General features: G+C 42.7%; 1 protein-coding gene across 1 annotated transcript; it reads left to right on the top strand.

The window, feature by feature from the left end:
• Positions 1-16320: 16320 nt before the first annotated feature.
• Positions 16321-44618, top strand: Dpt (dermatopontin). The gene is made up of 4 exons (XM_059280369.1): positions 16321-16709; positions 27258-27383; positions 39474-39581; positions 43487-44618. Exons 1-4 carry the CDS (start codon positions 16405-16407, stop codon positions 43551-43553), a joined length of 606 nt encoding a protein of 201 aa, XP_059136352.1. The 5' UTR covers positions 16321-16404; the 3' UTR covers positions 43554-44618.
• The last annotated feature ends 27471 nt before the right edge of the window (positions 44619-72089 follow it).

Genomic DNA, 72089 nt, shown 5'->3' with positions numbered 1-72089 from the left:
TGGTTAATATTCACAGAGCTTAACAATAACAAAATACATTATATTCAAATATGACCTTAGTCTTGTCTAGATGATTACTTTAAAGGATTTAAAATCAAAATTTGTGCATTAGTATCTAGCCTCAGAGTTTGAATTTAAGGATTAGTTCTTGAGGGGTTTAGGGAGAATATATTGGATTTGCCTTAAATAATTTTTTTAAAAGAATCTTTATCATTCTATCATGAAGGATACTACAACCATTTCAGGAAATATTTTGCCATAGCTGGGGTTTTTACAGGATGCTTCTTGAGAGAATGACAAAGAAACAGCCCTAAAATAATAACTATTGATTATCAGGATCAATAAACAACACTTCTTGACTATCTTAGGCCCTTCAACCCTACTTTTTAGCAGAGTATTGGGCCCTACAAAGGAAGCAGAAGAGAATTCCATGATTCTAATGAAATGATTCCTGGGGAAACATTACAAACTGTACTTCATCCTACACTATAGAAAACTGAAAAAATCTGGTCCTCTGCTGTTCATAGTGTGATGCTCAACTATCTGCCAAGTAGCCCAGTCATGTGATAATTTATAGAGCATCTTTCTATAACAATGTGCACCTGAAAGAACCAGCTGACAGCCATGAATGTCAAGATGCTCCTGAGAGGTAAGGTAAGCATGTGGATGGCTAAGACTGCTTGGGGCTTGAGTTCTATAATAGCAACAATGAATACATCCATTAGGAAGCAGATAGAGTGCTACAAGTGGGCATAAGGGTGAACACCAACATGTCTACTTCTAGGGCAATTACAGTCTAGAGTATGCTGCTAGAAAAGAACCAGAACAGCACAGGAAGGCTTTGGAAGTGGTTTAACAGGGACAGCTGATACATGAATGTATAGACGGATATTATTGCTGGGGTATCAGCAAGGTCACCTGGGGAGTGGGCTGTGCATCCAAGCTGAAATCTGCATGTGAGTTAGGATGAGGACAGTAAGAAGTTTCTGTGCCATGAAAAGATCAAGCACAAATCAGGGAAGAAGAATGATTGCAGGTTTTACATCCCTAAAAGTAATCCTTTTGGATGAATCCCTTCTTAGACTCGGAGAAGACATCTCCTGACATTTCTCAGTAGCTTATCCTTTCTTCATAACCAATGGCTGATGTCACTTCAAAGTCTCAGAGACAGAAGCCTGGTAAGGCGGTTCAGAAGGAAAGATCACTTGCTTTGCAAGCATGAGGACCTGAATTTGTATCCCCGGAAGCTAAATGAAAATCTGAGATCACCTTTGCTCACATCTATAACCTCAGTGCTGGAGAAGGTAGAGACAGGAGGGCTGTTGTGTTTGATGGCTGCCAGCCTAGTTCTAGGTATAGTGAGAAACACTGTCTCAAAGGAAGAGAGACACTGTCTCAAAGGAATAGAGACACTGTCCTAAAGGAATAGAGACACTGTCCTAAAGGAATAGAGACACTGTCCTAAAGGAATAGAGACGCCGTCTCAAAGGAGTAGAGACACTGTCCTAAAGGAATAGAGACACTGTCCTAAAGGAAGAGAGACACTGTCTCAAAGGAATAGAGACACTGTCCTAAAGGAATAGAGACACTGTCCTAAAGGAAGAGAGACACTGTCTCAAAGGAATAGAGACACTGTCCTAAAGGAAGAGAGACACTGTCTCAAAGGAATAGAGACACTGTGCTAAAGGAATAGAGACACTGTCTCAAAGGAATAGAGACACTGTCCTAAAGGAATAGAGACGCTGTCTCAAAGGAATAGAGACACTGTCCTAAAGGAATAGAGACGCTGTCCTAAAGGAATAGAGACGCTGTCCTAAAGGAATAGAGATGCTGTCCTAAAGGAATAGAGACACTGTCCTAAAGGAATAGAGATGCTGTCCTAAAGGAATAGAGACACTGTCCTAAAGGAATAGAGACACTGTCCTAAAGGAATAGAGATGCTGTCCTAAAGGAATAGAGACACTGTCCTAAAGTGATAAAGACACTGTCCTAAAGGAATAGAGAGTAACAGAGTAGGACACCTGGCTTTCTCCTTGGTCTCTTCACACTGGTACACACATGTGTTCATACACTATACATGTAACACACACACACACACACACACACACACAATTTCAGAAACAAAAGCTTTGTCATTACTAAAGAAAACTATTTTTTTCAGGAACATGTTTTAAACCCAGAATTAGTGAATGTTAAAGTTGTAAAGGGCCTTCTGTCTCATATAGTCCCCTTATTTAACAAACGACAAAACAAGCTCAGGGACATTTGGTGACTTACCCAGGATTTCTTACAAGACCTTCTGGAGGGATTGTTTAAATCACTCTAGACATCGGTGACAGCTAAGCATTCAGGTTATGCAGTCCACCCTACTCAGAAAAGTAGAACAAAGAGAGATAGGAGCTCTTTCCCGAACACACAAGGTAATTTCACATGTCATAACCCACCTCATAGACACACCTTAAGAATATGCTTTCCAGAAGGAAAGTTCCTGTCTATCACACTATTCATCAATGTGACAGGTATCCAGCGAAATGACCCAAAGCACCAAGACAATGCCTGTAATGAAGGGAAGCCAGCAAAGGCACTGTAGCCATCCCCGACTTTCCACTGCAGCCCCTAAAATCCCTTCTGCATTAGCAATTCTGCCCAAATGCGGTAATCATTAATGCTTACATAACATCTTCCATCCCAGGGGACTGAGGGGATCTGCGACTGCTTTAATACTTGGTTCCTTTCTGATTAACCATGGAAAAATGTCAGCTCTTGTTGGACAGGAACTCTACTGTTCCTCCCAACACAAGATGCCACATATAACCCAGCTTACTGTTCTGAGGCTCAGAGAGGGATGTGCCTGCAGCAAAGGATGGCTGAGACCTAAGCAAGGGATGCATCTGTTGTTGATAGAAGGCTCTTGCCTGTGGCAAGAGCTAAAGTGTTACTATTCTCTTAGGAAGTCAGAATCCCGATGGGTGGGAGGTGAGGAAAGAGGTGAGACAAAGTCACACTCAGCAGGTTCGTCCACTGGAAGTCTGGAATTCTCTGGAAGGTTTTTAAAATGTCTTAAATTCTCTGGAAGGTTTACAAAGTATCTTCAGAGCTCATGCATACATTTCCCTCCATCCTTTACCTTCCTTGAAGTGTGGTCCTCTCCTCCCTGTCACTTTGGCATGTGGTGTAGTTTCTCAGCTCAGGAAGCTGAGGCTGTGATATTCTGTCACAGAAAGATGTGGGAGATGAGGAGAGGGGATGGAGGGAGACTGGGAAGGTAGGCAAGGCTTAGTCTGTTGACTGTGTTTCCACAATGGTAGAACCTTCTAGTTTCAAGCTGAAGTAGTTTTCTTGAGCTGCCATATAAATCGTTACAAACTTCTTGGCTTAAAACAACAGAAATTTACTCTTTTTCTCCATTCTGGAGAATATAAGTGTGATGCCATGGTGAATGGGGATCATTGTCCCTCCAAAGGCTCTGGGTAAAATTCTTTCCTTGACATTTCTAGCTCTTGGCAATCTTTGAAGCTTCCTTGGTTTACAGATTCATCTCTCCAATCTCTGCCTCAGTCTCCCCATCATGCTCTCCTCTGTGTCTCCCTGTGTCATCTCTCTTTCCATAAGGATGATGACCAGTGACTTAGGGGGTCTCCCTAAATCCATAATGACATCTCCTCAGAAGTTGTTAATTAAACATATTGGTAAAGATCTTTATGCCAAATAAGGTCATATTCTGAGTTCCTAAATCAACATAAATTGGAGATGATGCTATTTAATCCAAGCTTACTGCCCCAGACTTTATAAGGTCATCAGTGCTGTTGGCTGCAGGGACTTAAATGCCACAGAATGCCCCACCCTAGAGACAACAAGGATAACTGGTACTTCTGTACAGAAGAGAAGAAGAAACTTTTAAATGAAAAATTCTAAGACTATATTTATAATTCATTTTCTGAACTTATCAGAATAAAGTGCCTCGTTAGCTGTTAAGGATTGTGCGTTATAAAGCAGCTAATTTTGGGTGTCTGGCTGAAATGAGCCGTCAGATATATCATCCTCTTACGAAAGAGGTACTTTGATGTACAAGCCATCTACATGGGTTATGGTTGCATCCATCTGCTCACTTGTGGGTATGCGCGTACACACATACACATGCGCACATGTAAGTACAGGAAGAGTGTTTCACAGGACCCAGTTTATTGTGTCATTGTGTTCATACTTTCAGAAAGGAGACATCTGGCAAGGTTGGCCAGTGGGTAAAAGTGCCTGTATGCCAACCTGATGACCTGAGTTTGATGCTAAGAACCCACAATGGAAGGAGAAAACTTCCAGAAAGTTGTCCCCTGACTTCTTCATGAATACTGTGGCAGGTGCATGCATGTGCGCGCGCGCGCGCACACACACACACACACACACACACACACACACACACACACACACACACACTTTTTAAAAGGGAAGGTTTGCATTTCTGTCCAGTTGATACTTTTCTCTACATGGAGCCCCTGGCTGTTCTAACCAGCAGGGCCTGACACTCTGTAGTTAGGCTTCTTCATCCCATGAACTGAAATGTTTCCCCTGAAGCCATCTCAGTTTTGATATTGCCACATGGTGTGCCACATTGTTGATGAGTTTTCTGTAATGTCATTAGCCAGAAGGCCACATTATATCAAGCCTTGCTTCAGTGACTCCTAAAATCATTTTGGAGGGGAGGCAGATATGGATTGAGGAAAGAGAAGAGAGTGCCTTTCCTTCACTTACATTGGCCTATCAACTCATCCATGCAAGAAAACATTGATCTGGCATCTACTATCAGTGTGCCAATCTATGCACTAAGTTCTGGGAATACAGTTGTGCACATAACAAGCATCCACCCTCTTTCAAGTGGTGTATTGTCTCGCTCAGTGGGCAGTATCTGCTCAGATATTCTGAGTTACTTACTACTGAATTATAGGTCAGAACATCTGTACTTCCAGAGTTGTTTCCTACTCTGAATTTCACATCTTAGTAGGGATCAGATAGAATTCATTCCTTGCTCCTAAAGGTATAGAGTGCTCACATGACCTCACAGGCCTGTGGACAACTGATATTTATCAGTTGTCAACCGAGTACTAGGAATAGTATGCTAGCCTGAAAGACACAGTATTGGCCTCCATAGAACTCCATAGTCTAGTGTAAGGTGTCAGGTGTTATCACATGATTTAACAAATAAGTAGAGAATTGCAACTATGATAAAAGCTCTGAGGAGGTTTGTACAGAGTGGGAGGGTGGGTTTTCTGAATCAGGCAGGTTAGGAAGACTTCCCTGAGGACAAATCTAAAGCTAGAGCTGGAGAATGTTTGGGAGATTGAGAAGAAACAGAAATCCAGGCAGAGAACAGAAAAGTTCACCATAGCTCTCATTCCCCAGGTCCTGCAGGAGTCTGTGACAGGGGACTGGGAAGATGCAAAGTGAGTTTCTAGAATGATCCCAGTGCAACCCTAAGAGATTATTCAGTTTGAGAACCCAAGCTTTGTGTCCTAAAATACTTCAAAACAGACCCTGTCCGCTAGCTGGGTGACCTTGAGCAGATTTCCCTTTAAACATCAATGGTCTCATTTATAAAGTTGGGGTGACATGTTTCTTGAAGAATATGGGGATGACATTCAATAAAGCAAGTATAACAGTGTACACAACAGCCAGATACACTAACGGAAGCAAGCAGGTCGGCACCGTGTGCTTCATTCAGGAAGATCTCCAGGCACAAGGAAGCATGGCTTAGAGGGGAAGCCTGACCAAAAGCCTCAGGACTGTGGTGGTTTAAATGAGAATGGACCCAGAGGCTTGTATGTTTGAATGCTTGGTCCAAAGTTGGTGGAACTGTTTGGGGAAGGATTAGGAGGTGTGGCCTTATTGGAGGCGATGTTTCACTGGGGTGGGCTTTGAGGTTTCAGAAGACCACTCTAGGACCAGCCTCGCCCCCTCCACACACCTCTGCTTACAACTTGTGGATAAGCGCTATAAGCTCTCAGCTGCTCCAGCGCTGCACCTGCCTGCCTGCCGTACACGCTGCCTGCCTGCTGTACACGCTTCCTGCCGTGATGGTCATGGACTCACCCTCTGAAACTGTAAGCAAGCCCCCAATTACAGCTTTCATTTATAGGTGTCCTTGGTCATCGTGTCTCCTCACAGCGACTGAACGGTAACCAAGACAAGGATGAATCATGTGGATTCTCTGTGCATTTTCAGGAAAACATTTTACCTCCGTTTTCTTGGTGGGGAAAGATTACAGCAGCTTGGATTTGAACGGACGCGCCAAGAACTGAGTTTTAAGGTAAACACCACAAAGTCAGCTATAACCATAAGTACTTCTCTAGTCCTTATGTGTCAGGGTGAGAAAGCAGGGGTGTGGGAACTGGGCAGAAGCACTCCTCTTGGAGGGCAAGCCTGTCAGCCACATCCAAAGCTGCAGGAAGAGATTCCTAGTCACTGCCAGCCAGGGCTCAGTACAAAGAGAGCTAGGAGAATCACAGTGGGACCCCCAACCTCTGGTGCTTCCATTTGACTAAGCTTCTGATGGAGGAAGCCCACCCAGGAGCCAGAAGCCAAGAGAGCACAAAAGGCAACACATAAAAGCTTCCCTCCGGGGGCACAGGCCAGGAAAGGGAATAAATCTAGAAAGCAAAGAAAAGATGGATTTTTCATTTCTGTTTCAGTGGTTGGCTTTGTTCTAAGCACTTCACATGGATTGTGTCCTTCAGTCTTCAGGATAAAAGGAAAGTACAGGCATGTATGTGTGAGTGCATATGTACATGTAGACACACACAGATAAGGGAGTATTAAAATTTCGATGGCAAAGCAGCAGAAATGGCTTTCTTGCTTAGTCTTAGGTGAAGGCAGCCTCCTGACACAGAGTTAAATTATTTTGGTAGGTGTTAATATTGCAGCATTTAGAGAAGCTGGGCTAGAAAATAGGCCTCATTACTGTGCAGTGTGCTGAGCTCCAGGCTGCTGACAGACACAGGAGGCAGGCTGAGCCACTGCTTCAGCCGCCGCAGTCCTCAGTTCTGCTCTGTCACTGTCTGCGTGGGTGGCATGTGAGCACAAGACAGGTGGCCTGCTCCTGAGAGCCACGGGAACGTCTGTACTTTGACCTCCAGCAGGGACACTGGCAGAGGCGCCATTCCCCCTTCTGTCTTGCCCTCAGGAGATCAGAAACACTCTCAGGAAGCAATCATACCTTACCCTGTGCTCCTAGAATTTAGTGTACCCAACAGCCACTCATGAAAAAGGCGGATTCCTCAGCCCCAGCTAGAGGACTTCTTTTCAGTAGAGCTGACCAGGGACCTAGTAATCTGTCTTTAGGGTACTCCTCCAGGCAGGTGAGATGGTCTGTGGACTTCAATTCCTTTGAGTGAGAGTGTGATCAGTGTAGAGCTGGCAAAGACAGGAAGAGTCTCTGGGGACCATTTTAAACCCATTGATGTAAAGTGCACTCCTGAACAGGTGTGGAAGAGAATGGCTAGCACAGGAAGACAATGCTCACACATCTTAGATAAAGGAGCATGAACGTGAGTGTGAGTCTTAGCTAAAGGGTAAGACAGGTGGGATCAGAGCACACTACAAACAGAACAGTGACAGGAGACAAAACCAGTGATGTGATGGAAACACTGGCCTTCCCTGGGGTGAATGATTCTCCCACTGACTCCTGGCCTCCACCGCCTCATCTAGAGAATGATCAGAGGGTAGAAGGTGGTAAGTATATGAGTTGTCTCTTCCAAAGCTGGGATGGACCACCTTTGCTCCCTAAAGGAGATATTACCCAGTGACAAAATGTCACATCCTCTGAGAGACTTGTCTAATTCATTGGGATTGATAAAACATTGTGGGAGAGTGTTTTGAGATCTTACTTTGGACTAGGGACATGGGTCTGTGTGTGCATATCTCTTCACCCATTGTTCTTGAACTGTGGATACCACTGTACCTCTCAAAGCCTAGGCTTATAAGTTGGCAAAATGGAAATAATTAAAGGTAGATTTTTGTGTCTATGAATACATATATGTACTGGAATAATTTTAAACCTCAGAAAATATAAATATTTCTTGGTTCTCTGGTGCCTGCTGGATTGTGATACACACACACACACACACACACACACACTTGAAAGGTAATTTTATTGTTTCATACATTTTTAAGCTTAAACTATTTTAAAGATGACTTTGAACTGGGAAATTTGTCATGGAATGACATCACATGAGTGCTGATTGAATAGTATCCCTCCCTGCTCTCCCCACTTTTGAATCTAGATGTCCCTGTGGGACATTCTGTCAGCATGTTCTCCGGTCACCAGGAGCTTCGGGTTGTAGGCATTCTGATCCCTGTTGTTCCACTGAAAACACTGTATTTACTAAAGCAATGATCTCCACACATCTACACATCTCTGGCCTCTACCCATCCCCACAGGGCCCAGACATCTTATTAAGCAGCAAGTCACGGGAGCTTCCTGCATTGGGCATCTCAGCTAACTTGACTTAGCAGCACTATTCATTCCAGCGTTCTTGGATAGTCTTGCTTCCTCTCCTCCAAGAAGATGGCTCCTCCATCTCCCTGCTACTCCAGAGCCTCCTGAATTTCCCTCTGTCACAGTCTCCCTTTAGTTCTGGTTCCTTGCTTTCCTGATGGCTGTCTCTAGAAGCTTGCTCTCAGACATCTCTACAATCACACCCACCCTGCAGTTACTTCTCTACATAAGAATGCTTTGCTGCGCTGCAGAGCCCTAGGGTTGCTTGTTACCCTGATTTGTTTGACGATGCCCTCAACCCCAGTGTCTAGTATTTCTCTGAGGTCATAATGCCAGCTTTCATTTGCATCAAGCTATACAGTCCACAAAGTCTTTGCAAGACTATTGTTTATTAGGGTTCTCAGAGCAATCTTTTTCTTTTCTTTTTGAGATTGTACCATAATTACATTATTTCACCCTTCCTTTCCTCCCTCCCTCCATACCCCCTCATATACACCTCCTTGCTCTCTTCAAATTCATCACCTCTTTTCAAAATTGCTACATGCATATATGTATATGTACATACATATTCCTACATATGACCTGCTCAGTCTGAATATTGTTACTTGTATGTATGTTTTCGGGGCTGACCACTTGGTATTGGATAAACAATGCATGCTCTTCTCTGGGGGAGACTATTTCTCCCACTCTCAGCATTCCTTAGTTGCCAGTAGGTCTTTGTCTAGGGTCAAGACCTCATGGGCTTCCCTCCGTCCACTTGGCAGGTCTGTTGTTGTCCTTGTTCATCTCACATTTGGGCAGTCACACTGGTGAGATTTTACCGGTGTCACATCTGACATTCCTAGGAGACACACTATCACAGCAAACCATTGGTTCTCTGTCTCTTACAATCTTTCTGCCGCCTTTTCCAGCAATGTACCCTGAGCCTCAAGTGCAAGAATGTTCGGTAGATGTACCCACTGGGACTGGGCTACCCAACTTCACATTTTGATTGATTGTGCTTTTCTGTAGTGGTCCTGTCTCAGAACAGTCTTGTGGTGGAGAGGCAAATACTATTATTATTCCACATTTTACAAATCATAAAACCAACGTTACGGGTTTGATCTGACTCAGTGATCCTCGACCAGAGATGATTTTGAGTCCCAAGAGACCTTTCTCGATGTTTGGAGGCACTTCTGGTTGTTACAATGGAGGCAATAGAAATGCTCTGGAAATCTCAATGATAGAGGCCAGGCATGAGGCTCAATGTCCCACGACATGCTGGACCAGCTCTGCAGCAGAGATTCATCTGGTCTAAAACATCAGCAGCGCTGAAGTGGAGAAAACCTCATGCAAGGTCATGAAGCTTTCTCACAGGGCTCCAGCTCGGACAGTCTAGACTCCTGCTCTTTTCAGGAGGAGAGCAGTGCCCTGTGGTCCTATTGTGACTGTTAGGCACTGGGGTAATTTAAGCTCCTCACTAAGAGAACCAAACTAATTAATTCAAGTCTCTCTGTGCAATGTTCTACCTGTAAAATTGGCTGCAAGTTAGCATTGACTTTTTTTTTAACTTTGTTTTTCTCAGCTGCAAAATGGTTATCGTCTAACTGTTGGAAGAGTAATTGGTCTACCACATGGAAAGCAGGTATCAAGTACCTAGTCAGTCTACCTTCTTCTCCATCTCTTCACCTCTCCTTTCTCAGTATCAGCTCTCACTGTTCTCACATTGCCTCCACTATGCACACTTTGCTCCTCACTGGTAGTTGTTGGGATGAAGTACAAATGCTCAAATGACGAGTCCTACGACAGAACAGCAATGGATCCTGCAAAAAGCAGCTGCCAGAGTAGAGTGAATTCAGGTTCCAAAAAATGTACTACCCAAGTGCCTGTGTGTTCCCACAGCTTCCATAACTCAGGCAGTGACAAGTGCTGGCGAGGATGTGGAGAGAAACTGGAACCATCATCTGTTGCTGTTAGGGATGTAAAACGATGCAGCTGCTCTGGAAGACTTTCTGGTAGTTCCTCATCAGGTTAAACGTGGAGTTACCATTAGCCCAGCATGAGAGTGAAGAAATAGAAACAACCAGATGTCTGTTACCCTTATGAATGGATAAACAGAACTCATATATCCACACAGTAAAATAAGGAAGGAAGTACAAATACATCCCATAACTTAGATGAACCTTCAAAACATAACAGGTGAAAAAATTCAGTCATGACAAAAAACACATTTGAATGATTCTACTGAAATTTCTAGAATAGAAAAATTCATAGAAATAGGAGGAGATTATCTGTTGCCATAGGCTGAAAGGCGGAGGAGAAATAGTGATCACCAATGCGTTCAGGTTTTCTTGATGAATGATTAAAATGGCCTCCAACTGATTGTCAAGATGGTTATAAAACTCTTTGACTATAGGCTAACAGCAATTGAATGATATACCTTAAGTGGTGGTATATGGACTAGATCTCCATAAAGCTATTGACAAACAAGAAATAAAGAAAAAGAAAGAAGAGGAGCCATTACAAAGACTTATGCAGTGTTTTGAATGTTCTTTGTCTACATCTCTTCAAAGCATCCCAAGTCACTAGGAATGTGAGGGAGATATCCAAGGGAGTCAGATTAACAAGAAATGAGACATTCAAGTTTTATTAAGTTTATATGTCTGTGGGAAATTTCCACAAGACAGTGAAGTCTGGAAAAATGTCCAAAGCAAGATGCTTTTATACTTTGTAAACAAGGGTAATAAATCTTAGGATAGAGACAAAACATGAGAATGGCTAAACACAGGGAAACTGTGGAGATCAAATATACGGAAGAATTCAATAAAGCAAGGCTTGTCTGCAGTTCCCGCTGGCATCTGGCTCTGAGCTGATAAAACTATCGTCTGTAAAGAATGATTAATGTCCTGTCATTAGGCAGGAGTAAGAAAACCAGAAAGGTCTCTGTGTTTGAATATTTTTCAGTCCAATAAACTTCAATGTTCTAAGAGGAAATGTTTTGGTTTCCTTCTAAGACATGGTCTAATGGTGAGTAGTAAGCCTGAGCTCTGGAGTCACGATGACCAAGCTGGATCAGGTAGGCTTCTGCGCTGTTACATTCTCCCAGACAGTGTGGATCCTGGAATTTGGGTACAGTATGAGACTCTCACTTCAACATGCATCAGACCTTCTGGGGGGCTTCTTAAAATACACTTTGCTATACTCTACTTGTAGAGTGTCTGAGGCAGTGGGATTGAGTGAGGCCAGAGAGTCTCCATTCTTAACAAGCTCCCTGGTGATAACCATGCTGCTGGTCCTGGAATCAATCAGATCTAATATTTAGTCTCAGAGGCCTATATACATACTTTGCAAAAAACACAGAAATCCATAGTTTAAATTAGTTATGTATGTTGATGATTTTATAAATATTTTAATTACAAATTTCAACTGTTGATTTTTTAAAAATTACTGCAGTTTTTGATAAAGTGATAGGAAGGATTGAAGAATAGAATTTACAAGACCTAAGCCATATATTTCTAGCTCTAGGAATTGGGGTCAAGAAATTCTTAGACTATAGTTTCCTCACATGTGAAAACACAGACCCAGTAATGGTCCCTCAGTATAGATCATGAAGTTATGAAGAAAATATATAATAACCCACCTGAAAATACATGGCAAATCCCCAATGCACTGAACTTAAGTTCTGAATACCTGTCTGTTCTTGGAAACCGTCCTCTGAGAGGCATCTTACAACTCCTTCAGACACCTCAGAAGTTTCTAGAATCTCCAGAGACACCACATGGGAATCTATACCCATAGGGGAGAGAAGGATAAAGATGCTGGCATTTGCATATTTCAGGAAATTCTGTAGAGAACGGAGTTGAGGGGTGGGAGGCAAAAACGGCCTGGAAACTGTTGAAAAACAAATGTTGGACAAGGAGGAAGAGTGTGTACAGTGATTTGTACTGTCTCTGAGCTCTCTAAGGGCAGAATGCAGGACACGGCTCACAAGCATCAAAATGACAAATTGGAGTAGAAAAGTGGCTTGCAAAGGCTTCTCAAGCCTGGCTGCACAGGAGAGTCATGGGAAGGTTTTAAAGGGCAGTGTCCACTGGGTCTTGCTCATGAGCTTCTGACCCAATTGGTCTAAGAATGACTCAAACCACAGCAATTTTCAAAATCTCCTTGGGTGATTCTTAAGGGCTGACAGGACTTAGGACAACTCTGACAGTGCATTTAAAGTCAGAGTGGTCAGTCTAAGCTGGGGTGACTCCAGTTGCCAGTATTGGTCAATTAGTTACATACAGAGTGTAAAGAAAATGGAGATGAGGATAAAAATCAAGGCTTACATATCCACTCCTTCCCCTTTATTCAGTGACCACAACTAAGAGCAATTTAATACTCAGTATACTCTGTGTGTGTGTGTGTGTGTGTGTGTGTGTGTGTGTGTGTGTGTGTGTTTATTCTCATGCATGCCTTCCTTTCTCCTTTAAGGTTGCCTTCTCTTCAGTCCAGCATGAATGTCATCTGGTAAATGTTCTATAGATAGAACAAGAGTGAGATTTATAGTATGATGTATTCTGAGCTGTACATCTCTTTTGAAAAGTAGTTGTTAAGCATAGCTCTCACACACATCCCTAACGAAGCAGACAGACCATTACAAAAATCCACAACTGGACAAGGTGCAGAGAACCACTGGCCATGTCTACAGCACAACCCCTACACTTAAGGCTCAGGGAGCATCATAGAGAGGACGTGAAGAGATTGCACAAGCCAGAACACCAGGACATCTGCTGTGAGAGAGTGGTTTCTGTATTTGGTGAGGCCGCTGCACCCATGACATCTCAACAACCCAGTCACCTAGACAAGACTTGCACCATGGTAACACCGGTTGACATGCCAGCGTGAACAAGGGATGTCTCATAAGTTCCTCTCCCCTCGAAGAAGACCTACAGGCAACGAATGGCTGCTGAGAGGAGAATCAGTCTTCTCCAAGATGAGATAACCCCAGAGGTTATCCAACCCAAGTCATCAGTTCTAACCACATGGAGGACAGTAAATGGACTCAGCAAGCTGTAATAATAGTGAAAGAAGAGGTCATGAGTTTGAAAGGGAATTGAGGGGGGAGGGTAGAAATAACGTAAATCAGTACTCATGTATGAAATTCTAAAAAAAAATTTAAAAAATAGTATACGCACAAACTATTTGAAAAACTTGTTTTTCAGTGTAGACACTTATTGCAGAAAATTATTGATAAAGGAACTGTTTATTTAGAAATTATTTTAGGAAGAACAGCTCACTAAACAGGATAGGCAAATCTGTCATAGGGTCCTAGAAGGCTGGTGGTCTGTCCCATGCCACTTCTGTTGCCTGAGTCAGTCTCCACCATCACCAACCAAATCCACAAGGGAGAACAGCCCCAGGTGTATGTGCCCTTCAGGTCTTAAGGGTAGCCCCGAGGCCACACCCGGCTAGCTCATTCAATAGAGCACAGGACTCTTAATCCCAGGATTGTGGGTTTATTGGGTGCCAAATGTAGCTGGAAGTTTTCCTGTGTCCTGCCCAATCCCACAGCTGCTCAGTTCCAAGTAAACATACAGAGGCTTACCTTAATTGCAAACTGTATGGTCATGGCTCAGACTCATTATTAACTAGCTCTTGTAACTTAGTTCAATCCATTTCTATTCATCTATGTTTTGCCACGTGGCTTCATGACATTATCTCTTCTCTCACATCTTGCTTCTCCTGGTGGCTCACAGCCTCTGCCTCCTTTCACCCTTCTTCATCTCTATCTTCAGTTTGAATGTACTGCCTAACCTTATTCTGCCTCAACATTGGCCAAACAGCTTTATTTATCAACCAATGAGAGCAACATATATTCACAGTATGCAGAAAGACATCCCACAGCAGACACCTAGGTTCCCTGCAAGGTTACAATCCATCATGTCTAAGACAGAACTATGTTTTGAAAAGCTTTGTGTGGTTTTCAGACATCATTGGTCAACAACTCTGATTTGAAGAAACTTCAAGGAAAGCTATGATGAGTACTGGGAAATGCTATGCACCTAAGAGACAGCCAAATGAGATTTCTCTGTGTGTGAACATGTGTGTCTCTATGTCTATTTGTGTTTCTTCAGCTTTTTCTTTTGCTCTTTTTCTTCTGTTTGTCTGTTTTGTACTGTTCTGGTTTGTTTTTATTTTATCTTATTATTATTATTATTTTAGAATCTTATTTGCATCTTAATGAGAGAGAGAAAGAAATGGTGTAGATTTGGGTGGATGGGGAAGTAAGGTGGATCTGGGAGGAGATGAGGGAGGGGAAACCATAATCAAAATATATTATAATTTATCTATTGTCAATAAAAAAGTAAATGCAAATAAAAAGTTAAAAAGAGATGCCCAAATGATTCAAATTACTAGAATAGCTAAGACATGAAAAATGTGTGTCATACCAATAAACAAATGAAACAAAAATTTTCAAAATCATTAGCCAGAAAATAAAAATATGCACTTGAAACTGTCACTATACACCTATTATAATGACCACAATTTAAAAAGAAAGGATCATTTTCTGGTAGGGTGGTACAATAGTAATACCAGGAAGTTTTTTTTAAAGTTAAACATATTCTAACCTAACAATGATCTGGAAATCCCAGTCCTAAGTATCTACAAAAGTGAAGTGAAGAAGAAATTGTTTATATAAAAACTTCTGTGCCTTCATAGAAACTTTATTCATAAGTACTTATACGTAATTGTACGCAATTTTTACATACTTGAAATAACTCATCCATGCTTTGGATAGTACATTTGTATGGGACATGCATACTGTGGAATCCTTCTCAGCAATAAAAGGGGGTGAACTACTGATACCGTGCAGGTGAGTCTCAAAAGCAGGGGTAACTGAAAGAATGACCACAGTATAACTCCATTTATTTGAAAATCTCGAAAAGGTAAAACTAGAGAAAGAAAACAGATTGTTGGGTATCAGAATTAGGTATTGGGAAAGATGTGGATGCAGAGGGCTATAAGGAGATGCTCTGTCATCCCGTCTGTTCTATAGCTTGATTTCAGTGCTGACTACAGGACTATGCACTACACGGTTGAAAAGCTGACCTTTGTTTTATACACTGTACATCAACGAAAAGTCAACATAAAGCAAAAAGTACCAACAGATAAAAAGTAAGATTCATTAGAATTTAACCCATTATGTATTATGTTACTTGAATTTAACCCATTATGTTAAGTATTGAAGAGCAGTGCGCAGATTCTAGAGCTGAAGGGATCGATTCCAGCAGCTCAGGCAGATGCTTAAGTACAGAGACAATGCCCAGCTGCTCTCTGAGTGCACCAATAGTACTTCTACTGGCAAGTTAGAACTTCTACTGGTAGACATGAAAATTGATACAACCGCTTCTACCCCAAATTCAAAGATGTTTAACGAAAAACGTGAAGGAAACCAGGCAACTAGGTTTGCGGGAATCTACATGGCTGCACCCCTTTAACTTATCGTTTTAACTGATTTATATTTTGAAATCACTGTCTCGATATTTGTGTGATTCTAGAAGGCTAAGCTGGAGATCGGATATAGGGTTTGCTAGTGAGGAGGGCAGTGGGACAGAGGGATGGGATGTAGGGAGATGAAGGGATCCACTGGCCGAGAGGTCTTTCTTAGGTGTTTCTCAGCAGGCTGGAGCAGCTGTCCCGGATCCTCTCCATGAAGTGATTCTCCAGAGAGTTTCCTTGATTTACATGTTCCTTGCATATTCCTAGAATTCCACCTTAAAACAAGCTGGACGCAAGCAAGGCCAATTTCTCAGCATGGAAAAGCTTTTGCTTGAGCAATGACACACTGCAGTTGGATCCAGTTCGCCCACATCTGGAAGCCACATGTCAGCGGCAGCTGTATAAAAGTCAGCCCTGAAAACTTAGGGTGACATTTTTTTTGCCAAAAGCCAGGCAGTATGGACCTCACTCTTCTGTGGGTACTTCTGCCACTGGTAACCACAGCCTGGGGCCAGTACGGGGACTACGGATACCCATATCAGCAGTACCACGACTACAGTGATGATGGCTGGGTGAATCTGAACCGGCAAGGCTTTAGCTACCAGTGTCCCCACGGGCAAGTGGTGGTAGCCGTGAGGAGCATCTTTAGCAAGAAGGAAGGCTCTGACAGACAATGGAACTATGCCTGCATGCCCACACCCCAAAGCCTTGGGGAGCCCACGGAATGCTGGTGGGAAGAAATCAATAGGGCTGGCATGGAATGGTAAGGAGCAGCCGGGTGCACTTGGGATGGGAACATCAGTTCATGTCCTCCAAGGGGAAGTTTGTCCTCAAGGATTAGCATTGCTCTTAGCCTGGGCATATTCTAAACTTACTATTATTGCATGCTTTCATGGGCAAGGCTGCTACTAGGTAGAAGACATTGTAAGGTGAAAACCAGGACAGGCTATGCCCATGGAAGATGGACTTCTTTGTGGTTCTACTTCTTCAAAGGCTGTCTCTAGGCTTAGTGGGACCTGCAGGCTGGGTGTGTGTCTGTAGAATGTTTATCAATCTGCAAAAAATTGAAATTCCTAATGGAACTTAGAGTAAGTGAGCATCGCTGTGATGTTGGAATGGTGTTTTTATTTTGTAATGATTTACTGTTTTCCAATAAACATTATTCCAGAAGTCTAAAGAAAACAATTGGGTCCTCAGCACCAGTAGTCTGAAAATGACTGATTCAGAGCAAGTGATTGGGTAAAAGAGACTGAGAAATGGAAGCAGAGGGGGTTGAAGTCCAATAGCTCTCTGCTGTTTTGAGGAAATAGGAGCTGTCAATTTTTAGTACTAAGATTTTTCTATGTGTCTCTCTCCCTCTCCTCCCTTTCTCTTGCCCTCTCCTGTGATTTAAAGTAGCCTCTGTTGCCAGGGTATAGTTCACCAAAGGTTTTTAGAGGTGCTCTCCCAAGAGGCTGCTGTCTCTTGTCCAGGTGGACTCTCATCAGCAGAGCCTGGGGCCCAGAACTACACTCAAGCTCATTTGTCATCTTGGGAGCAGGTGGGATCTACAAGACCCCAGCAGAAGCCCAGCCTCAGTGAGGAAGGTGTCAGTTTGTGTCACCTGAGGAGAGGGCCTGCCAGCCTGAGGAGACAGCAATTACACAAACAGGGGAAGACGGAGGAACTGCAGAGGCTGCCTGAGAAGCCTTTGTTAGGCCATCCCCATGCATCCTCTCTGTCTCCGCCAAACAGATTTAATGATCCAAAACCCTTCAGACACATAGATGACTCAGAGACCAAGTTTGTCTTGAGGACAGACCCCAGGGTCCCTTAGCAGCCCGGCTCATTGCCTGGCTTCAAGGGTGGAAATGACCTAGTTGCGACTATCTGTCCAAGCCACCCACCCCAGGGGACCATCATGTAATGGGCCCTCTTTCTAACCCCGTTGTTGGAGCCACAGAAGAACAGCGCTCAGTGAATATTGCTCAACCGCTAACGGGAGAGCCCTGGGCTGAGTCAGAGCTGGGGTTTGGGTTCTGGTGCTAATGAGAAAACAGTGTGACCTTGGCCCCCACTTCAGCTGTCTCTCTGCTGCCTCCTTGGAGGATGAACCCCCAGACTTTGCGATCCCAACAGGTTCCACCAAGCAGCTGCTCACTTCAGAGCGTGCCCGGCTCTTGTTTACAGTCCCTTGATCCCTGTGTGCACCCAGCTGAGGAGAGAAGCCAGATGCTGGCTAGTTTGAAACGGGGCCATTTACAGCTGCTTTGCCATGAACTCCCAAACTATTTGAGGAGAGGCAAAAAGCTCCCCAAAAACAAAAGAAAAAAAGAAAGGGAAAGGAAAAAAGGAAAGAAAGCAGAAAAACTGATTTTGTTTGTTTTGTTTTGTTTTTGCCTATGGGGGACTAGTGTGAAGCTGACAGGCGACTCCTCTCTTCCCCTCCTCTTCCTCTACATTTTCGATGTTTGGAATCTAAGATCTTTGCTTTCCTCCTTCCACACTCCGTTGTCTGCTTCTCCCCATCTCCACCAATCACAGGGCTAGAAAGTCATGAACGTGGGAAACAGGTTCTTCACCACAGGACCCCGCTGCCCCTGAACTGGTACCAATTAGTCCCCAGGCATTTTCTCCTAGACGATTATGACTTTGTGTTCAGACTCCAGTCTCAGTGAAAGATTTGGAAGGAAAGAGATTGCTCACAGGCTGGGGAGCAATTACATGCCGCCCCACCCCCACCCCCTGTTGGCTGCAGGCTGTTAATCTGTTCTGGGGAGGAGTTGGTGGTGACTTTTCTGCAATTTGGCTGTCTTGTGTAAGTAAATTAGCTTTCAGGTTTATTTTAAGAGGCAGGAGGGACAAACAGAAACTCGACAGTACACAGGATCTGCTGAAGAAAACTTGCTAACGGAGAGCCATCTTTACAGGGTGCTGCTTTCAGAGCTGAGTCCTGCTACTCATGGTGTCTATGCTGAAAGCCACTGCTTCGAATACGGCATGTTAAAGCAGGGTGCCTGTTTCCACCACTAAGATGTCCAGGAGGCCTTAGCTAGTCCCCCATGAGTATGTTTCCCTTGGAAGGGGTAGAGGGGTCAGGTCTGTCCTCAGGGGGTTCTTCTGACTTTGGTTAGCATATACTGTGGGATACACAAGTCTTGTGTGGAGCTTGGAATGGGAAGTTGTGTGAAGCTGAATTGTCTCATGGTGGCAGGTTCTCTGAGCTAGGATTCTTCACACCTCTCAGCTGTATTGTCTCTTAGGTATTCAATTCCTTCTGGAAGTGAGGGGGAGTGAGAGAAGAGGGGAGAAATAAAAGGCATGATGCTTCTAGGAGAAGGAAATTCTAAAATAATCTACAACTAAGACAAGCATCTATCATTTTAGCATCCTATTTAAGGGTAGTCAATACAAATTTAGTGAATATGGAATTTGATGAAATTCATTTTGGGCAAACCAGGTTTACGTGCAGTCTGTATGTAGAAGAAGAATGTCCTGTATATTATACCATTTCTACTCCCTGTGCTTCAGAGAATCTGCAAAGACTTTTTTAAAGCATCTATTTTATTAGAGCTGAATATTTGAATTAATTAATCAATGACAATCCACATAACAGAAAGGAGACGAAAGGACAGCTGTCCCACAGAGCTATGGCAGCATCATCAAGTCTAACACTAGACACATTGGCCAGGATCTTTGTTTTCCACAATCTGCAATGTGCTGTGCAGAGCAGAGCAATCATCCCAGCTCATGATCCTTAGTGTTCCAAACGCACAGTGCTCACTTCCTTTGACCCAATGTCCTTCATCCTCTATACCCCCAATATGCTCTGTTTTCTAAATATACTTACTGCTAGATCTGTACTTCCTTGTTATTTGTTTCCCTCATTAAATATAAGCTTTGTGAACTTAGGAACTTTGTCTTATTCACTACTGTGTTCCCAGTGCCTAGAATAATGCTAGCACATAGCAGGCCCCCAATAAATATATACTGTACAACCAAATCAGTCTAGTTGGCACTTATCCTGAATCCCTGGAATTCACAGCCTGAATCCCAGACAGTATCTCCACCACCCTCAATGAAGATTTTCCCCTGGGGAAAACTGTTTTGCTTATGTCTTTGATTTCTGGTATTTCCAAATTTATAGGACAGTGTCCAGCATTTCATTTTGGCTTACTGTATCCACCAACATGCAGGGTGGTCTTTTATGGTTCCCCAAGAATCTCTGAAACATGTATGGAGCATTGTTGACACACATTGTTACCACAGGATGAACTCATTGTTAGATTTATATTTTCCCATAATTTTGTTTCAGCAAACTAAAAGAGTTCATAGTAAACTCTTTGTTTCAAAGGCATAAGAACTAAATGTTACATAATATCATGGCTTGAATCTTAGGCCAATAAAAGGACGTTAGTGGGAAAACGGATGAAACCATAATAATTTCTAGAATTTAGGGTTATTAGAGGTAGCAGTGGGAGAAGCTGGGTGAAGGACAGACGTGAATCTTTTTTTCTCTCTTTTGATTTTTTAAATTTTTTTTAATTTTATAATTTAATTTAATTTTACATATCAGCCACGAATTCCCCTGTCCTTCCCCCCCCTTTCCCCCAGCCCACCCCACAATTCCATCTTCTCCAGGGCAAAGACTCCCCTGGGGATTGAGTTCAACCTGGTAGATTTAGTCCAGGCAGGTCCAGTCCCCTCCTCCCAGGCTGAGCCAATTGTCCCTGTATAAGCCCCAGGTTCCAAACAGCCAGCTCATGCACTGAGGACAGGTCAGGTCCCAGTGCCTGGATGCCTCCCAAACAGATTAAGCGAATCAGCTGTCTCACTTATCCACAGGGCTTGATCTAGTTGGGGGCTCCTCAGCTATTGGTTCATAGTTCGACAGACATGAATCTTATGTCATCTTTAAATCTAAACTTATTTCAAAGTGAAAAGTTGAAAAACAACAATTCAGGCTGGTTACTTGCTTAATGGGAAATTCAAATGCAAACAGAATGTAACAGTATCCAAGAACCCCAAGACTGGAAAGGGACTTGAGGAGAATGTAGAGCCATCTTCTTACACCGTGGTTAGAAATGAAAGCTCAGGATCAAGCAACTGAAAAGTCAATGAAATCATCACACTAAGTAAAAGTTGGATGGCCCATGCCCTAATTCATGTTCTATTGGTGCTTATAGCCTTTGCCATTTGCCCATTCATTTGCCCACTCAGTGGTTGTTATTATAAAATTTGCTAGACTGTGAGAATATAAAGATTAATAATACAAATCTGTGCCCTTGAATCACTCACAGTCCAATCTTATTTGGTATGCACAACAGTAGTGGGAACATTCAGTGGAAACTGAGGCTCATTGAGACAAATCACACACAGTTGGAAAGTTATAAATCTGGAGTGGCAGGACACATGGCTTTTTGAAGTGTATATTAATGTACAACTTTAAGCATCTTGAATACTCGCCACAGTTTAATAGATATTGAGGGGGCATTAGACCAACAGGCTAAAAAGTATTCTAGTAATTGATGGTCATGAGCCCCCACAGTTAATTCCATTTGCTGTCCTTGCATAGAAACTTTCAGGATAGAAGGACATCTCATGAAATAAGCTGGGTCTCTTCAGAGGCCCTTTGAGTATTCTCTACTGACTCCTACTCTATAATGGATCTTTCCTTCTGACAGGTCATTTTTTGCTTACTACCCAGTAGACAGTCTAGCAAGCCTAAAACATGGAGTCAGACAGCAGAACTCATATCCAGGAACAGTAGGAAGAGGTCAGACTATATACAGCTAGGCATTATTTTAAAAGACCATGTCCGCATCATCACAGCAGGATGATAGAGTCTATTTACCTTCAAAAAGCTTGCATTGTCACACTGGGAGGCAGCTGGATGAAGACTATTTTAAATGAAATATGTGATGGTTGCATCAATACATCACAAGGAAGGAAAACATCCATCTGAATTGGAAGTGTAAGACTTACTAGGGAATGGAGGCTCAAATTGCTTCTTACTCTCTGGTATTCACTCTCAGAGGCTGGTTGCATGTCTCCTTGAGGGAATTCAGCTCTAACTATTCCTCAAGGAGGCCCCAAGGATTGTAAGTTAAGAAAATACAGAAAGTCAAAGTTTTTTAGATTAGTCAGCCTTACCCTCCACCTAAGTTTTTTAACTAATTGATTTATTTTTATTTTTTATGTGCATTGATGGGTATTTTGCCTGCATGTATGAAGTGGCAAACAGTTGTAAGTTCTGGGAATTGAATCCAGCTCCTCTGGAAGAGCTGTCAGTGCTCTTAACTGTAGAGCCATCTCTCCAGCCCCCTAAATTTTATCCCTACCCATTGCCTTGACATTACTTTCCCAGGTCACGACCTTGCCACCCTGCCCAGTCTCCCCTTTCTCTGCTCTTTTGTCCTTTGTCCCACTCTGCTTCCTGTTCACACTGTCTCCACCATCAGAGCATCTGTCTGTCAATACCAGTACCCTAAGAAGGAGACCAGACTGTATACAGAGCAGACTTTAATGTCTACTTTTTGAAAGATTGAAAATTCTGTGAACTGTGCTTTAAACGGCTAATGGTAACCAAAGAATCATTCCAGGAAAAAAACAGAATTAAAATCTAAAGCTTGTGTCTATGTTATAATTATCCACTTTAAGGAATGGAAAGAAATTTGGAAAAGTTGAGAAGGCTGCATCACATGGTCCCTACAGTGCAGGGAGTTGGCCACTGTGTCTACTGTTCTTAGTCCCTTCCAACCATGAGGCTGGAGACCGCTAACAGCCCTTAAAATACGTGTGTGTTGATGAAGTGGGATGAGACCGATACAACCAGACTAATTGATTTAAAAGCTTTGTGAGCACCACTGACGGACATGATACTGTGGCCTCCCCTTCTATGTCCAACTCAATCTCATCTTCAATTCCCTGGGATCTTGGGTTTACTACACATTTGAACAGGGGCTACCAGAGATTGGAGGAAGAAAACTAAAACTCCACAGAGCATCTAAAAAGCAAAGGGAAGAACAGAAAAGTTGTGCTCCTCCCTTCCCCTCCCTCCCCTCCTCCCTCCCCCTCCCACCTCTGACTCCCACTCTTCTTCCTCTCTGACCATCCCAGAATGGATGAAGCTCACATATAAAAACAGCAAGTCCAGCTGAGGCACTGACAGGAACAGACGATGTAACTGCTGCGTTTGTTTGTTTTGTACTTGCTGGAATGGAGCATGCCTGAAAATTTCAGTATAAAACAAGCCCAAGATGTAGGTCCTTTTCAGTTGGTTACTAGCTTGGCCGTGTTCCTTCAGACACCACTTGACTGTGTCCTCACTGTGATGTAATGAGGTTCCATAGAGCATGCTCAGGTCAAGGCGGGGAAGAGACTTCCCACCTGTAGATTCCTCAGGACAGGTCCTCCCACATCCTCGTTATTTCTGTGTTACCCTTGTAGACACAAGGCAAAATTTTCTTTGCTGCTAGGGTGATGGCCTTGAGATAAATTATTTCCAGAAAGGCCATTTTCCTCCAAACACACCTGTAAATGTTATTGTCACAGAAAGAGTCATAGCCTTATGGCTTCCTTTCCAGAAAACTCCCAGTCTTGGGCAGAGCGGAACTGATATTACTCTTGTTTTTGAAGCTGAAACTGATTCTCAAAGAGACAGTGGGAAAGAGTGGGAGGAGAGTCTCTGTAGGAGGGCATCAGGCCCTCCTGTGCCAGGGGAACGTTTCCTTGGAATCTGCTGAGGACTTGGGGTCAATGCGCAACTTAGCAGGAAAGCTAGAGCCTTGGAGCAGACGCTCTATTCTGCAGACCGTTCAGAAGTGATAAGCCTGTGCTGTGAAGCACACCAGAGGCTTTCCGTGTCATTGTACCACTGTTTCCTTTTCTTGGTTGAATTGGAATACGTTGAACAATCCAGAACCTTCCAGCTCCCTCCCTCAGCCTTGTCAGTTGCCTTCACCTCTTCTCACCAGCCTTGTACCTGGGCCTGCAATTCTGCAGCTGTGCCTGATGTTCGCAGGAACTTTGTTTCACGAGAAGCTATTGAAAAGGTGACTGAGGGTGTAAACAGTGCATGAGAGAATTGCATAAGCTGATACTCGTTTTGTACCTTCATCCTCCAACAAGGCTGCCCCTGAAACAAGATAAAAACAGGAAAATGAACCATTGCTTCAGTTTCCACAGGAACAAGTTAGAGGGAGTTCCAGAGCCTTTCAAAGACTCAAATGATAACCCCTTAGGAGTTAAGTCTGCCTCTGATATCAGGAGACAGCCGGTCAGTCATGTGTTCATTCATTCTACTATCAAACATTTACTGGACAAGCCTCAGACATTACGAGGAATACAAAATAAAGATTAAGTGACCTTTTCCCACAAGGACTGCATTATCTACTTGGGTGATAAGAGATAATAGGACATCTCTGTACAGAGTGACCAAAGCTTCCAATCTCAGTGAGCTTCATCCTAGGGGCACAACAGCTCAGAAAATGTGTATGATGCTTTATGGACATTCAACAAGGGAGCTACTCTCACAAAGTAGATTCCTACTTGCTGTGTAGACTACATCAAAGAATAGCAACAGTAAATGATTTATAAGCTTCCAAACACCAGCATCCTCAGAATTTTCTATGCATTGTCTTATTTGGTTTTCAGAGGAATACAAGTATAAGCTATTATTATGCTCACTTTACAGAGGGAAAAACTAGGTCATTAGATGGCTTGACAACTGATCTAGATGACTCAGCTAACAATGGAACACCAGTCCAGAAGCATCGCCTCTGATCATAATCACTCTGCCATGCCCATCTTCACATTGTGAATATATACCCCAACTAAGGTCCAGGTCTGGAAGGAACAATTCCACACCACCAAATTCTCAACAGGCTTGTACTACCAAACTATGAAGGCGATCTAGCTGAAGTTGGGGAGGAGCGCTGTTATTTGGTTACCTTTCTCCAAATGTTCTGGGGGCTGGAAGCATGTAGGGCGCAACTACTCTTCACAGGGAAGCATGATCCGAGGTGGCATGGGAAAGTGACAGCACTCTTCTCACAAGGCCATGAGGCTGGCTGTCAGCAGAGGGCCAGAGGAGAACTTGGGAGACTCGGATTGCCTTCAGAACTGGGCCTTCCTGAGACAGTCGGCTTATCTCCCTACACTCATTTTCTTTAAGGGAACCTACCACTGTGGGAACTCTTTTCCTTGTAGGGATCTGAGTACACAAAACACAATGGTGGGTAAAACTACATCCCAGATGGGCAGTAAAAGGCTCTGCTTTGGAGGAAGGCGTTTGCTTAATGATGACAAAACAGGAAGTCACATAGAGCACCAGTGTGCTGTGCCTTCTCCCTTTGAAGGCCTTGGGGTTTGCCAATGACTCTTAGAGCTTATACTGGTTTCCTCATACCCATACTGATGTGGAACTGAGATGGTTAGACCCACCTAGAAGACACACAACGTTACTTTTCCATCATACTTTGACAGTAGTAGTCCATGTAAAATATGAAAGGCCCAAGTGGCAATACTTTTGAGGTAGAAAAGGGTTGATAATTAAGAGTCATTACTCTCAATTTACATATTGGATTTCACTATTGATCTCATACAGCCGAGTTCTCTACTCCGAACTTCTTACCACTCTTGAGAATACAATTGAGCAAACATCCCGCCCACCTATCAATTCCTTTCTCATCAAAGTGTACAGAGTTAAAACAGAATAGTAATAAAGAATAAGTTGTTGAGTGGATGAATGGATTAAAATGTGTATTTAAATATACATGTGCATGAATGCATGCATCAATGATAAATGAATGAAAAGGATAGATGGATGAGTTAATTTCCAGCAATAAGAAGAAAATGACACCTGGATGCCCCAACAAGGTCTCACTCAGTAGTCAGGACAGGGAACTCCTTACCCCCTTTTCAAGGTTCATCCGCCAAGCTTCAGACTATGTACCATCGGCCACTGCCTCCTGTTTTACATGACAGGAGATAGATCGATGATCCAGGTACCTAGGAAACTGAAGGACACAGAAATAACTGAAGACCTGGTTTGGAGGGGCTTGTCTTGTATTGAATATGTTCTCGAAAGTTCATATATTGTAAGCTTAATCCATGAATTCATGTGTGGATGACATTTGGAAGTATGTCTTTTGAAAGATAATAGGAAATAGAGAAAAATCCCATGATGGAATTAGTTGTTCCATAAGCAGGGGAAGAAAGAGCCAAACTGGCACATTGCTCTGTCTTGACCTGTGATGCCCTTCACCATGTTATGGTGCGGTAAACAGGTCCTCAACAGATGCCAGCACCATGGCAATAAGAAATTCTAGGACTTTCCCACCCTCAGAATCGTGAACTAAACAAAACAACACTCTTCCTCTGTTCATCAGTTATAACAACAGAAAACAGCATGGGGAAACTTACAAAGGATCATGTTTTGCCTAAGGTGAGGAAGCTCTGCAGCCAGGAAGAAAACATGCTCACCATGCCAGCAGAAAGTGCCAAACCTTCCGGTGGTGTGTGATGAAGAGAAAGGGTGGGAAGAGGCGCGGAGATGGGACAGAGGAGGAAGCGCCACCCTTCACTGTTTCTCACTTAGGGGGATGCCTTAAAGATGAAAGGGTTGGTTCCAAGACAGGAACACAGGCAGATGAAAGTGAAACTTCCCTCCAACTAAGGACCAGAGTGGAGGACTTGCCTCACTGGAGGAATCAGGACTGACAGGACAGGAAAGGGGCCCTTGGAGGGAGTTTGAACTCAGTTGGTCTGTGGATATTCTGTGGGGAGTTTTTCCATGTCCCTGGCCCATCTGTAGGTCCTAGGGGTGGAATTCAGAGACCCACTTAGGAGGTGGGTAGAAAGATTCCTGGATATGCAGCGAGAATGCTAACTATGATCCTAGACATCCCATTAGGTTCCCCTGGACAGCCCCTGGATCTATCAACACCATGTGCTGTTGTAGGGAGGACAGTGAAATGTTTATTTGAAGTTCAACATTCACCATAGTTCTTTGTGAGCTTTCCAGTTTAAATTCAAGTAAAATGACTTATAGCATCCTCAACTGTAGAATTCATAAATATCCTTTCATCTAACCATACATTTATGGAAAGGCATCAGGAACAGGGTCTCCCAAACATCCTTCCACTGAAATGTACTGACTCATTTGAGCCTTAACAGTGATCAGGTAATTTCTACCATACAACATCTATCCTTTGCATCAAACGGAATAACTTGTAGGGATGTGGATAAGTGAGAGAGTGTGTGACTGTGTCAGGAGGGTCTGAGGAAGGGGTCTGCATCTATCAGTGCCCTGACGCTGTCTTCTCTTCAGGTACCAGACTTGCTCCAACAATGGACTGGTGGCCGGCTTCCAGAGCCGCTACTTCGAGTCAGTGCTGGACCGGGAGTGGCAATTTTACTGCTGTCGCTACAGCAAGAGATGTCCGTATTCCTGCTGGTGAGTCTGGGAACTAAACCTCATTCCTTATAGCTCCTGGGGATGTGGGAGCCTATGATGTTCTGGTCCTTCAAGTAAGCCCAAGATGTCACAAACCAGCTTGATAAACAGCAGCTAGAGTATATAAGAGAATGAATGGCTGAGGAAGACTTATCATACAGGAACCCTACAGGTTATCCAGACCAATGTTGCCATAAGAAAGAAACAGAAAAATGCAGGAAGGTAGTGGCTGGCCAATATCACCCAGCAGCTGAAGGCTACTGACTCCTGCCCGTACCTTTTCCTTCTTCCATGCTGACGTCACCTCACAGCCAAGTCTGTTTGGGAGCCATATTCCTGCAGCACCTCCAGGAGTAACCAAGTCTCTCCTGGGTCACAGTGTGATAGAGAGTTAGAGACAGAAAGCAAAACAACAAAATGAGCAACAACAAAGTGAGGCTGGTGTTTCCTGAGTCACCTGACAGACACAGCCTATGATATCCTATTTGCTTATCTCTCCCTGGGCCGAAGCCAAGTGCTTCCTGACTTTGCTTCCAATTGCCTATGAGAGTCCATACATATTTGCTTACCCTGATAACTCAACCCGGTGTTAGCAACACAGCTTAGCCCAGATTCTTTGGTCCGCAAGCAATCCAGGTGTTTAAACCTTCAACATTGGAAGCTTGCCTCACTCATGTGATTTGTCTCTCTCTAGTCTGATGCTTGGAAGGACAGCCTTTTGGGTTTTGTTTGTTCTCTGTGATCACAGGGTTACTCCACAGATGCCCCAGATGTGCACGATGTCTCTAGAGACCCTCAACTCCAAAATCTTAGCACTTTTCTTCTTGAACTAAAGACAGTAAATTAGCAGCTCAAAGTTGGCCAATGTCTGAAGCTGCATGACGGAGCAGAAATCTCTAGCTCCACTAAATTCCTTCGGTAAAGCACTTCTTACCCTACCACAGCAGGTAAGCAGGCATGCCAAAGGCTGCTGATTCAGCCAGGCAGATCCAGAATTGAAGACTAAAGATCTGTATGTTATACTGGGCCCAAGGAATGCTGGGAAAGGCAAGGGGAATCTTTGGTTGCAGCCTCCATGCTACTTTTCACTGCAGTCTCTTTCCTGTGCTCCCCACTCTTAACTGCTCTGTCCTTGGAAGGTCACTGTTACTCTTCTGAAAACCTCAATGCACCATTGAAAATGATGGCAATGTTTATTTACTGTGTTTCCAAAAGCTGATGAAAACGACAGTTTGCGATCTGGAAGGAAAACCTACTTACCCAGTTTATGCAAAAGTGTATGAAGAATGCCAGGAGTCTTCAAACTCCCCAACATGGGCATGTTTCTCAGAACCCCTGAAATGCGGGTTGAAATTCAAAGCACTGAGAGATCTGTGAAGCTGTGGTGGGTCCTCACACTGTAATCACTCCAGAGGTGTGGGAGCCAAAGGGCAATCCAGATACCAGTCTGCAAAGAGAACTCAGGTTCTAAAGCAGCGAGGGGGAGTAGGGATGAACCAATTCTCCCTTCCTATCTGCCAAGAGAATGGCTCTTCCAACATTGCAATAAGTATCCTTTGTGGCAAGGCATTCAAAGCCAGTTAAAAGGTGAATGATGTATCTAAATGAGCAAGCAAAAATAGTCATCAGCCTAGTGATGCATTTACCACATTAGCAAGATTTTTATTTTCTCAACCTCCGAAGGAATACATCACAGATAGTGTCAGTGTGTGGCCCGAGGGGTGTTTGAAGTGTTGGCCCAGATGAGTGTTTGCAGTGTGTGGTTGAGAGGGTAGGCATCCTCAGGCAGCTGGAGGCTCAGATGTAGGCAGCCCTGACTCTTCACAGATGTCTCTGGGACAGCATACTATTACATTCTATTATGTATGGATGCCTCTCTCTACCTAGACCTTGAGTACCTGGTATAAGAAAAAACATTGATCTTTGTTGATCTTTGTATCTAGCGTCTGTCTAACAGAGTGCTTGGATCTTAGTCTCTCTTTGTGTATCTCTCTGTCTCTGTCTCTGTATCTATCTCTCTCTCTCTCTGTCTCTGTCTTTCTCTCTCTCTCTCTCTCTCTCTCTCTCTCTCTCTCTCTCTCTCTCTCTCGTGTGTGTGTGTGTGTGTGTGTGTGTGTGTGTGCGTGTGTGTATGAGAAAGAGAGAGAGAGGGAGAGGGACAGAGACAGAGAGGGGGAGGGGGGGGGAGAGAGAGAGAGAGAGAGAGAGAGAGAGAGAGAGAGAGAGAGAGAGAGAGATATTGAGCCTTGGGCAGAAGTTTCTTGTTTTCTTACAGTGCTGGGGATCCAGCATTCAAAGCAGGTGTTCCAGGACGGTGCCATATTCCCAGTCATAAGTGGTTTCTTAATACCTGTCAACTGGGTGTGCAGTTAAGTGGTTCTGGAAGACAAGCGGAGGAAGGTAGTTTTTTGGTTTTTTTTTTCAGAAAATAGGTTGTTGTTGTTGTTTTTAACTTAAGTAGATTTTTTTTTTAATCTTTAGCCCACTCTCACGCTTCTGCAGTACAAACTCTGTGCTCATGCTTCTGCAGTACAAACTCTGTGCTCATGGAGATCTTTGTACTAATGCATGCAAAGCCTTTAAAAAGAATTTTTACGTGATTTTCTTTCTTATTTATTCATTTGTATTTTATGTACATTGGTGTTTTGCCTGCATGCATGTCCGTGTGAGGGTGTCAGATTCTTTGGAAGTGGATTTATAGACAGTTGTGAGTTGCCATGTGGGAGCTGGGAATTGAACCCAGGTCCTCTGGAAGAGCAGTCAGTGCTTTTAACCATTCAGCCATCTCTCCAGTCCCTTACATATTTTTCTATGTGTGTGTTTGTCTGTGTGTAAATGAACATGTGTTCAGATGCATGTGCACATGTGTGTGGATGCTAAATATCTACCTGGGATATATAGCTCCTAAGGAGATATCACCTTGTTGTCTGAGAGAGTCTCTCCCTGGGACTTGGGTCTTGCCGTGTTTAGTCTAGACTGGCTGACCAGTGGGCCACAGGTGTCCTCCTATCTCAGACTGTCCAGTTCTGGGGTCACTGGTGTGAGCCACTATGCTCAGATTTTGACATGGGTGGTGGAGATCAAACTCAGGTCCTCATGCTCGTGCGGTGAGCCGTTTAACTGGCCGATGTCTCTCCTCGGGTCCCGAAGCCTTTTCATGATGTCAGGTGCACAGCTGACACTCACATTTGCTCAATTAATGAAGACTTCAGCCTACTTCCTGGTTTTATATATAGTGAGAGGGTTAAAGGAGATCACAGGACCCTGTTATTGCACTGGCTATGATTACACAAACCTGGCCTGTTAAAGCAGAGTCCCCTCCAATTTCCCAACTGCAGGAGAGGCCATCTAATAGGCCTTTCAAGAGCAGACCCTATCCAGAAACACCCAGCAAGGCCCAGTGTCCCTTGCAGAAAACAGAACATACGAAAGGAGTTGGATATGGAGAGGAGGAACAGGGGTGCACTGAGTCACTCTTCCCCAGGAGGAAGAAGAGTGATCTGAGCTAGCCACGTTTTCCATCACAGTGAGAGCCTGGGGTCTCTGCCAGGAGGAATGAGTGAGCCTGAAGTGTCTGGGGCCAGACGGTCACAGCTGCTGCCTGGGGTCCTGGACAAACAGAACAACAGGGAACAATGGGCTGAGGGCCCAAGGCTTCCAGCCATCAGGCAGATAACTGCTTGAGCTTCATGGGCTTTAGAAAATCGGACTGACAGCAGAGGTTGAGGATGGATAGAGAGAGGACTGGGACAAAGGAGAAGGCATATAAAGCTCCCCTAACCCCAGTCTTCTCAGGACTTCTGTATTGTGTGTCCACACGCTGAGCACTGATGCTTGAAGCTCACCTTGTTTGCTTGGGTGCCAAGGCCTGATAAAGAGAAATCTTTGTGTACCGATTTCCACTGTTGATCTAATGATGCCCCAGACTACCGTGTCATTTGTGGCTGCCCCACAAATATTACACGCCCATTTTTCTCTTTAGAAATGACTCCCCAAATTCTCCTTAGATGCAGCCCATCACTTATAATTCTAAGAATTTAATGGCTATGGAAAGGTATGTATAGGAACAGAGAGCCTTGGTTAATTAACAATGGTCAAAATGAGAAGAGCAACTTTGCTTGAATTGACAGAAACATTCAGGTTTCATAAAATTTACCCTCAAGCCTTGGTCTTCAGTGATCATGCAGCCTGCGCTCCTGACCCCCAACCCCTCATTCTCCCTCACCCCGCCCCAGGTCCAGATATATCACCACTGGTCAGAATCACAGGGTAAAGAGAACAACATCACAAGCCAGTTCTGATGCCGACTCCACAAATGAGTGCTTCAACCCGATTGACTCTACCTCAGACAGCACAGTGTCAGACCTGGGAGTTCATAAAGTGGCCTATGGAAGTGGTACACTTCCCAAGGAGACCTCAGAGCAGTGGTGGATGAGCGTGCACTAAACGCCATAGAACACAGCCTATGACTCACTGTTCCAAGGGTGTCTAGACGCTTCCGTGGGATCTTTAAATTGTCTGAGTCATGGTGTTATATTATACCTTTCTACATTGAAGGAAGCCCCAAGGTCATAAATTCTCACTCCTTCAGCACCTCAGTGTACTGCCTGGCCCTTAATACAAAAGCTGTCAAAAGACTAGCTGCATGCTGCAAGCCCTGAAGAGCAGTAATCACAGTGCCACCAACGTTGACAGAGTGACTTTTTAATAGTTGACAAAAACCTTTCTTTGCACTCAGTATTCTGCTTGATCCTTTTAACAGCCCTGCACAGTGAATTGACAACTGTGCTCTATCACCCTGCAGTGAAATGCTGGTGATCCCTGCATCTGAAAACTGCTCTTACATCACTTTCACTGACTTGAATTAAATGGCAGAACTAGACACATGAAGGAATGGACCTTTCCTCCTACTTTGTTTCCATTGTTGTTTGTTTTAAAGACTTAATTCATTTCGTGTGTGTGTGTGTGTGCTTGTGTGTGTGTTTGTGTGTGTGTTTGTGTGTGTGCTTGTGTGTGCCTGTGCTTGTGCACGTGAGTGTCCAGGCACTCATGGAATTCAGAGACCATTAGCTCCCTCAGATCTGGAGTTCTAGGAGGCTGTAAGCCATCCTGTGTGGGCTCTTGGAATTGAACTCTGGTCATCTTCAAGAACAGTGGGTACTTGGAGTCCCTGAGACATCTCTCTCCAGTCCCTGTGTGCTTATTTGACCCATGCTCTATGTATCCCTGGCTGGTCTGGAACTTACTTTGTAGATCAAGATTTCCTTGGCCGGGCGGTGGTGGTACACGCCTTTAATCTCAGCACTTGGAGGCAGATCTCTGTGAGTTCGAGGCCAGCCTGGGCTACAGAGTGAGTTCCAGGACAGGCTCCAAAGTTACACAGAGAAACCCTGTCTCGAATAACCAAAAAAAAAAAAAAAAAAAAAAAAAAAGATTTCCTCAAATGTTCAGTAGACGTTTCCAGCCTCAATGTCCTGAGAGCTCTGGGATCACAGGCATGCTCCACTACAACCAGCTTCGACTTTAAAAAGCTCTCTACAGCATACATGTGAAGTTTGTCAAGTGAATGGCTGTCATCTCTGCACTTCCAAACATTTAGAGACTCAGAAATATCATCATGATGAACTAGAGAAAAAAAAATCATCACCAACTCCCAGATGCGTGCAGGATTTATTTGTTTGGTGGGAACCAAGTTACTGTTCTGATTTCAGCCTGAGCAGTGTCTCCTTGGATATCACAGCATCAGTGAAACCTGGCAAGAAAGTGAATTCCTGTTAGATGCAGACATGCCGTTACTAATGGGTTCCCACTGGACTGGTTGAATATATAAATGGAACACATATTTATTTAGATAGAAGAATCCAAATTCATAGTCCAATGGTCTGCAAACAACAACCACATGTCACCAAAGGAGCCACAAACCTTCAGAGACCTTCTGCATCCATCCCCTGTCCTCAAGCGGCTCCAGCTGCTGCAGGTCACATCCCAGCCAGTCTGTCAGCAGGGTGGGGACTATGCAGCCTGGGAATGGAGGGTTTTGAACTGAGCAACTAATTTTTTTTTTTCTTTAAATGATTCTTCTCTGGAACTCTGGCTGTCCAATAGGTTTGTTGAGTGATCTCTTTGGACAAGGTCACACGTTTAAATGACCTTTACGTTGCCTTTCAGCCTGGCTTCCCATGGCAATCAGACTCAGCATTTCCCAGCATGGCCTCCACCCCTCATGTCGTAAGGCAGAGAGTAGCTTCGCTAAATTCCTGGGCATCTCTAGTTCACAACAACAAAATTCAGTTAAGGAGAGGCATTTGTCTCCTCCCTTCCACTGTGAATGATCCAGGCAAAGAGAATAGTAAACTCACGTCCTGTTGTTCAGATATTAACACAAGATGAGGTTTGTTGGCAAGACCATTCCCATGATGCTGTGTTCAAGTCAGGAATGAGCTCATAGGCCTTCCCTCCATCTGGGAGTCTGTCACTCCACCCTGATTGAATGGTCTCCTGTAACACCTGGCCCAGAGGCCTGATGAAAGGGGAAGTTTCCACACTGATTTCCCTGAGCCAGCTAGGAGCTATAATTGCAGAGGTGGAGGTACCCAGATCTCGAGAAAACTAACCAGGATGTTCCTTTTAAATGAGTGCACGCTGAGTTTGGAGGTGCCTGTACTCTCCAACAAGCAGCTCCTCACATGGCACACACTCAGTCTGGCGGACCACAGCTCCTCTGAGCTTGAGCAAAATCAATTGTCCCTGTCATCAGCTGCGGTCGCTGCCACAGTTACTGACCCCTGTTTATAACGTTGATGTCTATTTGATGCCTACATATCGGAGATGCCTCCCCTGTGTTCAGACTTCAAAGACAGACATTTCAGAGATGCAGCTGATTGTCTGAGTATCAGTTCACCTAAGCTGTGAGCTCCTTAGAACAAAGCAAACCTCTGGATTACAGATAAATCCACTTCTATCTACAGGACTCTAGAAGCTGCCATCATTTATTCATTCATTTAAACAGTCCATTACTGAAGGCGAATGAATATAACGTAACTACAATTAACAGATTTGGGAGAAGTTCCTAACAGTGAATGATTCTATTGCCTTATTTATTATATCTTCCCTGTGCTCATGGAGAAACTGAGGTACAGATGTTGTAACTTTCTTTAAAGGAGTGAGCTTGATTCAAAGAGGTCCAGCTACCACCATATCCCGTGTTATTTGCATAGTGCACAGCTACCTACCTCTCAACACAGGAGGGAAGTAAGAACACAGATCAGGCACTAGGCAGACACAAAAGATGAGGGCAAGGGGGAGGGGCTTATTTAGAGAGAGGGAGAAGTTGGAGGTGAAGCTGTCCTTGCTGATGTGCAGGCCAGGGTAGCCAGGGGATAATATGGCTGGTGACAGTCAACAGTAATCAAAATGAATGTGACCGCTGACCGGCCCTGCCCAGGCTTAAAGCAAGAGCTGAAGGCTCACTTCCAAAAGAGCAATTTGAAAAAAGCTCAGGGACTTTCCCCCCTTCTAATTTAAGTCGCAGACATCCCGGGAACTATGCTTCCCCTGTGCGGTGATACGTAGCTGAACTGTTTGAAATAGAAACCCCCAAATGCCACAGAGGACAGACATGAACATTTGATGTTCCTTGTCCCAGCCCAAGTCCCCAGAATCCAGCCTGTCTACACAAAGAAGGACACTTTTGTGACTGCAGAGGACATGGCTTCTTTGCCAGCATATTTTTATTTTTTACACAGAAGTCCATTTGGGTTTTATCATTTCGGTCTTTGCAAAAATAGTTGAAACAAGTTCTGATATAGCATGTATTAAGAATGTTAGGGCATGGACTGGAGAGATGGCTCAGAGGTTAAGACCACTGACTGCTCTTCCAGAGGTTCTGAGTTCAATTCCCAGCAACCATATGGTGGCTCACAACCATCTGTAATGAGATCTGGTGTATACATGCTGTATACAAAATAAATAAATAAATCTTTAAAAAAAATCTTAAAAAAAAAAAAAAGAATGTTAGGGCACTAACAAAGTCATTTACCCTGGAGTATCCTCATTCCTTACTGTGTGCCTAGGAAAGCATTATGTAAGTGGCTTGATCACAGATAAACTGGGATATTTAAGAAAGTTCCCAGTGACTTACCTGTCAGAAACTATCATCTGCTTTGATATAACTGTAAAGTGTAAGCCAATCCTGACACATCAGATCTAAACTTGTTGGATATCTCTATCCCCGTGAACACCAGCTCATAAAAGATGTGTATGGTGCCATGTACCAGCGATGCTTCAAAGAGCTCTCCATGCCTGTCATCCTATGATGCAGTCAGCAAATGTTCATTGAGTCCAATTGCATCTGTTGACAATTTCAGTGACTGAAGTATCGTGGATGCGAAAGTCCTATGTCAATCTTCAGTTCAACCTAATTTTCTGCTCATAATTAAGATATCATTTAATTTCTCTCCATCCTGTTCATCCCTATCTGACACAAGAAGTTGTATAAGGTGTAAAATATCAAGTTCTCTAAGCTTTAGAACAAGAAGCAAGAAACTGTACCCCAATAGATACTTACTGAAAGTGGTAGGGAAAATGAGTGTATACCCAGTCATGTGGGTACACATGCATACACACACAATCCATATACACACATGCACACACACACGCATACATACACAATCCATATACACACATGCACACACACATGCACACACACAATGCATACACACACATGCACACACACAATGCATATACACACATGCATACACATACACACAGTGATTTTTTTTAACTGAAAGAGAGTAAACATGGTCCCCTATATTGCTCAGAAGTACTTTTAAAATAAACTCATTTCTTTAATATATTGTCCTCCCCTTCATCTTGCCAAGCCTCAGGCTTAATGGATCATTTTAGCTGGGCTAGGAATGTGTGGCAATGCTCTGTGTGAGGGACTTTGCCAAAAAGCTGTCTGAAACTACATAGTAATTCACAAGAAAGCTGAAACCACACTGAATCCTCTCCCACCTGCAAGAAAGCCAACCCCACATCCAATAAAACATGATCATCCTGTTTCCTTTGGCCTCTTTTAAACTTTCTGAAAAGTATGTAAACTTGGTCTCGGTTCTAGCTCTGTCAGGTTAAAGCCTTTTATCTCCCAGAAGAACTGTTACCAGGGCTCCTTTTATTCATTAGGACATTGTGTGTGTATGTGTGATGTCGGTAAGAAATAGATGAACATAGACTTATTGAACTAAAAATATGGACTCCTAGGCTGAATTAAAACAGAAATTCTTGGTGTAGGTAGTGTTTGGTTCACAATCTACCAATGATTGAGTCTTTTTTCTACTTCCATATTTTTAGTTTCCAGCCTCCTTCACCATTCCCCTAATCCAAGGTTCTGGAAGAAAATAGAAACTTGATCTCCTGATTTTATGATGAAAATAAAAACAAACCACAACTAAAAATCAAAGCTAAACCTAGCTGGAACTAAGATGGAACTATACCAGTGCTGCACACCTCACCTTCTCCAGGAAATTCTAGAAATTTAATGGACAGCAGACTCTGCCACCACAGGAGAGGCTTCCTAGAAAAACCTGCCCACCTGAGCAGAAGACCCCATCTGTTCACGACACAGTGAATAATGAATCATCCCTAGAGAAAGAAAGCATCAGGGAACTATTTGTCCCTCTGGAACTCAAGATTTTTTGGTGTTTATCTTAAATGCAAGTTTCTCTTTCCCACTTTATCCCAAATGTTTTTAACTAGCCAAGTGATCTGAAGACAGAGCAGAGGATCAATAGAGACAACATCCAACCAGTTCCGGCAATGAAGCGTAGCCTAATTCAACACTGCTATAGCAGAAATAAAAATGCATGGTCACTAAGTTTTATGCATTGTGTCCAAATGCTGCCTTTTAAAGTTCTAGAAGATGTTTTATGACATAAGGGAAACACTCTCAAAATCCTATTTATATTGTGCATGTTCTCAACAGCCCCCTCTTTCTCCAGGTAAACTGTCCTGGCTGTCACTGAATCCTTAGACCACAAGCCTGTGGGATCCAAATGAGGCCTGATTAGGTCCTTCTAGGAAGCACTTTGCTAGATTTTTGTTGTTGTTGTTAGACAAAAGAAGGGTTGTTTCAGGGTCTCTTGACAAGCACAAAAGAGATTTGAAATTTTCCCTTTGTGAACATACCAAGTAAACATGCATGCTGGGACAAGCTTGGTATCTAAGATGGCCTAGTGATATCTTCAAAAAAGACAAGGTACAGAAGGGAGTGAGCCATGCAGGCAAAGGAATGACTAGGAAAAGCCCAAAGAGAGAATTTGAATTTCTAGGCCCCACTTACCTTGAGCTAACCTTGGCCCCAAGATACCTAAGCACTCCTTGTGGACCTTCCCATCAGCCCTTCTAATTCGTAAATCGGGATATTGTGAAAATCCTTATAGTTTTAATAGAAAGGTCATGAGACTGCAGAAAGGAAGATCTTCCTATCTTCAATACACAATGGCCTGGCAGACCCAAATCCAATAGGATTACTGACCCTCACAAATTAGCTGTTTCCTGAGCATCCCTGGGGATACAGATGAAATCCAGGAGTGGTGGTGGTGTGTGTGTGTGTAATCTTGGCCCTTGGGAGGTAAAGGCAGAAATATTAGGAGTTGAAAGTTACCCTAGCTACATAGTGAGTTCAAGGCCTGCCTAGGCTACATGAGACCTGTCTCAAGAAAGACACTGGTGCCCTTTTTTTTTTTTTATGCTAAAAGGACCTATTTTGGTCCTGAAGAATCCCAGTGGCAAATCTTTATGAGAACCAGGGGAGTCTAAATTTGTCCTAGGATTGACTCGATCTTTGAGAATAAAAGAGGAAGAATCAGAAAAGGGGGTGGAGGTGCTGATGCTGGCCGAGGAGGAGAAGAATATTATCTAATGATTCCACACCTGCCTCGCATAATTATATCACACAGACTTTCACTAATTGCAGTGCAAATGTCTAAGACAGCTTTCATGTTCAATAGATCAGGAAACCAATGAAATTACTCTCCCAAAGCCATTTATTTATTCAGAAAATATTTGCATGGTAGCCAGAACTCTTTGAGCTGCCAAAGAAACAATGGCGATGGACAGAGCTGTACCTTTGCAAAGCTCACATTTTAGCCAGGTATTTCAAACACGATTACTATTATTAGTCATGATATGAAATGTGTGTTAAACTATCACATAATATATACACATAATCAGTATATATATATAAAAACATTTGGGATAAAGTGGGGAAAGAGAAACTTGCATTTAAGATAAACACCAAAAGTTTATATAAAGTTTTCACACACAAACTCTGTTGCAGGCAATGCACCACATGACCGGATACTTTCTGTTGTATTCTTTTTTACGCTCATCTATCAGTTATTTTTCTCATTGCTATAATAAAATATATGACCAAAGCAACTTAAGGAGGGAAAGGTTTGCTCTTTGCTCACAGTGCCAGGGTACAGTCCATCAGGGCAGAGAAGTCATGACATCTAGAGGTGGATGCAGCTCCAGACTGTATCCAGTCAGAAAGCAGAGTGATGAATACTGATGTCAGCTTGCTTTCACTATTTTATTTAGTTCAAGACTCCAGCCCATGAAATGGCACCGTCTACATTTAGGGTGGTTCTTCCTACCCAATTAACCCAATCTAGAAAATTCCCTTACAGACAAGCCCAGAGGTTCGTCTCCATTATGACTCTAGACTCTTTCAAGCTGACAATCAATATAAACTATTAGAGAGCTAGTCATAATCAGTTCAATTGATTTTATGATCCAATAATGAGTCATGATCCAATTTGAAACAGGCTGCCTTGAAGAGAATGGAGATAATTCAGCATGTCTTCAAAGACTGGGAGTCTTCTGCATGTGTTTCAGTTCTAGTTGCTATTACCTCATGTGCTTAGTGCACAGTCCAATGGCTAGGGAAAGGAAGGTGAGGAATGGAAGATGTCTATCATTTGGGCTTGACAGAAACCATCTTTAACTCCAGTTCAGATTGCCTAAGATCTTTCCCTCTTCTTCAAGTTAGCCTTCTGTTTGCTCCAGCCCTTTGTTCTCTCCACACAGGCTGACAACAGAATATCCAGGCCACTATGGGGAAGAAATGGACATGATTTCCTATAACTATGACTACTACATCCGAGGAGCAACAACCACTTTCTCTGCAGTGGAAAGGTGAGGAGGGGTCACCCTTTTCCAGTGCACTCCGGGTTAGAGCTGTGTGGATTCCTTCCTTGCCGAGATCCTGACTGTGGGTATTTTTACCAACTGACCTCCATGTGTTAGTGTCCTACTTAGTCAAGGATTAACTGTGGGTTTGGTTAGGTAGCAGGAGCCTGAGAAGTGAGAGTCCTCAGGAACCTGCCGCACTAGGCAGTGTGACCTTTCCAAGGAGGACAGATACCAGCCTACTCCACAGCAGAGTCCCAAACTTGATATCAGCATCCCTTGTTGTTCTGAGCAATTCCTCACTCGACTTCAGAAAGCACTTGACATGTCAAGAACAGGTTGGAAAGATGGAAAGAGTATTCACTGTCAAATTGGACTCTCTTAGTCCTGTGCCTCTGTGCATTCCCCACTCAGAACTGTAGGAAGGGAGATAGAAAAGCAGAGGAGGAGACTGACAAGGAAGAACACATAAAATCCATTCTCTCGGTATGTTCAGTCTGCTAGAACACAACACCTGGGACTGGACAATTTATAAAAACCAGAAATCTATTACTTACAGTCCCAGAGGCTGGGAAATTCAGGATCAAGAAAGGAGCAGATATGTGATGAGGAATACTCTTTGCTTCAAAGATGGAACCTCTCACTGTGTCCCCACACAGCAAGGGACAAGGGATAAGACAGCTGCACCGAACCTACCTACCAAGGAACTAATACCTTTGACAAAAGTAGCATCTTTTTGACATAATCAGTCCCCACAACCCTTACCTCTTAGTGCCACTTAGTGTTATACGACTACATTGGACATTAGTTTCCAGCACACAGATGTTGTGACAGATGTTAATGTGCAGACCATGTGATCAAACTAATCATATCCAGTAATGAAAAAGGAGTACGTCATTCCATGATGAAGTCAGAATCTTTAATGAAAAGATTTGAGTAACTTAAGGAGAAAAACAGCACCAACTCACCCACCCACACCTCCACCCCCACCCTCTTCTCCCATTAATCCTTTGTGGTCCTCTCCAAAATACATCAAAACAATAAGAAAACAAGGTTCAAAATTCCTGTAGACATGATCTTCATGTGGACCTTGTGGTTAGTTCTCTATTCATACATGAAAAAATGTGGAGAAATTCAGATGCTAAGAGTTGATGTGACTACTTTTAATCAGGTGATAACAATGTCACACAAAAATGAATTACAGGAAGATCACCCACTTGGGTTTTGCAAAACAAATAAAACTGAGAGCAAAGTCTCATTAGCTAACAGACTGAACAATTCAAGTGCCATTTATCTCTTGTGTATATGTTTTCCACTGAAGTTGCCCCTCACTTAACTGCTGTTGACTTATTTAGTATGGAATAAAAATTTTAAAGCTATAAAATAGCTCTGGAAAAGCACATTGTGTGTCCCAGGCCCCACAAACAAAGATTTTTTCTTTCCCCACAGGAGAACGCCTCAGTTTTCATATGGAACTTGTTTTTGTTTGAGATAGGGTTTTAACTTACTTAGTTACCCATTTTCTTAAAGCTACAGTTTAAGAGGGGAATCGTACTTAGGATAAACTCATGCCACTGAGGAGAAACAATTGAGTGGTGTGGCACACAGCAAAATATTTAAGAAGAGAGAGAAAGACCCACGAATTCAAAGAGCATGGAATTCTAATACCATTGAGTAACACAATGGCTGCCAAGTTCAGAACACAGTACCAGTGTCCAGTGCTCCTGAAAATTCTCCAGGCTAAAGGGGAAATTGGTTCTGAGTTTTCGGGTTAAAAATATAACAGGAAATGAAAACTGTAATGAAGGAATATCACCCAAAATTGGTGTAAAATACATATTTTTTTTTTGCAGTTGAAACGGCCAGTTCTTGCTGGCTTGGAAATGATTAGTTACATAAATTGTATAGAGTCACCGAAGACTCAGATGTGGGGTATCTCTGGATTGTTTTCAAATGAATCCCTCCTCCTCCCAGATAAAATAAAATGAGCATGCCCGTGTAATTTTGCTGCAGTCACCGACATTCAGTGGTTTGAAGATGCACAATTTTCGTTTCTTCATTTATATTGAAGATGGTATGCTCACTCTCAACCCCAAATTCCGTCAGAGCAAGGTCTTCCCTTCCATATGCAACTCACTCATGGAAGTCTCCTCCTGGAATAGTTTCTCATCCTGGGGTGAGATAATTCTTTGTTGCAGGTGTCTGTCCTGTGAGTCTAGGTGCCAGGCCTACCCACTAAGTGTCACTGGTAGATACCTTCAGTGTGATAAGCAAAACTCTTTGCAGTCATTGCCAAATATACCATGGGAGTCACTTAGCCCCTAGTCGAAAGGTACTATTTGGGAGGGAAAACAGAACCTGGTTGGACCCCCTGATTCTTTTCAGTCCAAGTCTAAATTTCTCTTAGCATCCATTAACTGCCCCTTAAATGAACAACAAAAATGCCTGGCCCCGAGGTCTTTCTTATTTTCTTCATGCATAGGTACTCCCTTCTTAGCTGTGATAATTACATTCTCTTGGAAAACACACACTGCACCAGCTTGCTAATCATTTAAAACAAGCCAGATCCTCTATGGATGATTTTGCAAGAACAAATATCAATGCACAGCTTATTCCCCCAGGCCCTCAAAGATGTGCTGGAGAATGCTATCCCCAATGACTCGGCATAGACAAGCTGGAAAAAACAGACTCAGAATTAGGAAGCTGGCCTTGGGCTATTTGCTTACCATCCCCATTCCCCACCTAGACTAGCATGGTCATCCCCACACACTTCCCATTCAGAAGCTAGATGCAGGTACTGTCAGCCATAGTGTTTAGGATACACTGAATTAGAAAGAAGCCTGGCAGACTGAAAGGGGAGAAGGAGAAAGGCGTGTGCTTTGGAAGAAATTGCTTGGTTGACTATGGATAAAGGAGTTCCACACTTTATTGGGATTATGCACAGAGCATGACAGCTATGTCCTCTGGTGGCCTTACAGGCCCCTGGCAATGGAAGCAGAGTGGTATCAGAGAAAGACCAAGGTTGGAGGCCAGCACACTTGAGATCTGATGTCATCATCTATCACTTGTAATCCTTTAAAGCAAGTCTACTCCACCGAGCCTATTTCTTCACAAAACAATGAGTCACTGTGGGGATTATTGAGAGTACAAGTCATCCTCGAGCATCTAGTGCAGGGCCGGGCACACTGGAAGTGCTAGGGACTTCACAGTGACAACGGTTGCTGTCATTGTTAAATAGTATCAGACCACAGGAGTGCTATGCACCGTAGATATTCCCTACATTTCTATAAGTGGGTGAAAAAAGAACATGGTACTAAGCTTAGCAAACGCATGTATCCATACCATATTTTCCCAAACTGAGCAGTTCTATGCCCTCTCAAGCCCATCCCACCACTTAAATAGGCTGTTCCCTTTCTGATAGGCAAGAATAGCAGGCATTTTCTTTCTCACTCTCTCTTGAGTAATCCCCACTCACCTTACATGTGGTTTCAAAGGGGAAACACACAGTGCATCTCCTAGATCCCAGCACATGGAAAGTACTGGGGAGAAAGAAAGTGTTGGCAGGGAAATCTTTTTAGAAGGAAGATTCTTCACAATGAAATGGAGATGATGCTAATAAATGCATTTACTCTGAGCCATGAACTCATAAATCCTGGAGGCACCTTGGAGGTTCAGCCATGGAGAACTGACCTCCAGCCCTGAATAAGAGCCTCCATATGGTCTGTAGCCAGCAAGGGGCCATCTAACCTTACAGACCCATTGGTTCTCTGGAGACTTCATTGCTAAGTCTTTTGAAAACGAGGTGAGGAATCCCCACAGCTCTGAAATCCTGCCAAAGCCCTTCACTGCTTTTCCCAGCAGCGACTCTTTCTGTTCTCACTGACATTCATCTTCTGGCTTTCCTCCCACAGGGATCGCCAATGGAAGTTCATAATGTGCCGGATGACCGATTATGACTGCGAATTTGCAAATGTTTAGATTTGCCACCTACAGAAATCCGGGTAGCGGGCAAGGGGCCAGGCGTCCCAGGGGTTTCGTGTCATATAGGCTAGTGTTGATTAGAATGTCTGCAGTTCTTCCTTTTGCTCTCTTCCCTGAGATGGGAGCCTCGGTGTCGGCTGGCTGGGCCTTTCTCACCACGATTACACATATAAATAAATCCACAATTAAGTCATGTTCCTCACTTTCAACACTTTCCATAACGACCATCTCCAGTTGCTGATGGTGGCTTCCTTGCATACCACATACACAGGGCCTGCATGCTTGCAGCCTGCCGCGCAGAGCACCTGCCAACGTCTGGCTGCTGTTCTCACTATAACTTGAGCGTCAAATTCAGCTTAGTGAACTTGGAGAGAGAGAGAGAGAGAAAGGAAGAGTTGAGAGAGGTGAGATAAAGGTGCTCTACAGTTAAGTCTGTTTGAGCGACAACACCCAGAGACCTCCCCTGGGATGGGGAGGCACACTCTCTCTTGAGGGAATATACCCACTCTCTCCTTCCACAGGAGCCACACGTACTTGGAAGTCCAAGTAAAGATCCATGAAAGAGAGGTGACTTGGAGGTGAAAGGGGGAGGTGGGAGGGTTTGAGGACCGAGCTGAGACATTAGGCTGAAGGAACTTCCTCGATTCAGAGATATATGTCAACATACCCAATAATGAAAATGAATATGAGGGCCAGGGGAACCTGTGAGAATCAGTCTCAAGATAGAAACACTGAAAGATAAGAGGATGGGACTCAGATTAGGAACTTGGGGAGACAAGAGTGACCAGGAGGAAAAGGGATCTTGGGTCATCAGCAGCTTGAAACATGCCCAGTATTCTTAGGAAGGCTGGCATACCCCCACAAGCCGTGGGGGAGCTGCTGGCACATATCTGGACTGGTTCTGAAGGATCCATCTCCCTTTTCTCTGAGCTTGGAAGTGAATTCTGCAGGGATGACACTGTCTTTCTTTCTCCCATGATATCTCTATCCCTAGTCACTTGTACCTTCTTCTTCACAATAAAAAATAAACATATCAATATTCACTGTGCTACCAATATCAAAGGTCAGTTTGTGTTCTCTGCCCACCCCTTTTGGTCATCCATTAACTCATTCTAAAAATACAGCTTCACATTGTGGTTTGTGACAAGGCTTGCAGAATATAAGGATGGTAATGATATGATGTGATTGAAGGAATCAGATAATTAAGACACAAAGTGCCAAGTGTTCATGTCACTTAAGGATGGGACAAAGGATAGAACCATGTTTCTCTGGCTTTGAATCTAACTACCCCCACCCAAGGGGCTTCCAGTTGTCCATACCCCAGTATATCATGTGAAATTGTAGCCAGAAGAAGCTCATATCCTCTTTATCTACATCACTTGCTTATTCTTTTCTTACCTCTGCTACCCTTCCGTCAACATCTCTCTGGGTAGGCCCAGGAAATGAGCTAGACAGTAAAGTCCAAGGGGTACACTTTGCTATATACCCCAGCTAGGTGGCGAAATAGTGAATCTCAGCCGACAGAGGCTTCATGTCCCACAGTAAGATCCCAGCTTTGTGATGGGCAAGACAGAACTAAAGACATCCTCCTTCGTCTTAACATTTTAGTAATGTGTTTTTTGCTGAGTTCCTCTATTTCACTGCTGCTACTTCTCTGCAGTTTTAACTTATAATGAGAAGCTTCCTGGTGTTATTTTTCACAGAGGGTGCCATTAATATTTTAGCAACTGCGGTACTGGTGCAGGATGACAACCAGGATATAGCCTCAGTTGGGGACGTGTGGAGCCCAGCAGGAAGGGAGACAAACAATACTGATTGACTTACTTGATACCCACATCCATGGTGGCAACAGAGAGCTGGGGGAGGATAGGATGTGGGAAGGAGAAGCCCATGGCTGGGAGGAACTGTCAGGAGACTGTGAAACACACAAGTCAAGGAAATAACAGAAGGCGATCCAGTAAGGGGAGACCGTGCCAACTGGAATAAAAGGAACTTTCACAAAAAGAAAAACCACCCTTTGTATGCAAGCCAAGGATGGCAACAGGAAAGATAGCATCAGCTTGGTTTGGATATGGATCATTTACACTTTATATTATCTGTCAATCAGCAAGAACTGAACAATAGGAGCAAGTCCCAGATCTGACGAGGTTTTGGTCTCAGCTCCCTTCTTTCCACTAACCTTCTCTACATGTCTTGGACATGAAAACTGCTTTGACATGTCTTGGACATGAAACCTTCCTTGACATGTCTTGGACATGAAACCTGCCTTTTCTAGGTCAAATGTCTAAAATGAGGATATTTATCTAGGTCAGTGTTTTTCAACCTTTCTAATGCTGTGACTCTTTAAGACATCTCCTCCCTAAGCATAAAAGAGATTCTCATTTAACGGGGCCTACATGGACTAAGGAAATAATCGGCCTTGAGAGCAAGTGAAACAGAAAGGTGAAGCTGAGAAAATGGAGTCCAGATCTGGCCTCACTGAAGGAGCAGAAACACTATGGACATCACCCCAGATCCTGTCACTTCCCAGCATCAAATCTTGGCCAAATTACCCACCTTTCTTGATTCTATTTCTTTACCCATAGAGATAAGAATGCCCACATCGTGGACTTGTTACAAAAATTAAATGCAATCACACAATGATTGACATGTAAGAACCCAATAAATGCAGGAAACGAGAATAGTGTGCATATACATAGAAGTACACTTTCTCAGAAAACAAGATCTTAATAGGAGTTGTTTTAACTTTTCCAGTAACAGGAAAAACAGGTGGGACGTAAGCTTGTCTCTTAGTCACTCATTCACTCATTCATTTGTCCAGTGACTGAAACAATAAATTATTACATGCTTACTATAAACCAGCCACTGAATAAGGTACAGTTTCTACATTTTAGACTTTAAAATTTAGAGGATCACGAACTAAATGAATGAGGTGAACAGCACTGTGGTATAGTGGTTAACATAGCCACCTTCTAAAAATAAAAAAAACAAAACATCATAATACAGTTTCCTAGGTCAAGGGCAAGTGGCATTTCAATAGAGGGCCATGAAGGTTTAAGATGAGGAAGTGGCGCTTCAGATAGTGGAAGCAGCAGGATGATGAGTGTAAAGCGTTCTATGAGCTTAAAGAGAATCTCCTAAGAAACAGGCCTCACCAAAGGGGTCTTGGAGGCTCAGCATGCAGCCATTATGCCCTAAGCAAGAACTGGTAGCTCTTATCAACACCATAAGGCATGCCATTACATGTTTGTGTTATTGAGATTTATTATATTTCCCTGAACTCTTGGCCCATGATATCTAAGGAAACGAGGATCACACACACAAAACACACACACACACAAAAACCACACACACACACACACACACACACACACACACACACACAAAACACACATAAACATATGCACAGTTTTCCTGTATGCTCCCTTCATCTTGCCTCTTTATCCACACATTTTCTCTTTAGACTCCAATTTTTTAACTCAGACATAAATTTGACAGCATGAAGCAGGGAGGCAAGTGGGGGAAGGGAAAAATTAGAATGGAGTATGAGACACACGTATGAAAATGTCATAACGAAACCCTTATACTGTGTGCTAACCTCAAAAATCTTGGAGTAAATTTTTAAAAAGATGTCTGTGGCTGATGAGAGAGGGAGAATCTGTCTTCCTAATTATTTATCGAATACTTAGTGGTCAGCCCTAAAAATATATCCACATGAGCAACACTAGGTGGACTCAGCACAGCAAGTTGTATTTATATATTTATGTATATGTATAAATATAACAACAATAATTAAAAAAAAAAAGGAAACAGTAGAGATAATAAAAGTAGGAAGGAGGGCTTGACGATAGAGGGAGGGGAACAGTGGGACATGGAGCAGAATATCCCAACAGGGATTGAGGATGGTCAAAGCGTTCTACATGCATGCATGCAATGCCACAATGTAGCTCATTATTCGTGCAATTAATAAATGCTAGTAAAATGTTAACAGATATTGAGTATCAGCATTTCCTTGATGCCTCCAGAAGAATGCATCCTGACAAAAGACTTAGTGAATGCACAAATTAAAAAGAAAGAAAAGAAAAGAATACTTGAAATTCTAGACATGTCCATCTTCGGCAAACATTCTTGTTAATGGATTTTTATTGTCTACCAGGGCCCTTCCCTCTACCATCATGCCTACAGAGGCTCTATTCACCAGACAAAATATTGTCCAGTGAACCCCATACTGAAGCAGTTATTCACCTCATGGTGGTCCACAGAATAGAGTCCATATGATCAGCTGCATTCGCCTTCCATATAAAGCCTCTCTGAGTTTTAATGAAATTAGTTCTGCCTAGTTGTTTATTGGAACCACACTGTTAAGAACTTGAGTATCTTCCTGGAACCCACAGTCAGCGAGGAGGGACAAGTTCAGCTATTTGCAGAACCTGTGTGTACTGACCAGTTTTATGTCAACTTGACCCATGCTGAGGGAGCCTCAGTTGAGAAAATGCGTCTGTAAGATCAGGCTGTAGGCAAGCCTGTAGGGCATTTTCTTAATTAGTGATTGATGGGGAAGGGCCCAGCCCATTGTGGGTAGAGACAACCCCTGGGTTGGTGGTCCTGGGTTCTATAAGAAAGCAGGCTGAGCAAGCCATGGGAGCAAGCCAGTAAGTAGCACCCCTCCACGGCCTCTGCATCAGCTCCTGCCTCCAGTTTTCTGCCCTGATTGAGTTCAAAGCATTATAAGGAATAATAACCTATTCACACAGCCAAGATTGTCATGAGACTTACAGCTTTTTGTAATCTTAAAAACTGAAAACCAGGGGTTAAGAACACTGATTGTTCTTCCAAAGGACCTGGGTTCAATTCCCAGCACCCACATGACACTGTAACTCCAAGATCTGACACCCTCACACAGACATACATGCAGGCAAAACACCAATACACATAAATAAATAAATTATTTTTAAAGACCCTGAAAACCAACCAAAACTCTATTAATGTTCAAATGTACTTAGGAGATGCCACTGAGCTTGCTAACTATTCACACCCATCCTCTTGTGGTCTCCTTGTTTCCTTCACCAAAGTACCTATCTGCATACTCAGCTTGGTGAGTTATACATGTGAATGAATGGCTATCAGCGACAAAGGCCGAAGAGAAGTTTTGCAAAACGCAGGGCTGCATGACCCAGTGGATAAAGTGCTTGTCCAAGGAGTGTGAGACCAAGAGCGCAGATTCCCAGAACCCATATAAATGCTGAGCAGGTATGGCTGCCTGCCTTTAATCCCAGCACTTGGGTGGCAGAAACAGGATTCCTAGAGCAAGCTACCTGGCTACAGTAGCTGGCATTGGCACGATCCAGGTTCAGCAAGAGACCCTGCCTCAGTGAAGTGGAGAACAGTGGAGGAAGACACAAAATATCTACTCAAGGCCTCCACACACATGTGAGCCTACACACATGCAGGTATGCATACATGCATGCATGTGCACCATACATAAAAATATTGAAAGGATAAATTATGATACTCCTTGGAATGCACTATTACTGTATTGCCTTGTTTTTCCTTATACCGTTCTTCTTTCCCCAATTAAAACACTTAGCATTATGTTTACCATCAAAATAAAAGTAATTCTAAATCTTATACAACCAAAGCCAAGCAGTGCAACCCTAGGCCAGGGTTCCAGCTGAAAGGTGACCATATGTTTACTTCATGGAAAGAATGAGATTATAAAACCCAGACCCTTTCATCTAACTGGCTGCCTAGTATGCCGTAATTGACTGTGCAGAATTACTTGCTCTTTCCAGTGTTTCTCACTATCCCCAGAGAGAGCAGCACACGTGCTCAGCCTGTCATGTGGCCAATGAGAAACTCTCGTTTGAGGCAGTAGCTAGAAATCTTTTGTCTGCTTTACCCAAGTTCAATTTTCGAAAGTAGACTCAGCTCTCTCTTTTTTTTTTTGGGGGGGGGGTTTGAAAATTTTTTTTTTTCTAATGCAGAATGCCATTTATTGAAGGAGGCAGGAGGTCTTAAATACAGGCTTACAGCACAATGGGAGAACCCCGGAGGGCAGAAGTTCACTACCGATGTTTTACAATCTTGCATCTAAGCTGTTAATGCCCGTTATGCAGGATACACAGACAAGGATCTTCCCTTAAACATTCAGGAGGGTGGAACCCGGCAGGGAATTAGCATAGGGAGGATATCAAGGTCAAGGTCAGCAAGCAAGGCAACAGTTACCCAAAACGGGGGCCAGGGCCCTACAGGTCCCCCTTTTACTAAAAAATGAGCTTCTGACTTAGGTTGCGTGGGACGTCAGCAGGTCACCTTACATCAGGTGACTCAGTTTTCTTATATCACTTTTCCAAGTCTTGCAAATCTGAAGTCCCTCCCTAGGCCTTTGGCCTGCTGTCTCCTCCTTCCCCTTACCTGGGACATCCCCTGCCACCTCAACGGTAAAGTGGCTTGCATGGAGCCTACCTCTTCTCACAAAATGAAATAGCCGCCCTCCCCCCAAAAAACCTGAAAACCAATTAAAATGCTTAACTTTAAATGGTGCTTGTGAGATGCCACTGAGCCCTGCCGAGCTCTTCCCTCCGTCATTGTGTGACCTCCTTCCTCTTCCCCTGGAACACAAGCCTACACTCTCAGAAGGAGCCTACTTACCACTGTGAATGACAACGGTTAGGACGGTGGGTTGTTTTCAGTGTTTACTGAGACCTATCAGAGTTCTAAACAATCATTGAAAACTGGGGTCGCAGCAGTCTGGCAGTGATGACGTTTTATTAAGAGGCAAGGCGTTATGATGGTGCAGTGGCTCTGGGGGTTCAATGCCCACCTCTGACTCTTTTCCAGCATCATTAAATAATGATAATTATTCCCACTTTAAAAGCTATTCACTAATGAGAGGTGAGTTGGAAAACATGACAGTCAGTTTGTCACAGACTTGGAAAGCACATGTCACCATCCTAGGTAACTGAATGCCGTTTTTCCTTTATGAATTAAAAAGTCATATTGAAATGAGTATCTAAGTAACATTTGGTGAAGATGACCTCAAACATCGAGTAATCCCCAAATAGAAGGCAGAGAGGGACGAAGGGGCTCAGGCTGACCAATAGTGGACACATGTAAAAAAGGCTTCCAAAATTAACTGTATGTGCGCGTGCGCATGCTGGGTGTGTGTGTGTGGGGGGGGGGGGGATAATGCCACAGAAGCAAGAACAAAGTGTAACAGGAGACTGGAGGAAGAGACTGAAGAACCTGGAGAGGATTCCTGCAGAGACTGGTCCACTGGTCCTGGTGGGTTCCAGCTGGTCCTGGCTGGTCCTGTGGAGGGAACTTCATGTTGTTGTAATTACTGTTTTGTTTTACTTCATGTGGTTTGATCTCATTCATCACTCGAGCTGCCCTCGAACTTGTGATTCCTCTGCTCCCACTTCCTGATGTCTGGTGTTACAGGGATGCATCACCTCCCCTGACTAGTACAGAGGAACTTCTTACACAAAGGGAAAAAAGGAAACAATTCCCACTCACAGGTTCCACCCAAATCACCAGCACTCACGGGCACCATTGCTACACGTATTGTGTCTGCCCAGTGCTGTTAGCTACACCTTACACGTGAACTTAGTTAACCCTGCTGACTCAGATGAAATACTCTCTTTATTTCACACATCTAAAGAGTAAAGTTTGCAGGGTGGCAGTGGCGCATGCCTTTAATCCCAGCACTCGGGAGGCAAAGCCGGCAGATCTCTATGTGTTCAAGGCCAGCCTGGTCTACAGAGTGAGATCCAGGACAGGCTCCAAAGCTACACAGAGAAACCCTGTATCGAAAAACCAAAAAAACAAAAAAGAGTAAAGTTCTTGAAAGCGAAGTGCTCGGGTAGGTGTCTGGGTTCTCTGAGGGGTCTCTGGCTCAAAACCACGTTATCCCACTACCAGGCACTAGCTCCATGCCACATCTGAGATGTGCTTCATGGCTAGAGATTTCATCTCTGTACAAGAACCACATTAATCAATCCATTCATTTTTGGTGAGCTCATTAGCCAGTACCCCACAGAAAGATGTTCTTGGAAGCCAAACATGCCCCGCATCACACCTATCTTTTCTCTGCCACAAGAAAACATGTCTTGCAGATTGGTGCTGCTCACAGGCTTCCAGGAGGAAGGAACTGAAATCTCTCAGTGTAGAACAGTACAGCCTGTGCTGGAGAAGTACTTCACAGGAATTCACCAGGGGCAAGGCAGGTTCTTAATTCTCCCTGCACAAGGAAATTCTAGGGATCTTGCAGAGGGGTCCAAAGAAAAAGTGGAAAAGGTAGACAAATGGAACTGTGGACTCAGCCCTTCCCAGACTGACACCATTGTTTGTTCTAAATTGATAAGTGGATGTGGATGTGTCTTCAAATAGCAAATAGCAGCGAGATGTCACCAATCACTTCCATGTTCCTGGCTTGAACTGAAAGAAGCCAAAACCACATAGCACGTTTGTTTTTTTTTTTTTTTCCTTGCTGATTTTTTTTTTTAAATTATAAACAAGGAGACAGGAGCTAAAAAACCAGAATTGTTAATGAATGACAGAAGGCTGCAGGCCACCAAGCACACAGAACGAAGCTCGGGAGACCGTGGGCTGTTTCAGAGGTGGGCGGATCTCTGCCGGCTGGTGGACAGATGGCAACCCAACCCAACAGGCGAAGGAAGGAGGTCTGAAGGTCCGTGCCAGTAGCCGAGTCACTTGGACAAGCTAGGGGAGGGAGAGCACTCTTGAAGCTCATGAGGGGAACCTCCTGGCTCCAGCTCTCAGCTGGAGACAAGTGAGGGGGATGACTGACTCAGAATACAGTGGCAGATTTAGAGCATCAGGTGTGTGAACACACATCTGTCATCTCAGACCCAGGAGGCTCAGACAAGAAGATTACAGGTTTGAAGCCAGCCTAGGCTGTATACCTAGACCCTGTTTCATAAATAGATAAACAAACAAGCAGGCAAATAAATTCATAAACAAATGGTTTTAGGATCTGAGTATGACAGCATAATCTGTCAAGTCCCCATCTGGTGGTTTAGTGAGTGGCGGGAGAATAATGCACATGTATAGTAGGTCCTTGTGCCCCATGACTTATTGCTCGAACTTGGTAATTAGATTCTAGACAGGTAAGTTATTTTGATTACCTTACATTTTTGGCAAAAGAACTTGCACACCTAGCCTAAAGAAGGGAAATAGTCCACTCCATGTAATACAGCCTCTGCAGACAGGTAGGCAGGCATACTGCTGTTTTTAAAATGGACTCAGCTCCTTGAAGCAGGAAGTAACCCCCTTGAGCTCACACACCAGTCCGGGTGGATTTGAACTCAAGCCTACTAGTTCCCAAAACTCAGCTGTTTCTGCTGCACTAACTTGGAGGTGAGGGTTTCCTCTGGGAGTAAAGAGAGGCACTGTTTCAACTGCTTTGTGGTTCTATAGCCAAATACACAACAGGAAGAAATGATGGACATGTTTATTCTAATATTGTAAATGCTGCCCCTGGAAAAAGAGTGGGTGTGGTGAGGTCGTCTGGAGAATGGTGCTGAAGTTTTGCAGAACCAACTGGGTGGTCTGCAAGCCATAGGGATGCTATCCTATTTTCTCACATTCACGTGGACCTTGCCTAGCACGTCACCACCAAAACAATTCAACACCTTCAGTGGCAACGCTCTGATTGCCTTCTAAAAGGATTTCTGAGAAATTCAGTATAACCCAAGCAAGCAGAACGGCTGTGGCAACCAAGACAACGATTGCCCTTGCTTGACTCTGGGGCCCTCCACGCAGACTCACGGCCTTGTTCTTCTTTGCAGTGTGTACTCTGTGAAGCTTTCTGCCTAGAAAATTTGCACACTCAAGAGACTCCCTGTCTTCTCAGCTGCTGAGAGCCCAAGACACTCAGTCCATCATCAGGAATGTGCTATTCTGACAATCAAAGCTCCACCTCATCTCATTCCACGATGTGTTCTCAAGCTTTTCTTGAGCGTACAGATTACCTACATTGTAAACTATATTGATCTCTTGTATTTGGTATTATAAAAGATTCTAGATGTGTAAGTGATTTTTATCACCTTTAATTTTCAGTAGAAGAACTTGGACTCCTAACCTAAAGAAGAGACATGGCACACTCTTGTTCTATTAGTCACTGTGAACAATTCTCTTACTAAATATGAAAAGGTAAGGAAATTTAGGATAACACAACCTCAATATCCTTTCCCATGGAGCCGTTTTCTGTGGCCATTGATGAAGTTACCCTGACTTCATGGGCAGCTTTGTCCACATTGGCCTCAGTGAGCTCAGAGCAGGTTTCTCTCCCGTGGCTCTAGATGTATGTAGCAAATAATAATGATGACAATAATGAACTGATTTTGTACTTAAATGAGTCTCATCTGGATACTCAGACTTTAAAGATGGCTACCGTCACCCCCATTGTATAAACAAGGAAACCAAGAATGAGAGTTTCTTTCTCAGGAATAGATACCCTATACATTGGAACAGAATTCAGACTCAGGCCTGGATGAGTAGTAGGAGGCACGATATTCTATTTTATCCTGTTCTGTCCTCACACTCCAGTATAGACTGTGGTGTGCCACCTTCTATAAGTCATGCCATTAGCTGCTTGGGGACTGTGTCTCCAGCATCTGAATATCAAATCAATTCAGCTGCAATGCTCATTTAAACCATCAGAGCTAGTAGTTCTTCTCTGGACATACCCCCCACCCCTCTCCCCCCACCCCCCACCCCCCACACTGGTATTGAGAAATAAATCACCTAGTTGACTGGACTCTAGGGTACAACCACTTTACTAATCTAGTATTTCTCATATTCCTTATTTGTATTCTTTCAATCTGTAAGCTTACACTGTTGTTTTTTATCTTCATGTTCCCAAGCATGTGCCCTTATAGCTTCTATCACAAGGCTGGAAAGAAATCTAGCAGCCATCCATCTTTAATTTTTTTCACAGACTCATGCTTAACCTCCTCGCTGCAGCTGAACCCTGCATTGCCCTGGAATCCTTTTGAGTGCATTCTGTATGCATCTGTGTGTGTTCTGGTGTTGTGCTGTCCATAATTACCATCTTTACCTGCTAAGGAATTCCTTCAGTGGAGCCTTTTACTGCCTTTCATTGCTTCCCAGGCTCCTTATTTCTCATCTCCAAGAAATCTATCCAAGTGCTGGAGAAAGAGCCACACTTTCCCTGGGCTATTCTGCATGCCTGGCTGTCTCTCTACTCACACCTTTTCTGCATGATTCTCAGGGCTACATTTGCTGGTTTCTGAGGCAAATTAAAAGTCCCTCACATGTCCTGCCAAACACCTGGTTATATCAACTTCATAACACTTGTCACACCCCTTTCATTTTCCTGTTTGGAAAGGGATTAAATGTTCTCTTTGTTTGTCCCTTTGTACCCAGTACTCAGAATATAGTGGGTACTCATTAACTAGCAAATATTTTAAAAATGAGCAATGAGAGTCTGTGGCATCATGGAAAATAACAAGTAAGGCCCATCAATTCTTTGCCCCAGACTATGGCAATAGCTTTCTGTCTAGTCGCCTATCTCTGTTCTTGCTAATGTCTTTCAAATCTAATCACCAGACAGTGAGTTTGCTGTGGAGAAATACCATGTCAGACGTACCTTTGTATCCCTGATAGTCTGCATAGTTCCCAATGAGTGCTCCTTAATACCCATTGTACTAATAGTATCTAACAATATAATACTGAGTAGGCATGAAAAAAAAATACTTCAAAGTGTTGCAAAGGAAAGCAGACTTTCAGATAAAAATCAAGACTTTCAGTACTTTAGGCTCATTGTATTCCAGAATGTTAAAGCACTTAACATTTTATTTTTGTATTTATTTATATGTTTTACAGTGTGTGTGTGTGTGTGTGTGTGTGTGTGTGTGTGTGTGTGTGTGTGTGTATGTGTGCATACACACTGTGATGTGTTATAGACATGAGGGGACAACTTGTCGGAGCTGGTTCTCTTCTTCCACCATGCAGGTTCTAAGGATCAAACTCAGGCTATCAGGCTTGGCATCAAGTGCCTTTACTTGATGAGCTTTCTCATTGGCCCTTATCATTTCTTATTAGAAGTTCTCAACTGTTATCCCACAACTGATGAGAACAGATGCTGAGACCTATGGCCAAACATTAGGTGGAGCTCAGAGAACCCCTCAGAAGAGAGGGAGGAAGGATTGTAGGAGCCAGAGAAGTCAAGGGTACTAGGAGAACACATCCACAGAATCAACTAAGTGGGACTCATAGGGGCTCACAGAGATTGGGGCAACGTTCATAGAGCCTGCATGGGTCAGAGCTAGGTCTTCTGCATGTATACTATGGTTATGTAACTTGGTGTTCTTGTGGGACTCCTAATAGCGGAAGTGAGGGGTGTCTCTGACTCTTTTGCCTGCCTTTGGGACCTTTTTCCTCCTACCGGGTTGTCTTATCCAGCCTTGATGTGAGGGTTTGTGCCTAGCCTTATGGTAACTTACTATGCCATGTTTGTTTGGTTCCCTGGGAGGCCTGCTCTTTTCTGAAGGGAAACAGAGGAAGAGTGAATCTGGGGGGAAGGGGTAGCAGAGGGAGACTAGGAGAAATGGAAGGAGGGGAAACTGAAGTCGGGATGTAATGTCTGAGAGATGAATAAAAAAAGTTCTCAACTGAAGACAATATTCCAGTACTGTTTAGTACAACCCAAAAATCTGATGATATCATAAAAGATAATAATAAAAAATGTAAAGAGTTCATAAATGCACCTAACCTCACAAAGCAACTTTTCAGTGTACATTTCCTGAACCAATGATATACAACAATGACATCATTGCATTTTTTTTCAGTATAGCACACAGCAACTCATTGCTTTCCAGCACATCAGCCACCATGAGATGCTTCTACTGAATGGCCAAGTTCCAGCCAACTGATCAATAATATTTCTTAAACATGTCTTGGGAGGACACTACAATACTGGCTGCAGTAGGGAGATAATGAAATGAGATTTTTGACACTCAAACAGCTCACAATCTGTTTAGGCAGAGCCAAGAGAAAATCAAGGGCAATAAAAGATAATACTTAAACACAAAACTCGGAAACTAATCACACACACACACACACACACACACACACACACACACACACACCTGATGAGAGGAAGGTTAACCAGAGACAGTAGGACTCAGGAAAGGACTTGAACAGCCAACAATAGGTGGATTTTACTGAATTGTGTCAAAGCCTATGTTTTGTTCACTTGTGACTTTATTCATTTACCAAACATGCATTAAAATTGAGAGTTCAATGCAAACTCATCTTCTTCTCCAAAAGCCAATTTGTTCCCTGTACAGCATGCCCTTACATGATTAGTACCAACGAACCCAAACACAACAGTCATCTAATTCTTCCACAGACTTGCTTGGTGTCTGTTGTCAACCTACTTTACAAACAAATTAGTTATCCAGAAATTCTGGTGCTCAGGTTTACAAAGCTTTATGAAACAGGAGCAAGACTCAAACTCAAGCCTTTGGAAACTAAAACCTAAGCTTTCTAGTCCTTTTCAACAAGCAATGTCATTTCCCCCAAAACTGTTAATCCTTTCAAATTCCCTCCATCAGGAATTTTACAGACTACCTCTGTTAAGGCACATTTGGTTGGACACATTGAAAATCTGTAACATCTCTTCTAATATGAAAAGGACACCACCCTCTCTAGTCTCTACTGGCACCATCAGTTCAGCCAGGGCTGACTCGTCCTATCAAGCCACACATATCAGAACAATAAGGATACAAATGATGCAACTGAGTTATTTAATCAGAGGACTTAAACACATTATTTAGGCTACTAGGAGTGAGACAAAGCCAGAGTCTTAGCTTAGCTTACATTACCTCATCCTTAGTGTTATCATATTTAAAATGCCGGATTCCTGGTTGTAAACATTATGTCCTCATTAAAACTGCATTTTGCCCATCAGATGTTCTAATTAAATTTGTTTACATGAGTCAGAAATATTCATGAGTCTCTTCTAGCTTCCTTTATATGTCCATACTCATATACAATATTTTTCTCAGTTATATTGAGTTACTGGGTGTAGTGTTTTTGTTATGGTTTGAGCATCATGCCCATTAAGTATCCAGAGTTCTCTACTTTCTTACAGCACTAATTGTATCTTATGTTATTAACCTGAATCACTATGAAGAGAATCTTTCAAAGGCTTTGGGAGGCAAACTTCAGCTTCCATCCAGCTCCTATACCTCTGTGGTGTCCTCGGAAGACAAGGAATATAGTGTAGTTTCTCAAAGTACTGCTCATGAGAACAGTTTAAAAATATCACAGCAAGACGGACCTCCCAAGATTCCCAGCATACAACCCAGAGATGCCATCTTGTCCTTAGGTCATTGCTAGGCTGTGGTTGTCACAAAGTTCACCAAGTTCACCTGCATCTACCGGCTGCTTTCCACCTTGGTCTGACCTGTAAGTCTTGGCTTATGATATAATTACTATAACCCAATGCAAATATCCCTTACAAAAAACAACATTACCAGTATTTTCAAATGCAAACAGCTTACCCCTAATTAGGATTACAAGTCATATAAATTTCATTATTCTAAGAAAGTAAAAAAAAAAAAAAAACTTTTAATAAATTAAGCAATTCATTCTTCAGATGTATTCAGCTGAAGAATTTGTCCCTGAGTATGTGTCCTAAAACATACTAACACCTAAAGTCAAAACTTTAATTAGTTAACAGGAAACTGCATTGCTACATGCAATATAAAGAAATAGAAGGTGTTGTCCAAATATGAGTCCAGAGTGTCACAATAGACTCCTCTAATGGTCTCTCTCTTTGCTTCCCGTTTGTTCCAATACTCTAATATGTTTAGATATTTGTGCCAAGAAGTGACATGAAATCACCCTTAGGTTCACTGTAGTTAATCTGAGCATGTCAGAAACCAAGGGGCTGCCTATTACTACATGGAGCCCTTGAGTCTGAGTGAATGGTAGAATCAGACTGAACGGCACATTGCAAAACAGGTAAGAAGGTGTAGAGAGAATGGCAGCTGGTGAGTGACAAATAGCCAGGACCTTATGCATGCTTTGGGTTGGAAACTGAGGACGTTCATCACAGTATAGGTGAAATTTCAGTAATTGTAATAACTGTTTCCAAAGACCTTAAGAACGAATGAGGCCACTCTTTCAGGGAAATACTGTATTTTGTAAAAGAAGAGATTCTTTTCAAAGAGAGCTGCAATGATTTTCTCAGAAGTAAACTACTTGAAAATTTTTTAAAAAATTTGAGCTTAAACTATAGGAAATTATTGCAATTGAAAATTTTGACCTGCAGAAACGAATTGATTAATTTATTCAATTCTTCATAAAACGCATGACAGAGTTGCATTCATGAGTGACTCATTGAGTTAGTGTCAGTCCATGGTGTCCTTCTCTTAGCCAATCCAATAAAAACACTTGGAATTTTCTTAGTTAACCTTGAGTCAGATTTAAAGTGTTTCTTTTCCATTTGTCAGCATTTCCACCTTTTTCTACAAAGAATTTCTGCACTGACTTAAATTTTAGGTGTTTTATTTGTTTCCTTTTATTTTATTATTCCTTTTCAACCGTGACTCAGTAGTGGCCCAATAAGGAATACGTTTTTTTCTTGATTCAACATCTAATGACACCCATGTGTACACAAGGCCTGTGTCCCTTCTCAAAGCCTTGCTCTCTTGCTGTACCAGGACCTTATACTCTGCACCTTTATATCTACATGTTTATATCTATATGTTTATATCTACATGAATTCAGACAATAGTTTTCCCTGATTGTTCCCGAATCATTCCCATTGTTCTGAAATTTCCCTGAATTTGATTAATTTGCACTGACATCTTCTGTGTGTCTAGACTATGATGCTTTTAGAGATAGAACCATCACATGTATTTTTTCCTTACTTATAGCTAACCTTCAAAGCTCCTGGCCAAGAATTGGACTCATACTCAGTGCTCATTGAACACTTGCTTACAAACTCCTCAACAATCAAAGCTGAAGGAACTTGGGCTCTGCAGAGGCAATCTAAAACAGCATGTAAGAGCGTGGAGTTAATACCAACAAGTCAGCATATGGCACTGAAACCATGCTTTATCATAGTCACTTGAGCCTTAGCAGCTCAATGGGGTATGGAGAAATGGTCATAGTTACATTTGTTTTTCAGACTACCTCTTGAGGACTGATTCACTTGCTCAGGCAAGGGCAGAAAGACTGCCTCCTGCATGCCCAGCATTGGGTTGCTGCCCATAATTGTCTCTCAACTCAAAGCTTTGGGCTTTGCATTAAGTTTTTGATACATTTTTGTGTGAGTAAGAGACAGGGATCTAATTCTATTCTTCTGTAAGTGGGTATCTAGTTTCTCAGTACCAATTGTGGAAGAGCCTGCTTTTTTTCCAGTACAGATTTTTGACCCCTTTGTTGAAAATCAGATGGCTAAATGACTCGTGTCTGTTGTATAGTTAGGGTTTCTATTGCTGTGAAGAGACACCATGACCACAGCAACTCTTGTAAAGGAAAAACTTTTAATTGGGGTGGCTTACATTTCAAAGGTGTGATCCATTTTGGTCATGGTGTGACATGGTGGTGTGCAGGCAGACACAGTGCTGGAAAAGGAGTTCAGAGTCCTACATCTTGCCTGGCAAGCAACAGGAAGTGATCTGAATTAGGAATAGATTGAGCATAGGAAACCTCAAAGCCCTCCCCAACAGTGACACATGTACTCCAACAAGGCCACACCTCCTAATAGTGCCATTCCCTATGAGCTTATGGGGACCAATTACATTCAAATGACCACATGCATTTTTTTCTATCAATACCATGATGCTTTTGTTAATATAGATGGGCAGTATAATTTGAAATCAGATATTGTAATACCTCCAGTACTGGTTTTGTTTGTTTGTTGATTGGCTGGTTAGTTGGTCCACTTTTTTTTTTTTTGCTCAAAATTGCTTTTGTTGTTTGGAGTCTTTTGTGCTTCCATATGAACTTTAAGATCATTTTTTCTATTTCCATGAAGCATGTTGTTTGAATTTTGATGGGGAATAGTCATTTCACAATGTTAATTCTGCTGCTTCATGAGTGTGGGAAGTCTTTCTATGTAGAGGTCCTTTGTTGCAGAATCCTTCACCTCCTTCATTAGATTTCTTCTTGATGATTTTTGTTTCATTGTTTGTTTCTGTTTGTGGCTATCATGTGTGAGAGCTCTCCCATAATCTCTCAGCATATCTGCTAATAATATATAGAAAAGCTAACTGCTTTTAAAATTATCATCTGTCTGTCTGCCTGCCTGCCTATCTACCTATCTATCTATCTATCTATCTATCTATCTATCTATCTATCTATCTATCTATCTACCTACTTTTCTATCTATCTATCTATCTATCTATCTATCTATCTATCTATCTATCTATCTATCTATAGATTGATCGATCTATCGATTTATCCATCCATCCATTCTGGCCATGCCAGGGTGCATATGGAGGTCAGAGCACAATTTACAGGTGCTAATTCTTTCTTTCCTCTCTATGGGGACAGGGATGAAGTTTAGGTGTTTAGGATTGGTGGCAAGCACTTTTTCATGCTAAACCATCTTGTCAGCTCACTACTGACTTTTATGTGCTGGTTTTTGTATGCTGATACTTTGATAAATGTATTTATCAGATCTAAAAGTGTCCTGATGGAATCTTCAGAACTTTAAGCACAGGATTATTTTGTCTGTAAACAGATAATTTGACTCTTTTCTATTTGAATACCTTTTATTTCTCTCTCTTGCCTTATGCCTCTGAAGTATCCATTTTGTTTAAAATGATGGACTTTTTGAGTGTGCAACATGTGCAAATTATTACTAAAATATGTACATAACATCATATTATCTAATAAAACTATTCAGTGCTAAGTACTGTTCTTGTTTTGTTTTGTTTTGTTTTTCAAGATAGGTTTCTCTGTGTAGCCATGGCTATCTGAGACTTGCTCTGTAGACCAGGCTGGCCTTGAACTTATAGATCCACTTGCCTCTGCCTCCTGATTAATTGTGTGCCCCACTACCACACAGCCTAAGTACTTTTATATACACATTTCATGAATGATAAAGCTGGAGCCAGACAGCAATGGATTAAATGGCCCACGTAAGTGGCCGTCTAAGAGGCATATTTTCAACCACCTTAATTAATATTTCTTGTTTTTATTATTCTTATGAGCTGATCATTCACTTGGATGTTGATGGGCTGCAAACATTTATGGAAGCATCTGGAATCATTAACCACTTCACTTTGCAATTGTGTTTTCTCTGAGAATCTGGATGTAACTTTCATTATTCTGTTTTAGTGGTGGACACATTAGCACTAAACATTCTAGTTATGGAACATTGCTCTGTAGAACTTGGTTTGCAAACCACTGCTAAACAAATTTTAAAAAATGTGAAGTGAGGAAGAGGCAAGGACCCTTGTCTGCTTTGGAGAACATTGCTGGCCGTAAACTGATTGGCTTTCTCTAGCATTCTGTAACACCAAGGGCTGGAATCCCAGACAGCACCAAGTAAAGGAAGGTTGACTTTGTAAGATCTTGTCACTATCAAAGACATCTGGATAAAATGTGGCTTTAACAATCCTAAATTTAAAATAAATTAAAAAATTTAAAAATTGCCCAGAGTTCCGGCTGGCAGGTCCAGATACACCTACCACTGGTTTTACCACCAAACTGAGTCTCCTGAGGCCTCCCCACAGCAGCCTCTTCCTCTTCCAGAAGGCTGTGTGCAGACTGAATTAGCTGGGCAGCCTGTATAACCGAGGACGCTGTGACACATGAGCTTCCTATACAGTCTTTCCTCTCTACTTGACCCAAACTCCTTCTTATCCGTGCAAACACTTCTCTGTCCACAGGTTGTGACACATTGGAGTGTGTCTGCGGTAAAATTCGAGAAAGTGTGAGCACGCTATTTAGATTTGCTCTCTGTTTGTATGAGTATTTGAAACTTTGTAGAACCTTTTTGGTTTTGCTGATGAATACAATTATATATGAGCAATGGGGGCATACAGACAGACAGACAGTTGTTTTCCTCTGAGAGATGACTAGTGGAGATGTAAAAAAAAAAAAAAAATTAGATCCTAAAGAAAATTAACATCCTCAAAAGTCTTCATTTAGGCTTCTGCTTCTGTTTTTGTAGGCAAGGCCCTTGGAAAATGAGCCCGTTAGGAAAAACTTAACCTCTCACTCAACTGGGTGGGGAGATGCTATGCTCTGATGTCATCTGCTGACTGTGCATCTGTGACAAGAGGGGGAGTGTCAAGTGGAGAAGGGTGACAATCACCACAGGTGAAAACAAGTGGATGTAGACCAAGGGAAAGCTGGTAGAAGCTGGTGGGACAGGTGTAATAGCGGTCTAGGCAAACCATGCACATGCTCAAACTGTTGATCCATTCTGATTGTGGCCCTGAGGAGGGAGAGGATTTGTACCCTGCCATTAACAAACTAAAGGGGAGTTCAAGCATAGATGAGCACTCCTTGGGAAATCTTTGAGAAATAAGAAAATCCTTAAAAAAAAATTCAAAATTGCAAATAAAGATGATTCTTAGGGATCTACCAGGGCCTCTTACCTTCAAACACTTCAGAGGAAGATGCCTGGATTTGGAGAAATGTCCTCTTTTCCTTGTTGGCCTCAACTGGTGCATTCTCTGGAGTCCCATGGCTCACAAGGTCATCACCATTTTACACAGGTATGTGTGGAAGGAGGTGGTGAGCAGATTATCCAAGACTCACATGTTTCTGTTGCATTCAAACTGACAGTGACCATGGGCATCTTTGCCTAGGCTTTCCAGATGACACTCACAGTCTGCCTCTGTGCTGTGAAGCTGGGGACCAGAAAGCACTTTTTCCCCTACTTTTGCTCCTAGGATGAAAAGCCAGGCTTACATATGCCCCAGTGAGGGGGAGGGAGGTGCTGTGGAATAATCCTTTACACTATGTGAAGATAAGTCATTGTGGTTGGTTTAATAAAAACTAAATAACCAATAGCTAGGGGGAGGTATAGGTGGGACTTCTGGACAGAGAGAGCTCTAGGAAGAAGAAAGGCAGAGTCGCCAGCCAGACTCAGAATAACTAGGATGGGCATAATGGAGATAAGGTAATGAGCACATAGAAGAACAGAGATTAAAAAAACATGGGTTAGAGCTGGGCGTGGTGGCGCACGCCTTTAATCCCAGCACTCGGGAGGCAGAGGCAGGCGGATCTCTGTGAGTTCGAGGCCAGCCTGGTCTCCAAAGCGAGTTCCAGGAAAGGCGCAAAACTACACAGAGAAACCCTGTCTCAAAAAACTAAAAAAAATTAAAAAAAAAAAAACATGGGTTAATTTGAGTTATAAGAGCTGGTTAGAAACAAGCCTAAGCTTAGACTGAGCTTTCATAATTAATAAGTCTCCATGTGATTGTTTGTGAGCTGGTGGCCCAAAAAGAAAAGTCTGTCTATAGGAAAAGCTTTAGTGAGGAAAAGGGAGGAACAGAGCAGACAGAAAGGCATCCTCTAGGGTTCCATCACACAATCTTCATGAATAAGGATAGATATGCAAAGTTGGTAACTAAGAATGCAGGGCTGTCTCTCAATGCACACTCATCTGCCAAGAAACAGAACCAATCCCCTTGAAGTACAAGGACCTCTTTTTAATGCCAGATGGCCAATCATCTCAGTTTACTTGGGGATTTTTTTCAGTTTGGGCACTGAAAGTTTCACTTCTCCAGAGCTCTTCCCTGGGATTCAGAAAGTCCTTATAACAATAGGTATTCAAAATCCGTATGTGAAAGGTATGTAAAAGGGCACAACACCCTTACAGTAATGTTTTAAAAAATGACAACTGAGTGGCCATAGGTTACCTGCCCTCTGTAATGGTCATGGAGGTATGTGCTAGTCCCATTATCCCTGGGACCTTGCTCCTACTCTCTCCCTCAGTTCCCTGGTCTCTATGATCTCTGTCAAATTACAGGAAACAAGACACATAAAGAATAATGTAGAGTAGACAGAGCTCATTACAGAAATGGTTAAGGAACTCCCAAGGGCCAGAGAGAGAAAAGAACAAAGACTCCATTTAAAGAAAAACACTCGCAAAGGATGAGAGTAGAAATGAGACCATTGTGCCAACCCGTGCATCCATGTTGCTGTGGGATGGTCTGTATGTCAAATGTGTTGCTGATTGGTCAATAAATAAATCACTGATTGGCCAGTGACCAGGCAGGAAGTATAGGCGGGACTAACAAAGAGGAGAATTGAGAGAACAGGAAGCTGGGTGGGGGAGACACTGCCAGCTGCCACCATGACAAGCCGCATGTGAAGATGCCGGTAAGCCACGAGCCATGTGGCAAGGTATAGATTAATAGAAATGGATTAATTTAAGCTGTAAGAACAGTTAACAAGAAGCCTGCCACGGCCATACAGTTTGTAACCAATATAAGTCTCTGTGTTTACTTGGTTGGGTCTGAATGGCTGTGGGACTGGCGGGTGAGAGAGATTTGCCCTGACCGTGGGCCAGGCAGGAAAACTCTAGCTACACCATGTAGCCTTTGCACTGTTTCTTAGCATTTCTAGAACAGATTGGTTTTGGGAAGGGGGCATTTTCCTCTTGACATCCTATTTGGATCATGTCTTATGGGATGACATTGTAGTATGTCTTTGTCCTTTGCCAGAAATCCTCCTGCTGGATATAATTTTATGATCTTTGTTTAAAATGCTGTATGTCCACCCAGGGCTAGAAGTAGGATGTGGATTCCATTCTCTTGACTGGTATAATCAAAGTCCCACAGTTTTATTTTCTGATTTTACAAGTTACTGATTTTGAGGACAGACTCCATCTTCAATGACTTCCCATCACGCTGACATCTAACTGATGTTAACAACCATTAAATGCAGTTTAGAATAGTAGATCATTCACCATGTGTTCCTGTAAACAGTAAGATGTAAACACACAACATAAATGCACCAGCATCAAGAACATTAGCAGCCTACTCTTGCGTGGCCTGTGAACTAACTACAGTGTTTTACTGAGATAATGCTAGTTTAATTTTTTAATATTCTGACTATTCTAATCATGTTTCCTAGAGTTTAGACAATGAATATAAGAATAGCAAAAGCACTAACATCATCATAAAGTGGACAACTCCAGAAGAGAAGGCCAAAGGACTGCGCTGTTTTATTGATAGACAGAAGAACATATACAACTGAGTTAGGGAAACAGGCAATAGGGTGCACTGCACGGTGTGAGAAAAGAACACACAAGATGAAAATCAGTTGTGATGGAAGCGTAGACCAGGAGATGCAATCTCTCAAGTCTGTTAAGCACTGGAATCCAGTCGAAGTTTTCTTGGCTGTTAAAGGAAGCCAAGGTGATAAAGGAAAACAATGGCCATTGAGTTAACCTGAACACCCCAAATAGAGGAGTGTGCATTATTATTGCTCCCCTGAATTTTCCATGAAATCAAGACCCTTATACTTTCTAACTCAGAGAATACAGCTCTATGCCTATCAGGGAATTAAAGAGTAAATTCTGATATTAGATATCAGAACTCCTGCAGTGGAGAATTGATTCTGTCTAAGCTGACCAATAACCATGGCTTCTGAACTTTATGAAAAATGTGTGTTAAATCAAGCAACAAAACTGTCAGCCTTCAGATCTTCCACACTTTGATTTCAAATTTCAGATCATCTCAAATTCTATGAATATTTTAAATTATTTTTACTCTGTGGGGTGTGTGTGTGTGTGTGTGTGTGTGAGAGAGAGAGAGAGAGAGAGAGAGAGAGAGAGAGAGAGAGAGAGAGAGACAGAGACAGAGAGAGACAGAGAGACAGAGAGACAGAGAGAGAGAGAGAGAGAGAGAGAGAGAGAGAGAGAGAGAGAGGAGTTCAGAGGATCATCTGTGGAAATCAGTTCTCTTCTCCTACCACGTGTGTTCTGGGGATCAGACTCAGAATCCTGGAGGCAGGAGCTCATGCAGAGGCCATGGTGGAGTGCTGCTTACTGGCTTGTCCATCATGGCTTGCTCAGCCTGATTTCTTATAGAACCCAGGACCACCAGGCTGGGAGTGGCCTCACCCATAATGGGTTGGGCCCTCCCCAAACACCTCAATCATTAATTGAGAAAATGCCCTACACAGGGATCTTATGGAGATATTTTCTCAATTCCCTCCTTTCTGATGACTCTAGTTTGTGCCAACTTGACATCAAAGTAGCCAGCACAACCCTCCAACTTTTTAATCCACTACAAGTCTAAATACGAAATTTTCTCTAAATAACATCTTAAAACTCCTCATTCTAACCACCCAGATCATCTAGATCACATATAATTGAGGCTCTGGCTACAGTCCACCTTGAACAGAGGAACAATCCTGCCATAATGGACTGATGAACCAGAAAATAAGTTGGCTGCTTCTAAAAACACAAAGGTGTGGGTGTAATTTTCTATCCCACCACCCAGCTTCCAAACAACCACACTGAGACTTAATACTAATTACAAATGCTTGGCTGATAGCTTAGGCTTGTTATTAACTAGCTCTTACATCTTGAATTAACCCATATTCTTATCTATGTTTTACCACATGACTCGGTACCTTTCCTTAGAACAACGTGCTCATCTTGCTTCTCCCCAGTCTCCTGGTGACTCCACCCTTCTTCATCCCAGCACTCTCTGTCCGCAAGTCCTGCCTAACCTCTTCCTGCCTAGCTATTGGCCATTTAGCTCTTTATTAAACCAATGAAAGCAACACGTCTTCACAGTGTACAAAAAGATTATTCCACACAGAGGTAAAACATAAGTGTTCTCATTCCAGAGGGGAGAAAATAGAAGGAATTAAGAGACCTCTGGTCTCATACACATTCAAAACTAAGCAAGAAAAATCCCTTTGGGTTTCAGTGCCTGTGAGTGCTCCTCTTTGGCTCTCAGCTCCATCGTCTGGGCCCATAGCTCCAGTGCCTGTGCCCTTAGCAGCTGCTTTATCATCCTTAGCCCCTGGCTCCACAGCTCTACTCAGTGAGTCACTCCTGTTCCCGAAGGCTGGTACATGTGTGCAGCTGCAAAGTTTATCATCTCATTTCCTGCCTATGTAATTAGGAGAATCTTAAAACACTTTTTTATTTTGTCCAGTCTCTGTTCGATTTCAAAACAAAATGCCAGTGTTTCTGAGGTATAATAGTCCTCTAAGAGATGATGGGCTTTTGTGTATACCAAAAGGAGTCATTCAAATAGACAATAATTTTCCACATATATTTCTCTAGGGCAGTCCTTCACTATTTCTGGCTTCTTCCAACAAGAGGAGTGTATCCAAGAGTTGAATGCCTAATCTCCTCCAAGATTGTCCTCATGTGCCCTTAGACTTCTCTCCAGAGCACATTTGCTTAACAGTGCATTTCTTCTTTTTAGCTTTCTTTACAATATGCTTACTATAAAAAATCTCTTAAATCATCAAAGGCTGGATCTTGTTGCTTAATACTTTCTTCTTTATTCTCTCTTGCCCCCCTTATTTGCTATTCCCAGCAAAGAGAAACCTGTAGTTGGTTGTTTTACTCTTTATTCTTTTGGGGGCTCACCACCCAGCTCCCAGATAAATACACAGAGGCTGATTCTTCCTTATAAATGCTTGGCCTTAGCTTGGCTTATTTCTAACCAGCTTTAAAAAAAACTTAAATTATCCTACTTACCTTTTACCTCTGGGCCTTTTTCTTTCTCTATTCAATATGCCTTTCTTTACTGCTTACTCTGTGACTTGCTGTATAGCAAGCTAGGTCGCTGGCCCCTGGAATATTTCTCTCCTTCTCCTTTTGCTCCCCAATCTTCTCCTCCCAGACTTTTTCTCCTGTTTATTCTCTCTGCCTGCCAGCCCTGCCTATCCTTTCTCCTGCCTCATTATTGGCTGTTCAGCTCTTTATTAGACCATCAGGTGTTACAGACAGGCAAAGTAACCACAGCTTCACAGAGTTAAACAAATGCAACATAAGAGAACGCAGCACATCTTTGCATCACATATTCCACAGCATAAACAAATGTAACACATCTTAAAATAATATTCCACAACAGAAACCAGATTGACTGAACCTTCCACACTTTGCTCGGAAAGCTTCTCAATTAAGCATTTCATCATTTACAATTTCTACCTAACGAGACACATCTTAGCCAAGTTTCCTACCACTTTATCAAAAAAAAAAATGTTTTTCTCTGCTTTCCAATATGATTTTCCCCATTTCCTTCTGGGATCTGACCTAAGATTCTTTCATGTTTCTAACTCTTCAAGACAATATCAGACATTTCTTTGTCTTTTAAAAATGTTTTTATTTATTCTTCAAGAATTTCATGCAATGTGTTTTGGTCACAATCCTCCTCTTCTTCATTTGAATCCATCCAGACCCACTCCCACATCCCTGCTACCCCAAAATTCTTGTCCCCTTTTTAAAAGGTTAACCCATTGAGTTAACTTGTGCTGACCATATACTCATAGGTGTGAGGTGCCACACTCCTAAGGAAAACTTACTCTTCTTCCCCAAGAAACAATCAACTATTCCTCAGTTGTGGCTGGAGGCTCACGAACCCCTTGCCACTCCCTGCTAGAATGCTGATCGCCTTGGTCATCTACAGAGACTCTGCAGACAACCCTGGGCTCTGTAAGTTCATGAGTGCAGTGTCACATCCAGAGGACACTGTTCTGCTCCAGTTCTCCATGACATGTGGCTCTTGCAGTCTTCCTATTCTCTCTTCCTTCGACAATGGTCCCTGAGCCTTTGGTAGGGTATGCTATAGCTGTCCCATTTGTGACTGGCCACTCCACTGCCACTTACTCTCTGCACTTGAACCAGTTGTGAGTTTCTGTGTTATCCATTGTCCCCTGCACAAAGAAACTTCTCTGATAAGGTCTGAGAGCTGCACTAATCTGTGGGGAGAAAGATACAAATTTAAAAGGCGGTTTGATACTGCATCTATTTAGCAGAATAATGGTAGTAGGTTCACCCCACCCACCCACCCCCCACCCTCTCACCCCCTACTCCCCAGTACCTTTGAGATCCTCAGTCATGGATTCTTGGCTAGATTTACATACAGTACAAGGCATGCATTTCCTGCTGTAGAGTGGATCTGAAGTCTAATCAGACAGTAGTTGATTACTCCCACAATATTCATGCCACTATTGTACCCATGGGCATATCTTGCCAAGCCAATCATTCTTGCAGTTCACAGGGTTCACAGCTGGGTAAGGCTGATGGTGACTTCCCTCCACCTCCAGTAACTCTATAGCACCTTCCAGGGCTATGAAAGCGCAGTAACAAATTTTTCTATCAAGCTTCTAAAATTTTTCTGGTCTCCACTTATTACCTAATTCTGAAGTCACTTCTACATTTTTTGATGTCTATTATAGCAGCACTTTGCTTCCTGGTATAAAAGAAAATTATCCATGTCAGTTCTGCAAAGGGAAGCAGAATGATTTCAAAGGAATATTAAAATTTGTTTTAGAGATTTTCTTATGTGATTATAGGAACAGCCAAGGCACTAGAAACCTTTGAACTGGAGCTGACTCTCTAGTCTTCAGGCAAAATGTCTTCTACTATGATAAATTTCATTTTTCTTTAAGGCCTTTCCATTAATTGGATTAGTCCAACCCAGATTATTGAGGAGAATTTTTTATTTACATTGAACGAATTCATTCTCTCTGGCTGGAAACTTTGTATGATAATATAAAACAATTGGCTCACAAAAATAATTTATTTGATGATAGTCTTAGTTACCTTTCTATTTTTGTGACAAAACACCATGACCTAGGCAACACATAAAAGACAGCATTTCATTGTTTAATTAGGTTTATGGTTTCAGAGGGTTAGAGTCCATGATGGTGGAGCAGAGTCGTGGGGGCAGGCACAGCTAAGAGCTTACACCTTAATCTGAGAACTAGGGGCAGAAAGAGGCACGCTGAGAATGATACAGTGTTTTGAGACTTCAGTGGCTGTCCCTCCTCCACTCCTAGTGACTCACTTCCTACAACAAGCCACACCTCCTAATACTTCCCAAATAGCTCCATCATTTGGGTACCAAGTATTCAATCATACAAGCCTACGGAGACTCTTCTCATCCAAACCACCACGACTACCACATCCGACAGAAAACATACCACCAGTCATACACAGAAGTGGATATTTTATGATTTTTGTTCATAAAATAATATGTTGCATCAAAAAGATTTACCACTTACTGCCTGGCACTGCTTCTTCGAACAGCCAATAGTTAGTTAAAAGAACTTGGAGGGAGGGATAGGCTCACATTTTGCCCTTCAGTCTCTTGAGTTGGTGCCCAAGCTAGAATGATATATCATTAGCATTATTTCCTAGAATATTATAATATTCTATTATATTATAATATTTGAATATTATGTTATAATATTTGAAGGGATTATAATATCCCTTCAAATTCAAATGCACAACACAGAGGGGGATATGTCTGTATTTCTCAAGTCGTGCTTAGAAGGACTGAGGCAACGACTTCGCCGACTGGTTGTTCTAGGACATTTTCTCTATAGTTCTGTGAGGAAGGTTTAAAGAATTGAGCTGACACTTAATACATAATTTTCTTTAGGTAATTTTACTTGGGTTTTCCTACAAAATCTAATTTTTTAATTTTCTTATCAACCCAACATAGAATACATTGGCTACATACAGGCTCTTGATATACTTAAGTAAGCAGTATTAAAGATTATACAGAAAGGTCACATTAAAAAGGGTCATCTATCACACAGCTACCTTCTTTTGATGACCTCGCTAAAAAAACACTGTCCTTGTGAATCCTCCAGACTTTAGAGTTGATTTCCGTTGATCGGCTCAAAGATGATATATCTTCAGTGCCCTAGAACTATTTTAACTTAGGAAGCTTATTCAAGCTAAGTAAGCTTACACAACATCAATTTCCAAAACAAGAATATCCATTTATCAAAATAAAATTATAGTAGAATAATCATATTATGGTATGCTTCTGAACATCCATTTATGTGTAGGAAAATCTCACTTAATTCTGATTGTGAAGGATTACCTGGCTTAGTGGCTGTAGAATAAGAAGGAGGGCAACTGAAAGGATGAGGTTTTCACAAAGCACATTGCCATCCCCTGTGAGTATGTTTATGTTACTCATCAGTCATATAACCGTCACATGTATTCTAACTGACATAGTCTTCAGATACATGAGCTTTTCCAATCTGGCTATAGTAAATGGTAACACGAATCTTAAAAGATCTTCTTAATAATAATAATAATAATAATAATAATAATAATAATAATAAAAACTGGAGCCAAATATTGGGGTGAAAGCTGAAAGATCAGAGAAGCAGAACAAGCCAGCCACAAGTTCCTACCTCTAGGAAATCCTCAATTTCAAGAGAATGAGTTCCTGTTTCCTCATGCCTTGTATACCTTTTTCTGCCCTGCCATCTTACTTCCTGGGATTAAAGGCGTGTGTGCTTCCCAAGAAAAGGCATGAGATCTCAAGTGTTGGGATTAAAGGTGTGTGC

This window comes from Peromyscus eremicus, chromosome 15, assembly GCF_949786415.1.
Source record: "Peromyscus eremicus chromosome 15, PerEre_H2_v1, whole genome shotgun sequence".
Lineage (NCBI taxonomy): Eukaryota > Metazoa > Chordata > Mammalia > Rodentia > Cricetidae > Peromyscus > Peromyscus eremicus.
The sequence above is the reverse complement of the archived record's forward strand: the minus strand, read 5'-3'. Positions and strand labels throughout refer to the sequence as shown.

Bases quoted from the DNA above. Each gene is read 5' to 3' on its own strand.
- Dpt (XM_059280369.1), top strand. From the start codon at position 16,405: ATGGACCTCACTCTTCTGTGGGTACTTCTGCCACTGGTAACCACAGCC. The intron at 16,710-27,257 runs GTAAGGAGCAGC...TCTTCTCTTCAG, and splicing joins AATAGGGCTGGCATGGAATG to GTACCAGACTTGCTCCAACA. The intron at 27,384-39,473 runs GTGAGTCTGGGA...CTCTCCACACAG, and splicing joins AGATGTCCGTATTCCTGCTG to GCTGACAACAGAATATCCAG.